Source organism: Bolinopsis microptera, chromosome 12 (genome assembly GCF_026151205.1).
Source record: "Bolinopsis microptera isolate Bmic1 chromosome 12, MBARI_Bmic_1.0, whole genome shotgun sequence".
Classification (NCBI taxonomy): Eukaryota; Metazoa; Ctenophora; class Tentaculata; order Lobata; family Bolinopsidae; genus Bolinopsis; species Bolinopsis microptera.
This window is the reverse complement of record NC_087083.1, coordinates 9,005,182-9,077,270: the sequence shown is the minus strand read 5'-3', so window position 1 is coordinate 9,077,270 and position 72,089 is coordinate 9,005,182. Positions and strand designations below refer to the sequence as shown.

Genomic DNA, 72,089 nt, shown 5'->3' with positions numbered 1-72,089 from the left:
TGGGGCATTTTGCATAGTAAATATGGTTACTACTCCTATATATCATATTATTTGATTGGTATTCGATTTCTGATTATTTCCCTAGGAATATGATTATTATATCTCAATTTGGCTTTAGGTAGGGTGCCCCGCTAAAAGAACTGGATTCTTCCAGGAAGCATCCCGTGCACAGAGCTTCGTCTACATATATATTAAATTATTAACCATTCATTCTGTATGTGCACGAAAATTTATTTCAATCAATTAGCTGAAACCATGTTGGACACCTAGTTGTTTAGTTGCTACGAATTAAGTGACTGCCATTTCTTGGAAGATTTTGAAGTAATATCGTCCTTGTCTGTGTGATATTAAAACTTTTACTTAAATTTCCTCGCAGCAATAAATGTCTGACAAGGAACAGCAGCCAGCCTTTGTGGTAAGTTTCTAATTTATTTAAACAGCAAGGCTACTAATTAGTAATCAATACATTTTTATTCAAAGTTATGTGACTTTGTAAATCCATTATTTTTACTTGGATAATTTTGCAGCCCTTTAAACCAAGGAGGGGACAGCGACAGAATTTTTACAAAATTCGGAATAGAGTTTGCCTAGACTCAAAACATTTAATGTTTAAAGATCAAACTAGATCAAATAAATATTGTACCCATGATTAGATAAAAATCGTATCCTAGGTCCCAGTAAGTCCACTTGATAAGATGCTGAAACAGGTACCTCCACTTACTGAGTACGCAAGTAACAACACTCCACTGTAAGTTAGATCAACTCTAGAATATATTCATATTTTGTGTCTCCCTTTGTGTCCAAATACAAAATATTCTATATTTAAGTTGTATATTTAAGAATCTGTTGATAAAAGTGAGAATACGGTGGTTTTTCTCTTCCATTGAATTATTACCTCAAGATTTTATTCGCAAATTGCTTACGCAATCAAAGATAATTTTAATACATTTATTGCAGCTTAGCTAGCTCATCTTTTGCAATTAAATTGGTTTATGAGATTTATTGCTATTGAATGACAACGTTTCAGGTCACAATACTTCAATGGAGCCTTTGTAGACTTGTTGCAACAGAGCAAACTCTCCCAAAATCTTAAGTCCCGGGAGCTTCAGCCTCGAGGTATGTTTTTCAAGAATTTACATTAATTTACTTTCCCAGTACAAGATTTGAGCTATGAATTGTATATAACTTTTCTACCAACAACTCTAATGTTTTCAAAATATTCGACATCTAGTAAATGTCAACTCTACATTTGACCCAGACTGGCAGACGAACACCAAAGCAACAGAAGACTTTGAGTGGAGCTCAGAGCAGATTCTAACTCTACTTGAGTTCTACAGTCTGTACCCTCAGTTATGGGATACCAAACATGAGAGATATATGAATAAGGACGTCAGAAAACAACTCATCTCACAACTTAGTTAGTTTGAAGATTTAGCTCGAGTTTTACCTTAGTATGGATGGTTTCAGCTAATTTCAGTTAATTTTATTGGTTTTCCCAAACTTTCTGTAACTTGGATGTCTATGACGAGTCTTCAGAATACTCTAGATTAATTGATCAAATAGCAGTTTATAAATTAAAATTATTTAATAAATCAACATGATTATTAGCTGCTCCATCCCAATAGGTGACAAGATAGGCGCACCTGAACAAGCAGTGAACGTCAAATTCCAACGTCTCAGAGTCCACTTCTCACGTGAGCTGAGAAAGGAGGAGAGTTCAGCTGGGGAACCACAACCTTACCAGAGCAAATGGAAGTACTATAACAACATGCTCTTCCTCAAGGATACTCTCAAATGCAGGTATGTGTAGTGCAGATATGAGTCATCGTTATTTATTATAGGGGAACTATGTTGTTATTTATACTTGTGATCGAATGTTTCGTTCTGAGGCACCGCCCCGAAAGTAGCATGCATGTGTTAAATGTGTGCACGACCGCATTTTCTACATTGGAAATGGTTTTATTGCTTTATCCTAATTTGCTTAAGAGTGATTTGGGCCAGTATTCAGTGTGCTGTGTTTTTCAATTTGTCACGTTATACCTCTTGATAGTTTACGTGTTATTGTACATTATCATTATATCTGTCCGTAAATTGACATTCTTGCACATAAAAGTATCTCGAAACAAAATTTTTAAATCTATAGCTTTTTTCTGTTGTTTTTCATTAATTTCTCTGGATTGTCCCCTTGATTCCGTACCCAAATGACAATGTCTGTAATTTACTGAAATATTTTTCAAGGGCTTGGCCAGTCGTCACTACTGAGAACACAAAAATGAGGGGATTTTTATTTCGGTAGGTAAAAATTCTCATAGAAAAGTCGCTCATACATTTTCAATTTGTATCTTATTTGAAAATCTGTTGTCGGCAAATAAAATGTACTTTCTTTTATGTTATTTCATATGGCGTCAAAACTATTGTAGGCTTCACGAAAAATTAAACTTAGTTTAAAGAAATACCTCGTTTTCTTTATTCGGAGAGAAAGCAATAAATGTGTGCCTCAATCTTTAAAACGACTGGTCTATGTTTAACTCTTTGAATGGTTTCATTAAAATTTTGCAAAGTATCAAATTAGAATTGCACTCGGAACTCGACCAAATTTGTGGGGTATTTGAAAAACGTTTACAATTGTTGAGTAAATCATAAGTAATGATATTTATTTCAAGGTAATAATTCCGACTCTAATATTTCATATTTTCACGCACATTTAATAACTAATTTTGATAAATGCATTAAGTAATTAACAACTTATTTTAATTAATTAATTAACTAATTAACAACAGGCAGAAGATAAGACAACACAACAGCGAGAAAGACACCTTCAACCTCATGATGGATATGGGTAATAGTGGTGGACTCAATATTACTTCTACAACTAGCTCCGACTCAGGTAACTATTAATTGATTAGTAATAAGTTAGTAATTAGTTAACAATTCAGAAACACGGTAGTCTGATTGCGAGGAAATTTTTGAAGACCTGCCCCTTTTAGAGCATAAGATAATAATAATTTAAGGCGGAAATATTGGACTACGAGAAAGTTTAGAACCACTTAAATGTGGGTCAACTTCTATTGAAACATGTCCATAAAAAATTTCCTTGTGTTTCAGGACACTCATCACCGGACAGTACGAACACAATCTCACCGTCAGTCCCACTTCCTGAAAACAAGGAAAATGTAAGCTATCAGAGTTTCACATTTTACTTATTTTAGGGTAAAAAGTATAAATTGTAACAAGAAAACTGTTGATATCGTCAAAACCAGTTCAACTAATTGATTAATCACCTAATCATCCTGTACTAATTAATCTCCCTCCCAGATGTCACCACCAGTGTCCATGACCCCCAGCTACAAAACCAAAACAACAGTCTCCCCTCTATCTCCCTCTCTGATAACCGCCCCATTCAGCACCCTATCCTCCTCTCTTGTCCCTCCTCTTCTCGCCAGCAACCCTCTCTTCAGCTCCCTCCCTACCTCCCTTCCTACCCCACCTGGTATGAGATTTGTTAATTGCTGTATAATTAGCTAATTGCTGCCTAATTAGTTACTTGTTTGGTGAAGGAGTAGTACGTGTTTTCACCTACAGACAGTAATGCTCTGAACTCAACAAATTGTTAAAATATTAACCTTCACAGTGGTTAGTTTAATTGGTTTGTGGTTATTTTTGTTACTTTTAGTTTGTTTGATCCTAATTACACCACTTAGGCTTGGTAATTAGTTAATTGTTTTCCAATCAAACTTGCACTCTGCCCCTCTACAACCCTAACACATGGGCCACGTCACGACAGCGTTATTTTCTTATAACTCGTGAATTTCAGTGGTTTTGAACGTTTCCTCGTTTCGTGTGAACACCCCACACTTTTTAACACGGTTTTTAACACCTTTTTTAAACATTTCCAGCCTCTCTGCTCAACTCTTTCGCTTCGTTAGAACACCTTCTCTCACCTCGTATGTTGGGTCCTCTACTCATGAACAAGTCAATCAAGAAGGAATCAGTTCATCCTACACTCAGTCCTGGATTTAATCCCCTTCTCAACCCTTCTGCAGCTGTAAGTTATAGTAACAGTAATGTAACAGTAATGTAACAGTAATGTAACAGTAATGTAACAGTAATGTAACAGTAATGTAACAGTAATGTAACAGTAATGTAACAGTAATGTAACAGTAATGTAACAGTAATGTAACAGTAATGTAACAGTAATGTAACAGTAATGTAACAGTAATGTAACAGTAATGTAACAGTAATGTAACAGTAATGTAACAGTAATGTAACAGTAATGTAACAGTAATGTAACAGTAATGTAACAGTAATGTAACATAGTATATTTATTCTTTAAGTGTATTTTTTAAGCCGTGTCAGGATTTTATCGAGAAGGAATGTTCGTGGTTGGGTTGGTTCTGTTATTTTTCTTGGTTTGCGGTTTTTTCGACTCGGCAGTCGGCGTGTTCCTTGCAGACAAACAACTGAACTTTGACTGAATAACGTTTGATAAGTTTTAACACTCCCTGACGATGTTTTTTCTGGAACTACTTCATTGAAATAAACTGTAAAAAGTGGCCATGAAAAATATTAGTAGTTATGGTTACAAAGCTAAGTGTGTCGATATAAAGATTGAATAATAAACAGTTATTTTCTCGGTGCTCAGTTAGTATCGGTATTTGATGAAGTTATTTAATTTGAATGTACTACTTTAATGAAGGAACTTCAACATATAATGTGTTTCAACCTTCAACGGAGAGCTCAACTAAAATAATTCAGGAGCATTTAAGATTAATAATAAATTACAAATTGTATCACTTGGTAATAACAACAAAGCTTGTTATCACGAGTTACCTATCACGTGTTAGTTATCACGCGTTATTTATCACGTGTTATTTTTCAGGGGACGCTGTTAGCACCCACCCCTCAACTCCCAACCTCTCCTCTAACTCCCAATGTGGTATGCAGTGCTCCTAGCTTCTGGAACAGTCCACACGTTCTTACTAGTTCTAAAGAGGTTCGTCTTCATAAAATGCGTGATTTTTCGAATTTTTTTTGTACATGTTTTGTACATATTTATATTATATTATACAACATTCTTGTTTTTACGTTCCGCCATTTATTTGAATGTATCAAAAAGTGGGATTTTTCCCCTGAGTAGCTTTCTAGCTCAAATAGCTGGTATCATGTTTACATAACCTGTATCCTTTGTATCCTTTGTATCCTTGCATCATGTTTACATAACAATTATTAGGACGAAGACTCCGCAGCGTTGAAATCTTATCATGCAAAGAGACAAAAGCTGAAACAGGTAATTAATTAATAATGGTTGATTATTTTATAATTAATGAATAATCCAGCTCCTTAAATTCTTAAATTGTGCCGGGAATAACCAAAATTTCTTTAATTCCTAAAATACTTGTAATTCCTGTAATTCCTAACTTTGTGTCCAGGCTAACAGGACAACTCTAGAGATTGGGTCTCCCACTGATCAGTTATCAGACTGCGATTACTTTAGTCTTCACGTTAGCGAGTCTTTGAGGAAGATGGATATCATCGTGAGTTATTGTTTCTTTTTTCCCCTAATTAATTGTTTTCATTAGTTAATTATCCCGATTAATTAAGCCTATTAATTAACAATTAGCTTAAATTACATTTTATTCAGTGTGCAGAGGAGTGTAAGAGAGCGATACAAAACACAATCTATCAGTACATAATGAAGTCGTGCCAGCGCCAACCCTTCTTCAACAGCAGCGTACCTTACCCGCCTCGCTTTCCTTCACCTAACACGACCAACGTGAGACTGGTTAACCGTAAATCATGAGGTGTGTGAGTAATTAGTGTGATTAACTAATTAATTAAGTTGTTAATTACAAAGTTCTGAGTTATTTAAGTTAGTTGTTGGTCAGATCCGAGGGACAAGATAAGATGAAAAAGGAAGAATTAAAGGGAGGAAGACTGGTGTTATAATTGAACATTATTTGAGAATAAATTATTATTAACGTATTTAATTTATTATATAAGTTATTTTGATGAGAATGGAATAACTTATTAAGAAAAGGAACGAAGCAAAGGGACTATTAAATAAATCACCTGATTAGTAATTACAAGATTAGGGGCGTGGAGGCGACACATTTTTTGACAACTAACGCGTGATAGCTAACGCATGAGATTGTTAGAGCTATTGTCACATTAAATACCATAAATAAAATACGCGAAGTTGATATCCGTTGTCAAAACAACCACGTTTTATCCCTGGCCCCGCCCCTAAATTCTAAATTCAGGCTAATTTTAGACCTGCCAATATTTTGTTATCTTTGACATCTTAACTGCTTTTTATTTGCCCTCTCAGACACAACGAATTACGTTGTTTTTTTAGTGTGTTTTGTTTTTAGAAATATTGTGTGAACATTTGATCTGGGGGTTTTTAACTTGATATAAGTCAGCTCATTAGTCGGTTAATTAGTCTGATGATTAGTCGGCTGATTAGTCAGCTAATTAGTCAGCTAATTAGTCGGTTAATAAGTCTGATGATTAGTCGGCTGATTAGTCAGCTAATTAGTCGGTTAATTAGTCTGATGATTAGTCGGCTGATTAGTCAGCTAATTAGTCAGCTAATTAGTCAGTTAATTAGTCGGTTAATTAGTCTGATGATTAACCTTTAAAACGAACATTCTTACCTTTTTTGGCGGTCGTCGCCGAATACCTGTGATTCTTGTTATAACGAATTTTTATTTATTTAACATTCTTCTTACGTTTTTACTCTAAATGGTTTTGTTTACTGGTAAAAATAATCAGTTTTATTTATTATCTTCACCGAAATAATCAAGAAATTAATAGAAAATTACTACGTATCATTACACCATTTGTTATTATAATTACATAATATAATAATAGATAACTAATATATTAACCTAACTAAGGAGATCCTCCTCGTTATTAACTCGCATAATTAACGACAATTTAATTAATTAATTAATTAATAGTTCTTGATTAGTTCGGTGTAACACGGTGTGGACAGGGTTTTATACTTTTTATTTAATGATTTTTGTCTGTTCTGTTTTAAGCTCTCTAATTTTTTAAACGGAGTAATATATAATATGGTAGATCACACAAATATTATGTTTAATATACGACGATCAATTCGATAGATTTAGTATCATCATTATCACACGATCAATTATATGATTAATTAACTGATCAATTAATTATATGATTAATTAACAAGATGTTGAAAAGGCTGATATGATTGCGGCTGATTGATGAAGGAATGAGAGATAAAATTAGAAATTTCATTTAACCACGAATTTTTCGAGTCATGTTATTTTAACTGAATGTTGTGTTGTGTGGAATCTAAGAATTTGTGGAATGTAAGCCTCAGAGTTGTTTGTTTTTTGTCAAAACACCGTTTCAGTTGTTTTGACTTTTTTACCTTTCAAGATGTGCCATATTATTAGAATAAGATGTATTTGTTGAAGTCTCGGTTTGTTTTCATTACTTTGTCTTTACACACGGCTCAAAATTCACGATGTGAACTAAACACATTAACCAGAGAGAACGAAGTAATTAATTAACTAACTAATTAGTGGTTCGTTAATTGATTTTTAGATTGATTATTCCAGAACTGTCCATACGACTAAGTGGAGTTAAATTATTATCAAGTAAATCAGGAGAGGAGCACATCTTTGTTTTTCCAATATTTTTCTAGTTCACTTAACTGTCACACACGGTACGCTGTCACACACGGTACGCTGTCACACACGGTACACTGTCACACACGGTACGCTGTCTCACACGGTACACTGTCACACACGGTACACTGTGACACACGGTACACTGTGACACACTGTGACACGCAGGCTCGACCGGTCTAGCTTCTGCAGTTCTGCTTCTAGCAAGCACACAAATATTCGGGACTCCAAGCCTCAGCACGTGATTAGAATACAGCTCCCTGATTGGTCGGTTTGTATCACGTGACTAGAATACAGCTCTCTGATTGGTCGGTTTGTATCACGTGACTAGAATACAGCACGTCTCCTTTACTGCGACCCTAGACCGGTACAACCTAGAAGCTCTTTATTTTGATGTTATTTAACTTAGAAATATCTTGTATCTTTATTTTTAAGTCTATCCATGATATATCCATCGATATTGATGATTTGAATTTTGTATTATTTTCAAAGTTTTGAGTTTTATTTTTATTTAATTAAAGATACCACGAAGCAGTATCTAACGAGGAGTGTTCTGGAAATACAGACGAAGTTCTGTGTTAAGTTATTAGTACTATGATTAATATGATTAATATATATGACAATAGCTAGTATTTCACCACATATTCTTATGTTTTAACACCTCTAATCTCTATATGCACTGGTTACGTAAGCGGGTTGGAACCACTTTTAACTAAATGACGTAGCTGGTTCAAGCCCTTGCAACATAATACTAAGAAATCCTCATTTCACTTGCAGACTTTAAGATGTAAAGCACGATTATGATAATTTGGACTTGCAAATTTTAAGACAAATCATTATTTAGACTTTAGTGACTCAAGTGGTAAGATGATTTTAACAGTCCTGTCCCAATTCTTACAAATCTACTTTTCTGTCTTTCTGTTCATGATAACAATATAATTCAGAGTAAATCTAAACTCAGCACTAAAGCCCCATCCTCCATTCTCATCTCACATTCTCATCTCACATTCTCATCTTAAAGTCTCATCTTCCAACCTGTTGTTGCAGTTCTGTACGTTGATAATATGTAACCCTCAGTTCAGTATCCTTCCCTTACACGTTTATTGAAAGCTCATTCCAATTATTAACACATAGAAAACTCCTGCACCCCTGCAGGGAACATGGTTCATCTGCTCCAACCACGTGATTAGAATACAGCTCTCTGATTGGTCGGTTTGTATCACGTGACTAGAATGCAGCTCTCCGATTGGTTGGTTTGTGTCGTGTGACGGGAAATAGCAGCCCTGATTCGCTGGCTTGCAGGGTACTATGTATCAAGTTTTCCTACAATTGAGGTCATTAGGAGTAGTGGGGTTTTTTGGACTGTTGCCAAGTACGAGGAGTGTTTTTCAAGCACAACCTTGTTTGGAGCTCATGTTTGCAGTTCTGATCTGAAACACTCTGAACTGCCCCTCCATTGAAATCAACAATTATTCAAAAAATGTTTCACATCCAACATCCGTACTAAACCATAGAACTGCTTATTTAACACCAGACATATCAGTTACAACTCCCCAAAATACCACCCTACCCCCTGATTCCCCTCCGCAATACTCCCAAACAAGCCCCCCTCAAGGGTTCCGTCACGTAATTACCAGCGAGCATGCTGTTTTCCCGATATAACTATAATAATCGGGGGAAGGTAGTGCACAAGTTCCGTGTGATTGCAGTTCGGTCTTGTGTCTCCGGGGGAGGTTGTGATTGGTTGGATTCAGTCACGTGGGCGCTGGATTTAGTCACGTGGGTGGATTGCGACCTGCTCATTGGTTGGGATGTGTCACGTGGTGAGTATCGGAGGCTAACCGAGCTGTTATTATGGGGGATATGATGTCATGTACTTAGTTCTGAATGGATTGACCACAGTGATGAGGCATGAGAGAATGTTGGGTTTAGAAAAGAGACACAATCTCATCTTCTTCACCCTCTAGGGGAAGGTGCAACACTTTTCCCAGAAATGTAGCATCATAATAACAATGGTCTGGTGGTTTTCAAGAGAATGTTTCTTATAAAATAATACAACACCCCTACTTTTGAGTGGTAGGAGTGTACTCAACTAGTATAGATATAGAGGTTATAACATATTGTCCGGTATCTCCGAGGATAAAATATATTGTCGGACGGTATCTCCAAGGATAAAATATATTGTCCGGTATCTCCGAGGATATAATATATTGTCCGGTATCTCCGAGGATATAATATATTGTCCGGTATCTCCGAGGATATAATATATTGTCCGGTATCTCCGAGGATATAATATATTGTAGGTTAACATATTGTCCGGTATCTCCGAGGATAAAATATATTGTCGGACGGTATCTCCAAGGATAAAATATATTGTCCGGTATCTCCGAGGATAAAATATATTGTCCGGTATCTCCGAGGATATAATATATTATCCGTTATCTCCGAGGATATAATATATTGTCCGGTATCTCCGAGGATATAATATATTGTCCGGTATCTCTAACAATAACGGGCGGATTCCCACCCCACAAAACATCAGATAATTTTCTATTGTAATTTTCTCAAAGAGACAGCGCCATTCTCAGTCCAGTTAAATGTTACTAAAATCAGTCAATTTTATGGTACACAACCGTCTGAATCAGGGTCACCAATCAACCTTCAGTATTCCCCTGATCAGCCAATGAGCATTCAGGAAATACCTCACGTGACATCCTATCGACCAATCAGCATCGAGGAAATATCCCACGTGATATCGTATCTTGAATCCAATTACTTGGTAGGCTTTACCGGTCGTGTAATAAGATTAAACGTGAAAGTGGGTGAAAATGGCCTCTTATTAGGAGGAAGTAATGATGTTTGTGAAGGTGAAAAAAGGAGGATTCCTCCACACAATAGGTAATGAATTGTGCTCTAAATTCTCCTCTAAATTTCCCTGGGCAGCTTTTTTAGAAGCTGTTGATTTTTCCGTGATGAAATTAGAACTTTTGAAATCACCGACCTTTTTGAGAGTCTGCAAATAACCAAGAGGCTGTAAATCAGTGTTGTAGCTGTAGTGCTCAGCCTAATCTAGCATTGCTCTCACAATCTCAATAAAGGGCTAGTGGTGGTGACCTGGGCCCTTTCTTGCAATTTCATTTAGATAAAAAAGGAACACCCATTTCAGATAAGATATCGCAATTTTGCTGGTCGCACTGCAGCCTTAAGCATAATAGGGAATATATAATATAAAATATTATGCTTTTTATGCTGGCAAATTGTAGATAACAAACAAGGTCATTAAACTTGAGCACATTTGCGTCAGATATCAACCAAACAGATAGCATATTCTAATTTCTGGTCTTTTGGCAAAGCCAACCAGTCACAGGCTGTAAAGAAGGCACATCTTTTGTCATGTGACAAACCAACCAATCAGGAAGCTTTACTGCAATCACCCGACAGACACCAACCAATCAGAGAGCTTTTCAACGATCACCTGACAGACACCAACCAATCAGAGAGCTTTTCAACGATCACCTGACAGACACCAACCAATCAGAGAGCTTTACCGCACTCACCTGACACAATCCGCCCAATGGGAACACTTCACTGTCTTGTGGATTTCCCGGAAGGACTCGGAGTGTGCCAACTGGCAGCTCTGTTTCTCTGAAGTCACGTGACTTGTTACAATTTCTCTGTATTCAATGATGTGAAGCCGTACTAATCCCTCGTCATCTCCACACGATGATGATGTATGTACAACGAGCTGCTCTCTCCGAGTCCAACACTCCTGACTCCTTACTCATACTTAGAGGATGTCACGTGACTCATTACTCATACTTTAGAGAATGTCACGTGACTCCTTACTCATACTTTAGAGAATGTCACGTGACTCCTTACTCCTTACTCATACTTTAGAGAATGTCACTTGACTCCTTACTCCTACTCATACTTTAGAGGATGTTACGTGACTTCTTACTCCTTACTCATACTTTAGAGAATGTCACGTGACTCCTTACTCATACTTTAGAGGATGTCACGTGACTCCTTACTCATACTTTAGAGGATGTTACTTGACTTCTTACTCCTTACTCATACTTTAGAGAATGTCACGTGACTCCTTACTCATACTTTAGAGAATGTCACGTGACTCCTTACTCATACTTTAGAGGATGTTACTTGACTCCTTACTCCTTACTCATACTTTAGAGAATGTCACGTGACTCATTACTCATACTTTAGAGGATGTCACTTGACTCCTTACTCCTTACTCATACTTTAGAGAATGTCACGTGCCTCATTACTCATACTTTAGAGGATGTCACTTGACTGCTTACTCCTTACTCATACTTTAGAGAATGTCACGTGACTCATTACTCATACTTTAGAGAATGTCACGTGACTTCTTACTCATACTTTAGAGGATGTCACGTGACTCATTACTCATACTTTAGAGAATGTCACGTGACTCATTACTCATACTTTAGAGAATGTCACGTGACTCCTTACTCCTTACTCATACTTTAGAGAATGTCACGTGACTCATTACTCATACTTTAGAGAATGTCACGTGACTCATTACTCATACTTTAGAGAATGTCACGTGACTCCTTACTCCTTACTCATACTTTAGAGAATGTCACTTGACTCCTTAGTCCTTACTCATACTTTAGAGAATGTCACGTGACTTCTTACTCCTTACTCATACTTTAGAGAATGTCACTTGACTCCTTACTCCTTACTCATACTTTAGAGAATGTCACCTTACTCCTTACTCATACTTTAGAGAATGTCACGTGACTTCTTACTCCTTACTCATACTTTAGAGGATGTCACGTGACTCCTGACTCATACTTTAGAGAATGTCACGTGACTTCTTACTCCTTACTCATACTTTAGAGAATGTCACGTGACTACTTACTCCTTACTCATACTTTAGAGAATGTCACGTGACTTCTTACTCCTTACTCATACTTTAGAGGATGTCACGTGACTCCTGACTCATACTTTAGAGAATGTCACGTGACTTCTTACTCCTTACTCATACTTTAGAGAATGTCACGTGACTCCTTACTCATACTTTAGAGAATGTCACGTGACTCATTACTCATACTTTAGAGAATGTCACGTGACTCCTTACTCCTTACTCATACTTTAGAGAATGTCACTTGACTCCTTAGTCCTTACTCATACTTTAGAGAATGTCACGTGACTTCTTACTCCTTACTCATACTTTAGAGAATGTCACTTGACTCCTTACTCCTTACTCATACTTTAGAGAATGTCACCTTACTCCTTACTCATACTTTAGAGAATGTCACGTGACTTCTTACTCCTTACTCATACTTTAGAGGATGTCACGTGACTCCTGACTCATACTTTAGAGAATGTCACGTGACTTCTTACTCCTTACTCATACTTTAGAGAATGTCACGTGACTCCTTACTCCTTACTCATACTTTAGAGAATGTCACGTGACTTCTTACTCCTTACTCATACTTTAGAGGATGTCACGTGACTCCTGACTCATACTTTAGAGAATGTCACGTGACTTCTTACTCCTTACTCATACTTTAGAGAATGTCACGTGACTCCTTACTCCTTACTCATACTTTAGAGGATGTCACGTGACTCCTGACTCATACTTTAGAGAATGTCACGTGACTCATTACTCATACTTTAGGGGATGTCACTTGAGTCCTGACTCCTGACTCATACTTTAGAGGATGTCACGTGACTCATTACTCATACTTTAGAGGATGTCACGTGACTCCTTACTCATACTTTAGAGGATGTCACGTGACTCATTACTCATACTTTAGAGGATGTCACGTGACTCATTACTCATACTTTAGAGGATGTCACTTGACTCATTACTCATACTTTAGAGGATGTCACTTGACTCCTTACTCCTTACTCATATTTTAGAGGATGTTACGTGACCCATTACTCATACTTTAGAGGATGTCACTTGACTCCTTAGTCCTTACTCATACTTTAGAGGATGTCACGTGACTCATTACTCATACTTTAGAGGATGTCACGTGACTCATTACTCATACTTTAGAGGATGTCACTTGACTCCTGACTCCTGACTCATACTTTAGAGGATGTCACTTGACTCCTTAGTCCTTACTCATACTTTAGAGAATGTCACGTGACCCATTACTCATACTTTAGAGGATGTCACTTGACTCCTTAGTCCTTACTCATACTTTAGAGGATGTCACGTGACTCATTACTCATACTTTAGAGGATGTCACGTGACTCATTACTCATACTTCAGAGGATGTCACTTGACTCCTGACTCCTGACTCATACTTTAGAGGATGTCACGTGACTCCTGACTCATACTTTAGAGAATGTCACGTGACTTCTTACTCCTTACTCATACTTTAGAGAATGTCACTTGACTCCTTACTCCTTACTCATACTTTAGAGAATGTCACTTGACTCCTTACTCATACTTTAGAGAATGTCACGTGACTCCTTACTCCTTACTCATATTTTAGAGGATGTTACGTGACTTCTTACTCCTTACTCATACTTTAGAGAATGTCACGTGACTCCTTACTCCTTACTCATACTTTAGATGATGTTACGTGACTTCTTACTCCTTACTCATACTTTAGAGAATGTCACGTGACTCCTTACTCATACTTTAGAGAATGTCACTTGACTCCTTACTCCTAACTCATACTTTAGAGGATGTTACGTGACTTCTTACTCCTTACTCATACTTTAGAGAATGTCACGTGACTCCTTACTCATACTTTAGAGAATGTCACGTGACTTCTTACTCATACTTTAGAGGATGTTACGTGACTTCTTACTCCTTACTCATATTTTAGAGAATGTCACTTGACTCCTTACTCCTTACTCATACTTTAGAGGATATTACGTGACTTCTTACTCCTTACTCATACTTTAGAGAATGTCACGTGACTCCTTACTCATACTTTAGAGAATGTCACTTGACTCCTTACTCCTTACTCATACTTTAGAGAATGTCACTTGACTCCTTACTCCTTACTCATACTTTAGAGAATGTCACTTGACTCCTTACTCCTTACTCATACTTTAGAGAATGTCACTTGACTCCTTACTCCTTACTCATACTTTAGAGGATGTTACGTGACTCCTTACTCCTAACTCATACTTTAGAGAATGTCACTTGACTCCTTACTCCTTACTCATACTTTAGAGAATGTCACTTGACTCCTTACTCCTTACTCATACTTTAGAGAATGTCACTTGACTCCTTACTCCTTACTCATACTTTAGAGGATGTTACGTGACTTCTTACTCCTTACTCATACTTTGGAGAATGTCACTTGACTCCTTACTCCTTACTCGTGATACTTTAGAGGATATTACGTGACTTCTTACTCCTTACTCATACTTTAGAGAATGTCACGTGACTCCTTACTCATACTTTAGAGAATGTCACTTGACTCCTTACTCCTTACTCATACTTTAGAGAATGTCACTTGACTCCTTACTCCTTACTCATACTTTAGAGAATGTCACTTGACTCCTTACTCCTTACTCATACTTTAGAGAATGTCACTTGACTCCTTACTCCTTACTCATACTTTAGAGGATGTTACGTGACTCCTTACTCCTAACTCATACTTTAGAGAATGTCACTTGACTCCTTACTCCTTACTCATACTTTAGAGAATGTCACTTGACTCCTTACTCCTTACTCATACTTTAGAGGATGTTACGTGACTCCTTACTCCTAACTCATACTTTAGAGAATGTCACTTGACTCCTTACTCATACTTTAGAGGATGTCACTTGACTCCTTACTCCTTACTCATACTTTAGAGAATGTCACTTGACTCCTTACTCCTTACTCATACTTTATAGAATGTCACGTGACTTCTTAGTCCTTACTCATACTTTAGAGAATGTCACGTGACTCCTTAGTCCTTACTCATACTTTAGAGGATGTTACGTGACTTCTTACTCCTTACTCATACTTTAGAGGATGTCACGTGACTCCTTACTCATACTTTAGAGAATGTCACCTTACTCCTTACTCATACTTTAGAGAATGTCACGTGACTCCTTACTCCTTACTCATACTTTAGAGGATGTTACGTGACTTCTTACTCCTTACTCATACTTTAGAGGATGTCACTTGACTTCTTACTCCTTACTCATACTTTAGAGGATGTCACGTGACTTCTTACTCCGTGCTCTCAAAAGTGCACTGCCGCTCCGCTATGTGTGGGGATATGTCCCATATGTCTACTATTATATATATAATAATAATAATAATAAAGGTTTTAAAATCCCAGCTTCATGGCAGGAATAGTATACAAGCAATTAACACCTGGGCTGTACCTGTGATAAGATATGGAGCTGGAATTCTCTCATGGAATGCTGGAGAGACCAAAGCCTTAGATGTCAAGACCCGGAAACTGATGAGGATAAATGGAGCTCACCACCCCCAAGGAGATGTTGATCGGTTATACGTAAGCCGTCAACTGGGTGGCCGTGGGCTACATAGTATAGAGGAAGTCGTAAAGAGAGAGGAGAATGCACTCACCACTTATGTGGTGAGAAGTAGAGACCCAGAACTGATTGCTCTGAAGGACTACTTTGTCAAAGACAAGATACTCTTGGGTGAAGAGATAGAGAAAGATATCGACCGAACACAACGCGAGGAAATCCGCAAGGAGAAGTGGACTGCTAAAGTGATGCACGGACAGTTCCCAAGGCAGATGATGGGTATAGCGGACCCGTTAACCTCTTGGAACTGGCTCACTCAACAAGACTTGAAGAAGGAGACAGAAGGATTGTTGATAGCAGCCCAAGACCAAGCACTTAGGACGAATTATGTGAAGCACAGGATTGACAAAACACCTGGCTCTTCTCCCCTCTGCAGACTCTGCAGAAATCATTACGAGACAATAGACCACATACTGAATGGGTGCCCAAAACTTTCACAGACAGAATATAAGTGTCGGCATGACAAAGTAGCTGCCGCATTGCACTGGAGTCTGTGCAAGGAATACGGCTTCCCACGCAGTAAAAGGTGGTACGAACACCGGGCAGAGAAGGTGCTGGAGAACGAAAAAGTCAAGATATTGTGGGACTTCCATGTCCAATCGGACCACGTTATCGAACACTGCAGACCGGATCTCCTCCTGGTAGACAAGGTAACCAACGCAGCAACCATCATTTACGTTGCAGTCCCAGGAGATACCCGGATCCTGGATAGAGAACAAGAAAAGATACTGAAATATCAAGACCTAAAAAGAGAAATTAAGAAGAACTGGAATTTACGAAAGGTCACAATCGTCCCTGTGGTGATAGGCGCATTAGGAACTATCACCATTAACTTCCGTAAACACCTCGACGCAGTCCACTGCAATCTGAGCATCTCTAATCTCCAGAAGACAGCTCTGCTAGGATCAGCCAGAATTCTCAGGATGGTCTTAGACATATGATATTATTGAGAGTATAATACACTGTAGATACTCTATATTTAGTTTATTCTTCACTGGATACTGTAATAAACACTTTTTACCTGGTCCTCTTATTTCTCTTCCCTTGCTATGCAAGCCCTGTCTCTTGTTTATACCATTTTTAACCCGTATATTGGGTAGTCTGTGTATTTGTTATGTATTTTATATTTAATACAGTTTTGTGTACAAGTAATTATTGCTATTTAATGGACTAAGGGGTATACATGTGTTGGAGTTTTTCTCTTATTCTTCTTCTCTTGCTCTGCATGCCCTGATTCTTGTAGAAACATGATGTTTGTTTAAATATTGTATATTCTTGTATTGATTGTGGTATTTTGCTGGTCAGATTCAGCAATACCCAATGGGTACTTGCTGAATCACTGTTTTATACACTCTGTAGCCAGTCCCTGTGTTCCGTCCCTTGCCCTGCAAGCCCTGTTTCTTGATTATATAGCATTTATTTATCGTGTATTACATTGTAGTATGTAATAAACATTTGTAGTAGTGTAGGATTGTTTGAATTTCTTTTTGCTAGGTTTTATAATATTTATTTGTATAATTTGTGATTGTTTCTCCCGGTTTTCTTCCCTTGCGTAGCAAGCCCTGTCTCTTGTAAAAACAACCTCGAAAGATTTGTAGATACACATAGTCTCTAAACCTTTACCCTCTGGTCCCTAGGGTCAGCTGATCCCGGGCCAGAGGGAAACTACCGACTGCCAAGGTTTGACGCCTAGGCAGTCGAGACCTCTTATTGAGACCCTTTATAATAATAAAATTTGGTAGCTTAAACACAAACTCTAAGCCCGGTGGATAAACCACAAAACTTATGCTCTATTGTGTGAAACAAAGATACTAGATCAAGATAACTATCGAGGAGTGTATGCATAGGACATAAAAAGTTTTGGAACGAAGATGACATGCTTATGAAGCGAGCTAACAGTTTAATAACTAATAAGTTCAAAATGATCATGACATTAGGTTGCATCCTAAACAGTTTAAGCAAATAACATAAAGTTATATTGTCAATTAATCGCTCATGCCATAACTTTTCTTAAACAGGTGAGTTTTTAATAATGTTTTGAACAGATCAACATCAGAACAAGTCTTAATTTCAATTGGTAGTTGGTTCCAGATTTTCGGAGCAACAGTCTGAAACGCTCTTGGGTGCGATCTTGTAGATCCAACAGGTAGGTGTAAGGAGGAAGTTCTTCTGCTACTCGAGCTAACAAATGTTACTAGATCACACAGATATGCAGGAGCAACACCATTGACTGCTTTGAAAATCAGTAGACATAACTTAAACTCAATCCTCTCCTTCACCTTGAGCCAATGAAGGGATTTGAGCTTCTCCTCGACTGAGTCTCTCTTCTTTAATCCAAAAACCAGACGGCATGCTCGGTTTTGAATGTTCTGCAGCTGCGTAATTGAGGCTTGACTACAACCATAGTAAAGCGCATTGCAGTAGTCAAGCGATGAGATTACAATTGCTTGAGTCAGTGTTCCCATCTGTTTGGTTGTGAGAAATGTTTTCATCTTAGCAAGGTCTCTTAGTTTCAGAAAGCGTATATATAATAACGTTATGTAAGTTTATATTATTGACAGAGTTCTGCAGGAGACAAGGAAAGTGTGCTGTAATAACAGGTCGGTTAGATACTCACCACCTGATGAGTGATCGTCTTCATTGTAATTTTTTTAAATTAAATACTTTCTTAATTTTACAGAGTACAGCAATAGATGAATATAAAATAGAATCGTTCAAAATATCGCCCCCATCTGTAAAATATGATGGGCACCCGAACACGGTAAATACTTTGTCTTGAAGCGCCAAGTTCTATCATTACATTATCATTAGCAACTGATTAGTAGTTAGTTTATAAATTCTCACAGAACAATCTGGCGGAGTGATCACAGTATCCCCTTCTAACCTTACCCCCATTAGCACCCTAACAGTCACGTGACCCCTCCTAACAGTCACGTGACCCCTCCTAACAGTCACGTGACCCCTCCTAACAGTCACGTGACCCCTCCTAACAGTCACGTGACCCCTCCTAACAGTCACGTGACCCCTCCTAACAGTCACGTGACCCCTCCTAACAGTCACGTGACCCCTCCTAACAGTCACGTGACCCCTCCTAACAGTCACGTGACCCCTCCTAACAGTCACGTGACCCCTCCTAACAGTCACGTGACCCCTCCTAACAGTCACGTGACCCCTCCTAACAGTCACGTGACCCCTCCTAACAGTCACGTGACCCCTCCTAACAGTCACGTGACCCTTCCTAACAGTCACGTGACCCCTCCTAACAGTCACGTGACCCCTCCTAACAGTCACGTGACCCCTCCTAACAGTCACGTGACCCCTCCTAACAGTCACGTGACCCCTCCTAACAGTCACGTGACCCCTCCTAACAGTCACGTGACCCTTCCTAACAGTCACGTGACCCCTCCTAACAGTCACGTGACCCCTCCTAACAGTCACGTGACCACCCTCTAAAGTAAACAGTCACGTGACCCGCCGTCTTCTCAGGGTCCCATCATCACAAATCTCCGGAACCTGCTCAATGTACTGTTTGTTCCCTTATCTGACCTTCCTAATTAGATCTCCTCTGGGTCACAGCCAGCCTCTCTCTTTCTTCCCCCGCTCCTGATTGGTCCGTTTATATATCTGATTGAGTTGTGATTGGCTGGTTTTTGTCACGTGATAGTTGGCAATGAGCCAATTAAACTCAGGGGTTTTTATCAGGATTGTTTCTGGAGTGTTGTAGCGGCTTCTGCTGCTGCACCCTCAACGTCTGTATTCAAGTACAATCTCATGAGAAATTGAGTACAGTTAGGTGAGTGCTGTGTATTTTGCTGGATACTGTAGCTGCTCAAACCTGAAGTGGTGGTTTGAGACGGCTAGTGTTGTACCCTGCTGTCGATCAGAAGGGAAACTTGACTTGTCGGTTATAGATCAGGTCTGTGTTTTAGTTGTGACATTTAGCGTATTTTGGCGAGGGTTACATGAGTAACTACTCAAATGTCTGGTTAGGGGTTAGGGCAAACTAATTGTTGTGAACCAGTCTACACGAGACAAATTGGAGACAAATTCTTGAAACATTTAGGTCATAGTTTTTAGTAACAGAAAATTTCAAGAAAATGGTTTAATTGTCTTAAGCCTATTATTCTATAAATATAATTGTTTGTTCCAATCAAAAGTGACCCTAGGCCTAGTTGCAGTATGGCTGGTTGCAGTATGGCTAGCTGCAGTATATGGAACTTACTATAGTTTGGAGAATGAAGTAAATATCATTTAAATGGTGACAAACTGTTGTTCTTGGAGATTATAATTTCTTGGAGATTATAATTAATAAAGCTCCACTTCTCGCTGGAAACATGTGGCCAAATCAATTATACTGTCTCAAGATTTATCAGAATTTCTCTGTTTGAAAGTTGAGAATTTAGAGTAACAACTAGCTCGCATTGTTTAATTTCAATTCGGCCCAGTTCTAACTTCTTACAGAACGTGTTAAACCATCATTCAATAAAACAGTTACCATAGTTACACACTGTAGTTACCATGGTTACACTCTAGTTACACAAGTTACCATGGTTACATTCTTTAGTTACACTCGTTACCATGGTTACACTCTCAAGTTACACACGTTACCATGGTTACACTCTCTAGTTACCCACGTTACCATGGTTACACTCTCAAGTTACACACGTTACCATGGTTACACTCTCTAGTTACCCACGTTACCATGGTTACACTCTCTAGTGACACACGTTACCATGGTTACACTCTCTAGTAACACACTGTAGTTACCATGGTTACACTCTCTAGTTACACACGTTACCAGGCCATGGTTACACTCTCTAGTTACACACGTTACCATGGTTACACTCTCTAGTTACCCACGTTACCATGGTTACACACATTTTGCTCCCTTTTTACACTCGACTTGTCCCAACTACCCTACTGTCCAGACAGTCGAGCTTGTAGACACTTCCACTAACCAATCCTAGACGATTATTGTAGTCACGTGATGATTATAAGCCACTCAGAACCCTGTATCTCTTCTCATGGCGAGTGGGAAGTGCTAGGTGTTGGGCAAGATTGTTATTAATGTATTACCATGACACCGTCCAATGAAAAGGAAGTATTCAGAACACGTGGGCACTTTTTAACCAATCACAGGGAAGAAGCTGAACATGTCTTGCTGCCAGGCAGACAGCACATTTCCGTGATACCGGCAACCAATGAAAACTCAATATCTACTCGGCAACCAATCCCATCCCTTTATTTCAGTCAAGTGGGGTAGTTTTGTTTTATCACGTGACCCCGATTGCACCAATCGGGAGGGGGATTGCGGTGGGGAGATTACTGGCTGGGTTTCTGAATTGTTTCACCTGAAAATCTCTAAATCCTGCTGAATAACTACCAGGCAACCGTTCTCTCCGTAAATACACATGATAGATACTGCTCCTAACACGTGAAACTGCTGCAATCACACATAAACAGGTTTATAACAAGAAAGTGATTTGTCACGTACCGTCTCTTAAGTCGCCCTTAAAATCATATTGGGTAATTTTATGATATGGCATGTGAAGCTTAAATTAAAATAACCCCTAGGCCATATCGTCTGTTAACCTAGAGACATTTTATTTGAAGAACATTCCATTTTATTGAATATAAAGTATGCCTGCAGTCGACATATTTTAAGGAGATCGTCACGTCGGCCGTCGGGAGGCTCGACTGTCCGTCTAGTAGCGATATACTCGCACTCCATTCATTCTATTCTATAAACCTTATCACGTGACACACAAATTGAAACTTCGATCAAAAGACACAATCGCATTGGGAATTAGCTTATTGTTTATTTTTCGCCCCGCTGGACAAGCTTTAAGGTATAATTGGTGCCGGAAAGTATCCCGGTTCAATTTATCTGCTGAAAAGATTCAAAAGTCGCTATTGTTGGGCTTTGTTGCATTCGTTTATTGTTATGATTCGTTTTCTTTCTACTGCATTTATTATTTTTCTGGTAAGCACATTGTTTTGTGTATTGTTGTTTAATTCAGATTCGGCACTGGAATTTCGGGCGTTCTTTTATCTAGAATAATCATAAAATTCGGATTCTCTCCATTTGAATTCAATTGAGCGTAAGAAAGTAAGAAGCGGTTTCCACCCAACGATATTAACAATTGAATTTAAACTTCAACTTTGGTTCACTTCACTCTGGAAAATTCTCGGAAAACAAATTCGCCACACTTTTTAATCAAAAGAACACAATAAACCTCTCCCAGATGTTGGGAAGAGAGAAAATAGAGCGTGGCGCCACAATGTCTGGCTTCTCCAACCGTGTTCCGACACACTCCCTCCCCCTCAACACACGCTTGTCGTGTCTGTAGCTCCCATGTTGTAAATACATCACCCCTAATTGATAATTAGCACAGTGTTCCGGACCGTTATTTGCACTCGGTCCGTTTCACCATTGTCCTGCCACTAAGCACCATATTACGTCGCACCTTCTCTAAAGTGCACCACGCTTCAGAAGCACGCTTTTCGGCTCTCCCGCCACAAAATTGCGACAAATTGTGCCATGTTTCGGGTCGAAGACGTGACGCGCGCCGCCATGCGTACTATACAAGTGTTCAACAGTTAGTACGGACGATAAATTTTTAGCAAATTTTACCATGTGGAAATATTCTTTTGTTATTGTTCTTTGAGGGGCACGCATTTTGACAACGTTACCGTTGAATAGCTTGTCGAAAATTTGTCACCTTAATTTCCCAGAGGGTATAGTATTCTGGTATTGACCACTAGTAGTTGTCCTCAAACATTTACTTGTTCACAGCCTCTACTCAGTGGTTTCCTCTGAAAAACCACTCGCGCTATCTTGCACGTTATAGCCTCCAGGCATTTATTAGAAAGTTAGAACTCTTCACAATTTACAGGTAAATCTGATCGAATTTTGTTTAATTTAAGGTAACTTTAGTACGGGGTGTGTTGAAGTTTTCGTACATGCTATGCAACATGCATCTCTGGGGGTGCCCCCCCCCCCCCCCCACATATCTTCATCTGGCCATGGAAGCATATGTTGTAATGTGCTCAGGGGCCTTCACTTAGGACGTCCGCCAAAATCGCAGATTTTCAGACCACCCCCTGTCCGGGTGTGTCCGAATTTTCAAAACCACCCCCCTCCCCCGGATTTCCAACTACTTTTAAGAGTGCAAATAAAACCAACTCAAGTTCATTGTTAATAAAATTCAAAGAGTTGAAATAAAATTCAAAGAGTTGAAATAAATGGGACTTTTTCGTTAATTCTGCCAAAATGTCCGGATTTTCAGAAACCACACCTCCCCCGTCCGGATTTGTCCGAAATTCCAAAACCAGCCCCCCCCCCCCCCCCCCCCCCCCCCCCCCCCCTCCCTATTTGCCGGACTTCCTAAGTAGATGGCCCCTAATGTTCGAGGGCTTGGTATGAGATGAAAAAAAGTTTTCTAGTTGGTGAATTTTTGAAATTAGTATTGGGTGACCCACGTGCCACGGAACTAATGAAATTATGATCAATTTATTTTCCAATCAATACCAAAAGCCTATTTAGGAAACTACTGATAGTACGACTTCAATTAAATCTCTATCAGTATCAATGTTCAATTACATTACTCCAGAGTAGACAATGTATGTTAAGTCTGAATATATTGTCTGGTTTTGTGACGCTACTGTTAGCTCCTAGATCTATCATCTAGACTGAGATTTCAATACACCTTGTCGAGGTGTAATCGATCTTACGTAGGGTTCTGAAAATAGCTAAAGGGTGCTTGCCAAAGAAGTGCGATCGGTGAACTGTCTCGCACGTTGGGCTCACTTTCTTGTTTCTGTACTGCATACTGCTTGCAGAGCAGTTGATAGTTCAGAGCTTAACTCGATAGGGAAACCACAAACTTTCGGCTTCCTTGTATGACACGGGCTACTTGAATACCATCAACGGGGTTTGTCTTCAAAATCCAATTCAATTAGTCCCAGAATGTGGTGGACCAAAATTCACCGGTAAATCGTTAACTATAAAATCACTTTCCTCTCGACAAACAACAAAACCTACTAGTTTTACTAGACAAAACCTACTAGTATTGTCATTTCACGGAGAAATATGTGATATGACAGTATCCAGTATCGTATTTGAGCTCAATGGGTGATTATACTCGATTCATACTCAATACTGGTAAAATATTTGTTCTAAATATTTGACGATCTAAGCACCAAGACCTGATCCCACTAAATCTGAAATCGTCGCCCAAATTAAAACAAATTCTTGTGAAAAGGCTCTGCATGAAGATATGAAAGTAATCTTGTTTTGTGTATTGTTGGACGCTGATTCCGAATCATCCCCATGACGTAGGGTAAACATGCTTCCCTGGAGAGTTATGGGAAAAACTATTTTGGTCACGTGACAGGCTAGTAAAACACGAATTCTATTGTTCAGGGCTCGAGTTGTGGTTAGGGTTGTTATGTGGATAGTTTCGGGATTAGGGTTTATGTAAATGGTAAAACCGTATTGTTCGGCTGCAAAACAATAAAGACCAAAGATCACGTGATAATTTTTGGGCAAGCAAATTAGTAAAATTTACTATTGACATCGTATTCGTAAATCAAGAATTATGCATAATAATAATATACAATTAAATTATCACTGCAAGTTGTGGTTTGACAAATGTTATATAATATTACTCTTCTAAATTTCTTCGAAGTATTACTATTATTATTAAGAATTAACACCCTTTTCGGTCAAGCAGGACTAGAATTACCCTTCTAGTATGGCCTTGACGGATGTTACTTGTCTAAATTTCTTCGAAGTAGCGCGCGCCGCTTTCTTCTCGAAATGGCCCGACGGCAAGTGCTACGAAGTACTGCGCGCCGGGCCAGACCATTAACAATGGTCAAGTATGGCCGTGACGATACACGGCGGAGGACTCTGCAGGTAATGCTAATTCTTGTGCCGGAGAAATCCTCGACCCGGGGTACACTGTGCATGGTCAAACACATCCTGGCTAGTATATATATATAGCCCGAGTCATTGTGTACATTAACCCATGTTCTGGGGTCAGGGAAAACCGCTACCAGGTGGTTTTCCTCTGAACACTACCGGGAGAGGGACACCAAGCGTGATGCATGGTTAGAATGGTGCTTTCTGCTAGAAATTCTGGGTCAATTGATAGCTAATCATCACTGTGTGGTGGGAAGTGTGAAATATGGTTATACTTATATTTAACGGGTGATACTCGTAAAATATCTGTTCCATATATTGACCGTCGACAAGTCGACAACTCGGCGCGCGTCCTGGTAGGTTGTAAACCTACAAACTTATATCGAAACAATACATAATTATACAAAATTGAATGCTTCTTAATAAACCCAGTTGTAAAAGGAGAAAACCGATATAGCCCTAATTTCTACTATCCCAGTATGAATATCGAAACCCAAATTATGCATTGAAAGTGGAAAGAGGGGTAACCAAAACACGGTCATATCATATTGGACAAGTTGTATTTGCAAAATGTTGAAGGTTTACAATCAAAATACAATACCAACTATAAAAACGCGCGCCGAGTTGGACTCGTCGTTATACTTATATACTGCATGTGCGTTAATTGACGATGTCCAATGTCAATTCATCGCAGCTCGGCGAGGCCGAGTAGCGCATTTCGCCGATCTAGCGAGAATATATGGAACAGATATTTTACTTGATTCACGATGTCAATCCTTCGCAGCTCGGTGAGGCACAGTGGTGCATCTCGCCGCGAGAAGCATTATTAGATGCGCGCGCGACCCAGTAGTGCATCGCGCTACAAATATTTTAAGAGTATCACCCGTTAACCCAGTAACGCATCACGCTACAAACTGGCCGCGGCGCTCAGCCTGTCATTCCGCCGTATCGAATCTTTGACCATTGTTAATGGTCTGGCCCGGCGCGCACTACTTCGTGGCTCTTACTAATTCGCTCGCCCAAAAATTTCACGTGACTTTGGTTTTTATGGTTTTGCAGCCGTACAAAACGGTTTTTACCCTAATCCCAATTAACCCTAACCCTAACCATAACCCCGAAGCTATCCATAACCCAGCGGGTAAGGTTTTCTGAGCCGGTAAGGTTTTCTGAGAACCAAATTGAGGTACAACAAAAATACATTTTTCTAATTTCTGTCTGAAACCAAATTAAGTCAAAATCGCGAAGAAAATTGAAAAATCATATTATCCCAAATTCTGTCCCATTTTCAGTTTTTGAAGATGAAATTTCCAGGACAGAAAATTTACAGTTTTGACTGAGTTTCTCACCCGCAACCAATTAGTCAGTCAATAATAAATGGCATATGTAACGATTGAGGTGCTGGAAGTTTGATTTCGATCTGAGGAAGCTCACAGCAGAGAGCTTAACAAAACAAAAATTTGTATTTTCCAATTTCTGTCCCATTTTCAAATGTGAAAATGTCAGATTGGATGAACTTTTTGCCCAGAAACCAATTAGTCAGTTAATTGATTATGGTATGAAACCAAATTAAGGTACTGGAACTTGGAAGTAAAAATCCCGAAGAATACAGTTGGGTTGCTTCTGTGTTTTGCTTTTGGCGAAAATTCAAGATACCGCCCAAACAGTATACTGGTATACACTATTAAATTCAAAATCTTCAAGGAGGTTAGACGAAAAAGACTTTACTACAAGAGAAATTTCAATTTCTTATATTATACAGTTATACAATATCGGTCAAACTTTCAAACATAAACGGTAGCCAAATATTTCGGATAATACATCTGAAAAATAAGACTAAGAGCGATTACAAATCAGATGAAACGCCAAACGCGATTTTGAAATAAACCACCACTTTCCAAACCCAACATTTGGATTCGGTTATCCACTGCAAACTAAAATCTTAACACCAGAGTTTTCATGATAGGAAGTGGGAGGGGAAAATGAAGAAAGCAATGAATAAAAGTCGTTGCATCAGTATTGAACAATTTAAGTCCCAAACGTTGTTAAGATTGTGGGACTAAAAAAACAAGAACCCATTCAAAATAAGAGCCCAAATTCGGCCATCTGAAATCGGCTCACTTTTTTTCAACACTTCCATAACTTAGATCTAAAACATGGTAAACAACACAACCTGACTCGCGTAACAATTAGGGACGACTGTTTATATATTGAGGCAACTTAAAGTCGTTATAGTCCTTACAAGAGGCTAGATCCATTTCGGAGGCGTAATCCCGGTATCTTGTGTTGCCTGTTACCCGGTACTGGTACATCAACTGTTCTTCTGTAACGCAAGAGTTTTTTAGAGGTTTTAAAATTGTACGGTAATTATAAGTCGAGTTACAACATAGGGAATTACAACACCCTAAAGCGTGCCTGTGTTTATGATTTAACTCAATAATAACTCGAACGCTAGCACGTGCCTAGATTTCCATAAAAAAGAAGTAATGACATGACAATTGCAGAACTTAATTTTAGACCAGTGTACAAATCTCCGGTTCAATTTGCACGGATCATAATTTTGGATTTAATTACTGCATCTAATTAAATTAGAAACCAATAGTCATGGATCTGACGACATTCCCGTCTATATAACTTCCGCCCCGGGGTTTGAGACTTGGAATACCTCAAGGGACCCATTAGAAACAAATTTGGCTTGGGTAGAAATTTTGGCTATGGTGCAGTTTTGCGCAATTGACCACGCCCTTTTTTGGCGCTTTTGCAACTTTAGAATCAAAATAACTCCGCTTCTAATTGGAATTAGAAGCTCAGCTTGGCTTTAAAGTTGTTCAGAATCATCACATTAAGGGGGGTAAAGCATAATTTTAAAGTCAACAGACATCGGGTTGTTGAGTTATGTGACCACACCCTTATTTACCCTCGCGAGTCGTGATTTTCACACTAAATACGAGATATCTCGGCTTCTGATTGGGCTACGTGCTCATCCTGGGCATTAAAATGTTCAGAATCATCACATTGAGTAGGGTAGAGCACAATTTCAAAGTCCTCAGATGTCAGGTTGTTGAGTTATTAGGCCCCAACCTGTTTTTACGCTCTCGCGGGTAGCGATTGCAGCGCTTAAAATCAAAATAACTCAGCTTCCAATTGAAGTTAGGAGCAAAACTCGGGCAGCAAAATGTTCACAATCATCATATTGAGTGGGGTAGAACGTAGTTTCAAAGTCCTCAGACGTCAGATTGTTGAGTTATTAGGCCCCGCCCAAATGTTTACGCTCCCGCGAGTCCCGATTCGACGCTTAAAATCAAAATAACTCTGCTTCTGATTAGAGTTAGGAACTAAACTTGTGCATAAAAATGTTCAGAATCATCACATTGAGTGGGGTAGAACGTAGTTTTAAAGTCCTCAGACGTCAGGTTGTTGAGTTATTAGGCCCACACCATAGTATTTACGCTCTCGCGAGTCGCGAGTGGACACTTGAAATCAAAATAACTCGGCTTCTGATTAGAGTTAGGAACAAAACTTGGGCATGGAAATGTTCAAAATTATCACATTGAGTGGGGTAGAACGTGGTTTCAAAGTTCTCAGGCGTCAGGTTGTTGAGTTATTAGGCGGAACCCTATTTTTACGCTCTCGCGAGTGGACATTTAAAATCAAAATAACTCGGCTTCTGATTAGAGTTAGGAACAAAAATTGGGCATGGAAATGTTCAGAATTATCATGTTAAGTGGGGTAGAACGTGGTTTCAAAGTCTTCAGACGTCAGGTTGTTGAGTTATTAGGCGGAACCCTGTTTTTACGCTTTCGCGAGTCGCGAGTCGACACTTAAAATCAAAATAACTAGGCTTCTGATTGGAGTTAGGAACTAAACGTGGACATAAAAATGGTCAGAATTATCACATTGAGTGAGAAAGAGTGTGGTTGTACGGGATTTAGAGAGTATTCACTGTTTGCTCTGGGCGAAACTTACTTTTTCTGGTTATTAATTTAATTTTCAAACTACTTTTACCATTGCAGTTGTGAGCAATTCATCTTGGCCAGGAACAAGAAAGAATAATCACATTATTTATCGTATAAGGTCGACGTAAGTTCGTCAAACATAAATAGAAAAATAGAACTCAATACATGAGATCATAAATAGACGTATTAGAACTCGATACATGAGATCATAAACAGAAGTATTAGTGACTCAACAGCCTGAACTGCCTGATCCCTTATGACTTTGAACCCACGCTCTACTCCACTCAATTCAATAATCCTAAAAATTTGTATGTTCAAGTTGACTTGCTAACTCCAATCAGAGGCAGATTTATTTTAATTTTAAGCGTCGACTCACGACTCGCCTGAGCATACAAATAAGATGGGACCTAATAACTCAACAACCTGACGTCTGAAGACTTTGAAATTACGTTCTACCCCACTCAATGTGATGATTGTGAACATTTTGCTGCCCGAGTTTTGCTCCTAACTTCAATTGGAAGCTGAGTTATTTTGATTTTAAGCGCTGCAATCGCTACCCGCGAGAGCGTAAAAACAGGTTGGGGCCTAATAACTCAACAACCTGACGTCTGAAGACTTTGAAACCACGTTCTACCCCACTCAATGTGATAATTCTGAACATTTCCATGCCCAAGTTTTGTTCCTAACTCTAATCAGAAGCCGAGTTATTTTGATTTTAAGTGTCCACTCGCGACTCGCGAGAGCGTAAATACTATGGTGTGGGCCTAATAACTCAACAACCTGACGTCTGAAGACTTTGAAACCACGTTCTACCCCACTCAATGTGATAATTCTGAACATTTCCATGCCCAAGTTTTGTTCCTAACTCTAATCAGAAGCCGAGTTATTTTGATTTTAAGTGTCCACTCCCGACTCGCGAGAGCGTAAATACTATGGTGTGGGCCTAATAACTCAACAACCTGACGTCTGAGGACTTTGAAACTACGTTTTACCCCACTCAATGTGATGATTCTGAACATTTTTATGCCCAAGTTTAGTTCCTAACTCTAATCAGAAGCAGAGTTATTTTGATTTTAAGCGTCGAATCGGGACTCGCGAGAGCGTAAACATTTGGGCGGGGCCTAATAACTCAACAATCTGACGTCTGAGGACTTTGAAACTACGTTCTACCCCACTCAATATGATGATTGTGAACATTTTGCTGCCCGAGTTTTGCTCCTAACTTCAATTGGAAGCTGAGTTATTTTGATTTTAAGCGCTGCAATCGCTACCCGCGAAAGCGTAAAAACAGGTTGGGGCCTAATAACTCAACAACCTGACATCTGAGGACTTTGAAATTGTGCTCTACCCTACTCAATGTGATGATTCTGAACATTTTAATGCCCAGGATGAGCACGTAGCTCAATCAGAAGCCGAGATATCTCGTATTTAGTGTGAAAATCACGACTCGCGAGGGTAAATAAGGGTGTGGTCACATAACTCAACAACCCGATGTCTGTTGACTTTAAAATTATGCTCTACCCCCCTTAATGTGATGATTCTGAACAACTTTAAAGCCAAGCTGAGCTTCTAATTCTAATTAGAAGCGGAGTTATTTTGATTCTAAAGTTGCAAAAGCGCCAAAAAAGGGCGTGGTCAATTGCGCAAAACTGCACCATAGCCAAAATTTCTACCCAAGCCAAATTTGTTTCTAATGGGTCCCTTGAGGTATCCCAAGTCTCAAACCCCGGGGCGGAAGTTATATAGACGGGAATGTCGTCAGATCCTTGACTACAACCAATCCATGACATTGTCGTATCCGCGCGGCACAAACTAGACCGCCGCGCAGCTATTGCCAGTTTTCACTACGAGATACTGGGTCCTTGCCACTGTGTAAAATGCTCCGCGCGTTCCGTTAAAGGGTGCAAATTATTGTGGCAAATATGTCGCAGTTCTAATCAGTGTTCAACCTAAATTCAGGGATAGCTCAGTAGTCTAGTCGGTACACTCTACACTTGACTTACTTCTCCGCTGATTGTTGATGCATTTAATCTGTAGATCTTGTTTGTAATCTCGCTCTATTTCGAACTCTAGGTGTAATATCTTCTGGCTTGTATACTGTTCTGTAAATTCTCCCTGAAATGTGTTCTATTTACGGACACAGTGATTCTTGAGTAATCCTCCGCTTTAGTGGGTATTTGTTGATCCTTTGCAGCCAAGGGCCACTATATTATTTACCGTGAGGTGTTTAGTTACCGGGAGGTGTTTTAATAACGGGATTTGGGGTCACTCCAAATTAGTTGTTTAAATTTACTGGATGTAACTCAAGCATCCTAATCAATTAACAGTACTCTAACTTCCTTATCTTTTTAAATAATTGATCAGGCATCATTACTAACAAATAAATTACAAAATTATAAAAACTTACCTTAACATAATAACGTATAGTATTCCACGATGTCGACCTTTCCACTTTATACTGCCTGAAACGGGAACTTACTTGAAACGGGAACTTACGGGAAACGGGAACTTACGGGAAACGGGAACTTTAAAAAAACAAACCACCTTTATTTGGTGACGTGTAAAAGAAGGGTCACGTGACATGATACACAGTCAATGGTGATCAATCAGGGAGTTGTTATGAACAATGAGAGTAGATATAATTAGTGTACAATTAAGATAAACACCAAATGTGGTGAAGTTAGTGATAAAGAGCTAATTGGACTAAATAATATTGGCAATTCTACTAATGCCTGACAGTTTAAATGTGAGAGCAAAACAGGGTGAAACCAGTAGAATAGCTTTTAAGGATGAGTTTCGTATTTTGTCGTGTCATGAAATCTGCAATAAAAACCGATAGTAGTGACGGCTGATTTAGACAGATTTCAGACATATTTTGACAGATGAAGTGACAGAAATGTGCCGATAGATAGCTACATTCAGGTTTCTGTGATAAAATAACTGGATAGCACAGTCAAGGAGGTGGTCCGCAAATGGCGTGATGACAGTGAAGATTCCGGCAAAGAAGCACGACACAGTTCTTGGAATTTCACCAAAACATATTACGGTTCATTTCGTAATTAGCATGGTAATTAACGTGGTAATTAGCATGGTAATACAGCGCGAGGATAAATCACTGTACAATAATTAGACAGTAAAGACTTTCAACTTGCATCTAATAAAGACAACTTAAAGAGATATCACAGTACATAATAGAATTCCAGATCTGACTTTATTTGTCACGTGATATCAACCGACAAATCAGTATCAAGCAATGATCTAACTCACTTACCCCATTATTTACTGAGTCTCCAGTAAGTAATGAGCTACCAATCAAATCCCAGAACCTCTGTCACGTGTCAAAACATATTCACTTACCCGTTTCTATGGTAACTCCAAGCAGGGTCTTCAGTGAAAATAGAGTTGAGAACCGACATGAGGATTAGGAGTAGCAAAGGCGACATTTGTAATAGCGATGATACTATCTGAAATAATTAGCAATTAGTTATCAGAAATAATTAGTAATTAATTACCTGGAATAGTCTTAAATGCTGTCTCTTAAGATTAAATTGTTAGTATGCGAGTGTAGTTATATAATTAATTTGTAGTTAGACAAATAATAACTTTATGTTGGTAATAACTTGACAATTAAAATTTAGGCAGGGTCATTTATAATTTGTTGTGTATGTAACAAATTTATGAAACTAGGCAGGGTCAGTTATAATTGGTAATTAACGAACGACTTTATTATCATACACATAATTTGCAGACCAAATTAAACCATTGTGAGATGCAGAGGTAACATGATATAGATTCAATTAATAATAATACAACTTTACATTGTACACTGTAAATAGTACATTATACACATCGTATATAAGATGACACCATTGAAAAGTGAAAAGCCAACAAATGAAGTGTCATGTCCATAAACGCTTTTTGTCGGTATCCCAGTGCATTCAGAAAAACTTCATTCTAAATACAGTAAAACTAAAACCCCAATTTACCGGGAAATTTGTGGAAAGGAAACATCGGGGTCTGCGGTAAATCGGGTTTTGTTTGTTTACATTTTGCATGAGCCCTATTTTGGGGAAATTAATCGGGGTTTGCGGTAAATTGGGCGCGGTATTTTAGAGTTTTACTGTACTTACTAATTTTACGTGAATCTATACAAAAAATTAGCAAACACTATGCTAAAAGTAAACTAAACCTATATAATACATTTTTACTAAAACAATAACAAAGGTAAATTAAACCTAATATAAATTAAAAATATAACAAATATAATCCAAACTAATACTAAAAGTAAACTAACACTGGCGTTATTATCCCCTGTAGTAGTTTGTTCTCTAGTGTAGTTATTATAGAATGTTGCTCTACGGCCGTTCCTGTTGTTGGGCTGCATTCCTCCGAAGAACATGTTGAAGAGCTCCTCCGGGCTTATATCTGAAGTTAATCGGGTAATTAGTTGGTAAATTAGTTTTTTAAATTATAATGAGGAATGAGCAGTTGTTGGAATCTAGGAATGAAAGGGTTAGATAACTAACTATCTTGAACTGCACCAGGATGAGACCGAATGAAATTAAGTAACTATGTAAAGTAATTTATAGGTTACTTAATACACTAATTAATAAACTAATTACCCTCATCATCATGATAATAACGGTTATATCTGTGACTATGTCCTCGGTGGGAAGTAGAAGGGGAATCGTCCTGAAATCCATACTTATCAAATTGTCCTCTTTTTTCTTTGTTTGACAGCACTGCGTACGCGTTTCCAACCGCTGCAACAAAGTCAATTAACTTATTGGGTGATTATCCGTCAATTAACGAACAATTATATCTGCACACAATATTGAAGCTGTCTTACTCCGGGCAAACAGCGAATTTGTTAAGAAATAAGACTGACATTAAACCAGTGCCAACATGAATGTGAATAAACGAGGGAAATTTATTGTTTTGATTTAAAAGATTTAGCCTGGGTGTACACAGGTGACCTACAGTGTGACCTACAGTGTGACCTACATTTAAATGCCTCATTAGCGCCTGGAGCACAGTTCTTGTCAGGATGAAGCGCAAGTGCTAACTTTCTGTACGCTTTCTTCAGTTCGGGTTCTGTTGCGGTCTTTTCACATCCCAAAATTGTGTAGTAATCTTTTTTACCTTTCACTCTGCGGATTACATCATATTAGTATCTATTGTATTTGTGTTAAGTAAACTATCATGACATTGTAAAATCTATTTTTTGACTTCACAGAATCTACGGAATTTTGGGCAATGCAACCAATAGTGGGGATCAAAATTAACGTTTTATAATTTTCTACACTCTTGTCTATCTACAGAATTGTAATTGCCTACATATGTTTAACAAAATGTATGGTATGTCGTGATGTAAACACAATCACGTGATACTCTGCTCAACCAACACATTTCAAAGGGAATTAGGACAATACTTGTGTTGTGACGTCACGCTGGAAGATTAGACCCTCATACAATATACATTGAGACTGTACTCGAGTTCTAAACTTTTGGACATTGGCCAACCCACTATTATACAGCTATCAAACAAACAATCAATTAAACAATTATAACAAACTTGTTAACGGCAGCTATCATATCAGCAGTAACATCTTTCCCATTACTCTCCGTCCCACCCCCCGTATTGGGTCGTTTTCTGGTCTCTGATGGAGTTGCATCACCGTTGGTGGTGGAGGAGGAGGAGGGGGAGGTGGGGGACTTTGGGGGTGTTCGACCCAGGCCTGCTAGTAACTCTGAAGTAGTAGTAGATTTTAATATGAGTCTTGGTTTTTTTAAATTTCAAAATTCAAATAAACTTTACATCAATGTATAACAGTTATATTTAGAAAAGACCACAATATCTCCTGAGTCCTGTGAGGCAAAAACATGGAAAATGAGAGCTAGAACGATCATTATTCTATTTTGCATAATATAACGAGTATAAGATGAGGTTCAATAGAATTTGTATTTTACTGAAATTTGGTGAATCATAAAGTAGCATTAAAAGCTGCTCAAATTTAACTTTCGCATTAACATGATTCATGGTAAGTTACAACAAGTTCCAACCTTTTGCTAATTAATTAAACATAATTAACATGATTAAGTTCCAACCTTTTGCTAATGCTGTTTCGTGTAAAGCAAGAGACTTCTTAAGAAACTTATCTGCCTTTTCATTGTTCCCATCAGCGATACATCTCTTTGCAATGTTGATGCACCGTACTGCTTCATCTCTGTTCATTGCTGGAATTCGGTAAATTTTTAAAGAATTTATCAATTGGAATGAGGTTTTGTTGATTTATTATAAAACGATTAAATAATTATTTAGTTCATTTTAGGTTAGTTAATCATCCCTGAAGCCGAATTTCCAAGCTAAGTGTGATAAAATCGTGGACCATGTTAATTTTCATTTTTCAATCATCTTGTACTTGAGTAAAATGGCAATAAATATTGAAATAGTTTTTATAAAGAAATGTTTTAAATCGTGAATTTTACAATTATAAATATATTTAACAAGTTAGATTGACAAAAGTCTTACAAATAGAATATATCAGAGGTGGTAACAAACAAACAAATCTCTCCCACATGACCATAAAACGATTAACTAAAATAAAGTCTAACAAATGATCTGTTGATTAACTCTAAATCAAATTTCAGCAATAGTGCCTTCGAATACACAACAAACCAACGAATCAGAGAGCTGTATTCTAGTCACGTGACACAAACCAACCAATCAGAAAACACTACATTCTAGTAGCCCGACTGCAATGCATTGGTGAACTCAGCAGGAACTACAAACTGGATATCAGACCGAGGAGAAGAGACAGAAGAAGAAACGGGTGAGGGTTCGGAGGTCGTATCGAGAGAGATAGTGTTAATTAGTTTTCTGTAGGTTTTAACGGACCCAACTATTGTGTAGTAGTAAGTGTGTATTGTCTCTGTTAACCTGAAAATAAGGGAAATAGTCCATGACTTTTTAATGGTTTGAAATAAAACGTTTCCATTACCAAGAAATTACCAAGTTACCCACCATTTTAAAATCTTTTCACTAAATTATCAGATTAACTTACTTCTCCTTATCCAGGTTAGTCGGCAACATTGTTGCACTGTACTTGATGAATATTCTTATAAACGTTTTTCTTATTGCTTCGTCGATCTTTTCAGTTTTATTCTTCTGGTTTTGAAGTTGTGACAGCGATGGGACCTGTTGGGGGAGGAATAGTGAAATAGTGAATTAGTGAAATAACGAATTAGTGAACAAAACATCAAATTACATTTACAATTGACATTATACATGAGAGTGAAATGGAGTTCATGAATTTTAAAATTCAAATCAATATGGAGTAATGAGTGTTGAATTTTAGAACAAAGAGCAAAGAATTCACTGGTATAGTATTAGTAGTCTGAAATTATCAATTATTTTAATGTCAGTTGAAGTCTTTATAAACGGAAATAAAGTTATTTTCAAATTTGTTGTGCACTTTGACCACCAGTTTGGAGATATATCATTGTAGATATAATTTAAAATGGTCATTTGAAAATGGAGTTAATTGAATAGTACACAGCAACGAATGACCAATTGATATATATATTACATGAATTTATCAACCATCGTTTAATTAGTAAAGATAAGATACTCTAATTATTAATTAGTAATTAGTAAAGATAAGATACTTACAGAGGGTTCAACAGTGCTTATTATCTGGTGAAGTAAAACAAAGTAGATAAGCTTGGGAATTCTCTGAAGGAGTGGTTTCATATCCGTTAGATACAATATCGCCAACAACCTGCGAGATTATACCGAGATTATACCGAGATTACGCCAAGATGCGATGTAATTTCAATTGAGTCGATTAACTTGAATTTCAAAACACTAAATGTTATCTTAATTGCCTTATAATTAATCCTTATAATTAACATATTATAAACTAATTAACATATTATAAACTAATAAACTAATTAACCTATTATAAACTAACCGTTCAAACTGCTGGACGATCTGGTCCGGATGATGAAGAACAATGTACTTATTCAGAACTTCTAAACACTGATTCAGTGTATTAGTATTTATAGCTGTACACTCTTCTTCCATGCTACTACCAGTCGACTGTGATAGGGAGCTGGTGCTAGATAAAGAAGTGGTTTTAGGAGAGTTTTTTGTACAAGATATGGACTTTCTTCTCCGTTTTTGGCACGATTTCTGCTCTGTAATAAGATGATATTATTAAATAGTTTTATATAATAGAACTGATATTGCGTGTGTTTCTAATTATAATACAGATATTCGCCAATTCCTCCAGCACGCAAAGTTGTCCAATTAGCACATTTTCACTTAAACTTTCAGAGGGTGAAACTTTAAATAACTTTTTAAAAAGTTAAATAAAAAATGATAAACCAAACATAATTTACTCACTAGCTCTGGCTACTTTCACACTACCAAACTCCCGGTATTTTCGCAGATTTTCCAATAGTAAGCCTTTTCTCTCCAGCAATTTTCCTAGTAACTTTGGGAAGGTTTTTCTTCGGAAAACCTGCAACAAAAGAAAACTATTCAATTTTGCAGTACTAATTTTTTTAAATGCTTCTCTTCAACCCTTCGACAGAAAATAAAAAATAGTTTTGCTGACTCCTTCTATTAATAGTACATAATATTTAAGAGACCAACACCCGTCTGACCACCAATTTTTAAGGTATCGATGGATTATTTTATTAAAATTTAATATTTGACTCACCTGTGATTTTCTGTCAGAGACTGGGGAACAATTCCAAAGTAACCATTTCATGAAAAGGGCGCATGTTTTGTGCAGTATACTCCAGCATAAGTCTGTGTCTTTCTGGAAACTGGAAATGTAAAGGAAATAAGATTATCAGATTGTGATGTGACTAGATATTTAATGAAACAGGAAGTTTAATTTTGTGGCACTTTACAGAGATTTTACTATCTATTTATTAAAAAATGCATATTTTATAAAAATTTACCTAACAATCCTACAATCTTTTACACCAGCAGCTTCAAACTTGCTACTACCCAGCTCTTCCCCGTACAAGTACTGAGAAACCATATTAGCGAACACCACCAGCCGATGTCGGGAATCTCTCAGAAAATACCCACTATGTTTCCCATAGCTGGTGTGTCTTCTGGGTTCAGGTGGCACCGGGAACAGTTCACTTAGATCCGAGCAGTATTTTAGGAATGTTCTAGATGAATCTGGTGGTATTACACCGTTCATCTCTAGATCTTTAATGTCAGCCAGGTGGATTGGCTGGGATTGGCTGAGCTCGGTATTTAATTGGTCGTGATTACTGGTACACATCCTGTAAAACTTTAAAAAGAATGTTGAAAGATGTTTTCCAGTAACTTGCAAACTGTCTATTATCTCCTGAAAATAATATAATAGTTATGCATTTCTAGAGATCAATTGATTGTGGTATCGTGTAGTACTTGGGCGCTTACATTGATGGGATTTTTATAATCATTAATCTATTCGCCTAATACCATCCATTTGATAATTGATAATAAGACGAGATTAACAATATTTAAAAAACTCACGCTAGAAGTAATCTCAATGTTGTGTAATTTACAACTAGTGTAGATAGCAGCAGCACGATGCTTTTGTAGCATATGTTTTCGAGGTTTGAAAATGTGTTTCTCCAACATGCTCAGGGCAGTCTCGGCTATCAGTTCAGGGTGTGGTAGCTTTAATTGGTGACACGATATCATTAAGTTTCTTTTCTTTAAAGTCTTCTGTCTGAAAATAGTAACCAATAAAATAGTGAATTTAAGGTGGAAAAGATTTTACATAAATCTTCTAAATAAATCTTGACTTAAAAGGAAGTGTCATTAATATCACGAAAAACTTATACATTATACAGTAAAACCCCGATTTACCGCGGGTTTTTGGGGAAGGCTAAAACCTGTGGTAAATCGGGGTTTGCGGTAAATCAGGGTTTTGGTTTTTGGGGTCCAAAATTGGCCAAGAAAGGGTGGGAGAGGCCTTTAATCCATAGAGTGGATATTTCTGATAGTCTGATTGTACTCAGCAACTTAATAGTATCAACATGATAGAAATTCAGTTTGAGCAAATTCTTGCTTTCTTTGCAGTACATTGCAAATCGTATCGAAATCTGTAATTATCACTAGCTATCAACATCTGTATGATCAGATCACATATTCCCCTGTAGCACGAACTGACCCTTCTCAAACACAGTGGTGCCCATGCCCTGTAATAGGAGTACTGTCAAGCATCACAGTAGCAAAGGCATTATACGAGAACATGGTTTTATGGTTACATGATTCAATAAGCAGTGTGGAGCACGAGCTTGTGTCTTGCTCTAATCTAATTCCACTATACCTCAGTGGCGTAACTTAGGGCCCCACAGACCCCGCTGTGCGGGGGGGGGGGGGGGGGGGGCGCCGTATAAGGGGGGCGCAATTTTCCTGAATTTTAAGCCCTTTCACTGAAAAAACGCCTTGTTTGTGTATTTCCCTGTCCAATTTAGCGTTTGGTCGACGCGAGAAAATATTTAGGGTACCTTTTTTGCTTCAGGGGGGGGGGGGGGGCGCAAAAAGCTGTAGGGGGGCGAGAAAAAAAGTACCCGACCTTTTTTTTTTTTTTTTTTTAGGGACACAAAAAATTTAGGGGGCGCTTTTTGTCACTGAGCGGGGGGGCGCCAACAGGCAAAGTTACGCCACTGCTATACCTAATACCGGAGAATCTCCTTCCTCTAATCGAAAACGTCTAACCATCGGACAGAAGAGAGAATTAGAAGTGATCAAAATGTTGAAGAGCGGCAAATCCTCCTCTTTAGTTACCCTACACTTTGGAATCGTGAGACAACTGTTCGAAACATCAAAAAGAAATGAGCAGAACTCGAAAGATATGAGATCACCTTTGGTTCCCCTGCTTGTCTGAACGGAAATCGTTGAAACGTCCTTCTACAGACAACGTCGACCAGGCAAAAAATTCAACTTTTCTGAAAAAATCTAGATTTTCGAAAAAAATATTTGAAGAAAAATTTTGGGGAAAGGAAATACTCACGGTAAATCAGGGTTTGCGGTAAATTTGGGCGCAGTGAATCTGGGTTTTACTGTACATGATACATTATTATGAATGGCATAGTCGCAATTGATCTAGTGTCATATGAATAGCTAATAGGGTGTTCAATATCTTGCAAATTAACTTTGCAGTCACTTAGTCTATGAGATTGTTTGCCTACCAAATCAATTATATACGGTACACACTATGTTTACAATTTGATGTACATGGGGGAGATAATTTGGCACAGCATAAAATATAATATAGTAGGGTAATCTTGTTCAGAAATGTATGCTCATACTGTCAATGTGTTAGAATTGAAACTTACTTCAAAAAAGGAAAGGTTGCTCTCCTGGAAGGGTCATTGACATAGAGAGAGTTCTCTCTTCTCACGCTCTCAAAATGTTGTTTACCATTGTAGTGTCATGTGATTTCCACGCTCTAAGAGACCATTTTGGATCATGTTACTTAGTGAGTTGGTGTGTAGATAAAATTTTCACTAATTTTAAACTACTTTTAAAGTTTAAAGTTTTTAACTCACTGCACATGCACATGTCAATGATCCCTGGACAGAAAGATGGTAAAGTAAAAATTACCTGATATTGTAAGTTTCTTTAGAGGAGCCAAATATGCCATGTGTAACAAATTTGTTAGCAGGATCTTTGGTGAAATCATGGCGCTGATGCTGAAATTTGTCCCAAAAGTTGGGCTTATCCTCAACAAGAAAGTCCTGAAAAAGGTTTTTTGTTAGCATGATAGATTTGAGCCACAAATTCATTTGGTTGCAACACTTAAGCAAGTGTACCTATTTCTTTCCGGAAATCTGAATCCAAAATAATGCATTTTGTGCTCTTACCTGTTTGACAATAGATCCACATGCTATGCAAAATGTTTCACTTCCATGATCTTCAACCTTGTCACTCAATCCGCAAGCGCAGCTCATAGCATATCGTTAACAAACATACTTTTATCAATAACATATCTGACCATTTTTAATGCTGGTCAAGATTTTTACTTGTTAGTTATAATACATTTTCAACAAGGGCTTTCATATGTGTGCCGAAGATACCCCTTTCGTTTTGCTATAAAATACACATCTGATTTGATGAAGGGTTGGGGCTAGTGATGAGATTATTATTATCTAAAATCAAGGTAGCAAATAATTTAACTTATTATCCACCTTTAGGTGGGCAGTAACATAATAGTGATTAGAGCTTCCACCTTCTGCACAGAAGGTCCAGGGTTTGAATCCCAGAGTCACCTGGTCTAGAGAGTAGCTAAGGAACCATTGCATAGGTTCTATGCGAAATTGCACGCATGTATGCTTTAAACATTGCACTATACTATACTAAGTGTTTCCATCTTTCAAGTGAGCCGAAAGATTACCCTTTTGACGTTAAGATATTCCACACTGTATTCACCTAACACAAAATAAAAAGAGAAAAAAGCTTTGATATGTGAGCTGAATCATCAGCGAAGCCAGGATAAAAAATAACTGAATAATTAACACGATACAATGTCAATGTCTGAGCGGTTAATCAAAAGAAAAAAACAGCTATACCAAGAAAGAGACTGACTATTTCACTAAGCTGGATCATAGCCACTTTCAAGTGATAAAAATTTTAAATAGTATTCGCATTAGCGCTCGATTCTCATTGAATAACAATCGAGATTGAAGATGTTTCAATCGTGCGCGGCACATTTTATATTTTCGATAATCATTGTATGAAATTTGTTATCTATATCGTAGGCCATCTAAAAAATGCTTACTCATAAAAAACATTGCTGTATAAAAATAAATACAAACAAAATAAAATAAGTCAATGCCTGGCTGTAAAATGGTTGACGGATGTTACTCGTTTAAATTTCTTCGAAGTAGCGCGCGCCGCTTTCTTCTCGAAATGACCAGTGCTACGATCAAGTAGCGCGCGCCGGGCCAGACCATTAACAATGCTCAATAAAATGGTCAAATTTGGGCTGCTTGATTTTAAGTTTAGTTTGGTGATGCGCTGGACTATTTGTATTGTGAGAATTTGACACGACGTACTGTTCAAACATATAATAAAACCTGTTTAATTTATATTTAGATGTAGACAAACAATAGTTTATTGCATTTTTAACGCGCATTCATGTATTTAGGACAATTACTTGTTAAACTAGTTTTAAATACTTGTTAAGCATTAAGCAAAATTACAATAAAAATGTATACATATTATACTAATTTGGCAAATATAAGAAATATTTTTGTACATTTTGTATGTAACTGCAATGTAGTTTTGTATGTAATATGTATAGTATTCATTCTGCAAAATGTTGCCGCGGGCCCGGTCTGGCCTAAATACTATTATTAAAGTGATTTTTGCATCACATGGCGCTTGATTTGACATACGTTGCATGCCACTTTTCGCGCCGAAGGCGCAACATGTATCAACGCTTGATTGAGTTATATGTGAAATCAAAAATTAAAGTGTATCAGAACATTCATTTTGAATTGTATTTGACAAAGTGAGAGTCTCCACTTAGTGTGTGGAGACTCTCACTTCGTCAACTACAATTCAAAATAAATGATTGACCCACTCACAAGAGCAAAAAAAGATTACCAGTATCAGAACATTCGCCTAAAAGTTAGTAAATAAATTGAATACAAAATATTTTTCATGTAAATAATTAAAGAATTGTTAATACATGTTGCGTATCACAAACATCGGCGGCGCGCGCTTCGCGCGCGAAAAGTGGCATGCAACGTATGTCAAAAGATTTGTAACATTTCAACTTTATGTTAAAAATATAATCCATGTACCCACAACACAAGTTTTGAATGTTTATTGTTGGGCTAAAACTGTCATGTTGTCCTTACAGTTAGAAATTAATAACGGTATCTCTTGTTTAATTTATTTGTAGAACTCTGCATTGCCAAAATTATTTTTAGTCAGTGTAAATAAGCGCCAAGCGCGAGCACAGAACTTTTTTTCCGATTTCGATAAATTTGGTACCAAAAGTTGTCTAAAAATGTGAATAAAATAAATCCACCGTGTAGCAATTTTTGGAAAAAATGCTTCAGTATAGTACGGCGCTTGTTCGCCGCGCGTGCTTTTTTCGCGCAAATTTTTAGTTTTTGGCCTATAACTTTCACATTTTAAATTATTACCACATAGTTATTTATCGTAATCAGCTCATCGAGACGAAACTTTTAGTACTAATATTTTAAGATTTAAAGGAATTTTTTTCTCAAAAGTTTTTAATCTGAACAAATTTTCGAAAAATTTTGTGCGTTAAATTATATTATAATTTTGGTACCAAAAGTTGCGTCTGATTAAGCTCATTACGATTCTGTAAGAATTATTTCAAAATATTCAATATTTTAGGAGTTATAGGCATTTTAAGCAATAAATTAACCATTTTTCGTCCATAGTACACTTTTGCAATGCACAGGAGACCCACACATACATCTCAACGAATCGTGCTACATGATGAATTTTCATTATTCACAGTTAAAGGCAACTTTTGGTACCAAATTTATCAAAATCAGAGACAAAAGATTCTGTGCCAACTCATGGCGCTTATTACATAGATTATATATTATGTGCCGCACATTATCATCCTTCACTCTGATTATGATGAAGCTTTTGGATAATGCCAACATCTTTTGGATAATGCCAACAGCTCTTCATGGTGCCTACATTTATATTATCATCAACATTGTTTTTTGTGTATGTCTTTGGTCTTATCATCAAAAGCACTTACTTGAAAAATTGTGGTTTCGACACCAAATTGTGCTATAAAAGTATATTTTATTTTATTTAATATTATCTGGTCGACGCATTCGTAATTTAAAAAAATAATGAAATCCTTGATTCATGATTGAAGGTTGAATAAGGAGGATACTGCCTAATCTTCTACTGCATACTGATATACTACCGAATAATGGATTATATTCACTGCAGCTCACCATTCTTTGCAGGTATCCAGAAGTTCATGGGTAAATACAGTGGTGAAGCCTGTCGTTTCTGTAACAACTTCGATGATTCTCCTGATCACCAGCTTCTGCTATGTCTAGAAGTCCAAGATACCAGTCACCTTCAACTTAAACAAGAACTTAATGGAACTGACTCATATTCCTATCTAGAAGAAGTTCTAATATCAACAAAAAGCAGCACACAAAAAGCGTTCATTAGGAGAGTCTAATTTCTTTGGGAACAAAATGAATCTACATATATGAAAAAGTGTCAAACAGTATATATACAATAAAGTAATTCAAGTGTTGCAATTGGCAGAGCACAATACAAAATGAATCTCTCCAGGACTTAGCCAACAGGAAAGACTAGAAAACAAAGACTCTGCAAACATCTCAGAGAAATGATAACACCTTAAAGAATAGTAAGTAAGTAAGTAAGTAATAAAGAAGTAATAAAGTAATAAAGAGGGAGAATATTGGACCCCGGCCAGAAATCCACCACCTTTCTATACTTTCAGAGGTACCAATGTGGCAGGAAACCAGGGCTCAGGAGATGGAGGCTTCTCTAGGATCTAACTCATCTTGAAACAGACCAACACTATGTCCCAACGCATTGGTGTTGGGATGTCTGCCCCAGGCAGACATCCCAACACCAAGCATCAAGCATCATGTATGTTAAGATGAGCATCCTCAACCAGCGCTGGTCTCAGCCAGCAGATGTGGGAACTCCCACGAAAGACGTAACAGATCTAAAGAGACAATTGGAAAAATAGACTCGAATTTGTTTATATAATTTTAAAGCGTATGTTATTGCCCACGTTAAGGGGCATGTTAATAATTAATTAAATTATTAACTATTTTAGATTTAATAATAATAATGTAGATAGAGATTTTCGCTGTTCCAGTTCTCAGTGTAGTTTTCTACCTGATTAAGAATGGCTCTCACAAATGAAAAAATTAGAGCGGCTTTCAAAAAGTATTACTGACCATGGTTCAGTGGTCTACAAAATACTGCACTCTGTTGGAAGATCTTTAGCAGTAGAATATTATTATTATTAAATCTAAAATAGCTAATAATTTTAACGTGGGCAATAACATACGCTTCAAAATTATATAAAAAATTCGAGTCTATTTTTCGATTTTGCTAATTGTCTCTTTAGATCTGTTTCGGTCTTTCGTGGGAGTTCCCACATCTGCTGGTTGAGAATGCTCATCCTAACATACATGATGCTTGACTGCTTTATTGACCCGGGCAGGCACCGGGGGCAGACATCCCAACACCAGTGCGTTGGGACATAGTGTTCTGTTTCAGGATGTGTGAGATCCCAGAGAGGCCGCCATCTCCTCTACTGCTTTAGCTCTATCTACAGAAACAAGCAGAAATACGTCAGGAGCTCGAGTCAACACCGCTGGCTAAGTTGATGTTCCAACTAGCTGCTGAGAAAGGGGCAAGTGCTTGGTTAACTGCACTACCATTAAAAACGAATGAATGTCTGATGAATAAAAAACCGTTCTCAGACTCTATAGCTCTTAGATATAACCTGAATTTAAAGGATTGCCCTATGACATGTACGTGTGGCCAGAAATACTCAACAAACCATGCGCTCATCTGCAAACTCGGTGGATATGTGTCACTGCGGCTGCTGAGCACATTTTGCAGTTTAAAAGTAGAGCTCAAAACGAATTTACTCCAGGCCAAATTTCAAGGCTCTAACTTATTTTGGGGCTGCGTCGTAATCATGTGATCCGCCCTTTCGATTCCTGCAGGATCAGCTTGTGAGATCAGCTGATGACCAAAACAAAGACTTAGCGGACTTCAAATTTGTAGATTCCATGGTATCAGCTGCTGGTCTGACAAGTTTGTACTGAATCAACCTTGCCAGCAAAATACTTTTTGTAAATAGTTTTCTCTGGCAGACCACATAACATATTGATTGGAGATTGAGGAGACGTGAACAGCAGAAAATTGTAAAATTGATACATCTCTAAGTTTCTTTCTGAGTCGATGCTTATGATTTTAGATGATAGTTTTCCAGTTCATTGCTGATAAGTTGAAATCATAGCTGTCATCATTGACCCTTTCAAATATACAGGTGATGAAATATTTCTCATTGATGAAGAGAGAAACATTTGGATTGTACTATAGACAGAAAATCTTTCAAATCGATTTTGGGCGCTTTTTAACCATTTGTTGTAATGTTTTTAGATACTAAATATCTAAATTTATAAAAATTTTTATCGGAATGAATTAATTTATTGATATTTAATAATTTATTCGGTAGGTTTATCTGGTATTGATATTGATTATTATATTGATATTGTTATTATTGAACGAAGCTAACTCTAGACATAGTTAATACTACTTCTTTTAAGAAAGGGACTTGGAGTATAAACGACCAAGTTTGCATAAATTTCTATCCAACCAAGAACTCAGGAGGCAAAGGTGGGTGCGTAAACTTTTGGTCTGCACTCTCCGATCCTGTATCACCCTGGATTCTTCTCGACGTATCTTTGTAAAAGGTATATACCTTCTAGTCAATCTCTTGCTACTCCAAGTCCCCTAAGATATCTGATCTAAAGTTCGTGCTAGTTATATATATAGAAAATATATTTTTGTCTGCTTTAATTGATACTAAATAAAATTGTTGTTTTCTTGAAATTGTTGTTTTCTTGGATTAGGGGTTTATATTTTGACTGTGTCAAATCTTTTGAATATCCCATGTCACTCGCTGATGACATCCTAGTCAAATGTGTTACACATTATCTACATGACCTTACCTTTGGTGCATCTGCTGCCTCTTTTATAACATTACACTGTACATTTTAAACTTGAATAACTTTAAATTTGTTAACATTTTCTCTCGATTTCGTCAGTATAAGTATACCTATCTAAAACTTTTAACATGCTGTGCTTTTTATCTAACCAGGTCATATTCATTTAGCCAGTAGAACAAAATGATCCGTGGGGGAAAAGTTGCCAAGAGAAAGTCTACTACTGTGCTTCAGGTAAAACATTTAATTTATTATTTTATTCAATTAATTCTGATTGGTTAGTTTCTGTCACGTGATCATCATACTTTTATTCATGAACATTTTAACAAAGATAATTAGAACTAGAAATTAGAACTAGAAAATTTGGACTAGAAATTAGAACTAGAAAATTAGAACTAGTCTTACAGAAACAGGTGTAGCGGTAATTATTGTATATATTAGATATTGAGTTCTCCCGAAGTGTAATTAAGGTGTCTGAAAAATAATTAAATTTTTAATTCTTCACCAAATACATGCTATGTTCACAATTATGGTACCTATTAGTATATACTCAAAACAAAAGTATACAAGTAGTCAAAAATAGACCCAGTTATTGCACATAAATTAAATAAATATTAAGACCATCGTGTTTGCTGGGGACTGGGTCCCATTCACGTCATCTTATACATGCACCCTCAGAAATCCTACCCGTCACTCAAATTCATCCTGTCACCGAAATCCACCTGTCACTCAAATTATTTGCAACATAGTGTTGAAAGTTTTCGAACCCTGCAGAATATCCAACTACACACTAAATATTATGTACTCTAGAATATACACTAATTAGATAAAATGCTGTTAGTAGATAAGAATTTATATCTACAAAGTTCACTTTATTAGCCCGGATAAAGTGAAATGTTTATTTTAGTATGGGTTTTTTCTTCGTTTCTTTGACAAGTTTGTTAAGTATAGAGGGAGTCTATTTCTTATGTGTTGAGCAATGTACACAGTGCAGTATCAGTGTGTAAGAAGTATTCAGATTTCAGAAATCATTGCGTTTAGCAAGGACTATTGTTTCTTCCCCACTTTTCTTCACCAGTCTTAATTCTTGGTTTCTCTGTTCCCTCTCTGCCCACTAAAAATCTTTATTGAGGCTATATAATCTCACTGCTTCTTAACAAGTTCTGATCGTGGCTGTTATCCTCTTGATATTTGTTTGTGCATTTGCTTTACTCTTTACAAATAGCACGCTGGTGGTACTTTTGTCCTTTATCCAGCCTGAATGAGGCACTTCTGCAGTGGAGCTTGTCTCCAGAGTCTAAAAAACATGCCCGCCCTGGAGATTGTGAGTTTATTAGAGACTGATAGTTTATTAGAGACTGTGAGTTTATTAGAGACTGTGAGTTTATTAGAGACTGTGAGTTTATTAGAGACGGTGAGTTTATTAGAGACTGTGAGTTTATTAGAGACGGTGAGTTTATTAGAGACTGTGAGTTTATTAGAGACTGTGTGTTTATTAGAGACAGTGAGTTTATTAGAGACCGTGAGTTTATTAGAGACTGTGTGTTTATTAGAGACAGTGAGTTTATTAGAGACTGTGAGTTTATTAGAGACAGTGAGTTTATAAGAGACTGTGAGTTTATTAGAGACGGTGAGTTTATTAGAGACTGTGAGTTTATTAGAGACAGTGAGTTTATTAGAGACTGTGAGTTTATTAGAGACAGTGAGTTTATTAGAGACTGTGAGTTTATTAGAGACTGTGAGTTTATTAGAGACTGTGAGTTTATTAGAGACAGTGAGTTTATTAGAGACTGTGAGTTTATTAGAGACAGTGAGTTTATTAGAGACTGTGAGTTTATTAGAGACTGTGAGTTTATTAGAGACTGTGAGTTTATTAGAGACTGTGAGTTTATTAGAGACTGTGAGTTTATTAGAGACTGTGAGTTTATTAGAGACTGTGAGTTAATTGGAGACTGTGAGTTTATTGGAGATTGTGAGTTTATTAGAGACTGATAGTTTATTAGAGACTGTGAGTTTATTAGAGACTGTGAGTTTATTAGAGACTGTGAGTTTATTAGAGACGGTGAGTTTATTAGAGACTGTGAGTTTATTAGAGACTGTGTGTTTATTAGAGACAGTGAGTTTATTAGAGACTGTGAGTTTATTAGAGACTGTGTGTTTATTAGAGACAGTGAGTTTATTAGAGACTGTGAGTTTATTAGAGACTGTGAGTTTATAAGAGACTGTGAGTTTATTAGAGACAGTGAGTTTATTAGAGACTGTGAGTTTATTAGAGACAGTGAGTTTATTAGAGACTGTGAGTTTATTAGAGACAGTGAGTTTATTAGAGACTGTGAGTTTATTAGAGACTGTGAGTTTATAAGAGACTGTGAGTTTATTAGAGACAGTGAGTTTATTAGAGACTGTGAGTTTATTAGAGACAGTGAGTTTATTAGAGACTGTGAGTTTATTAGAGACTGTGAGTTTATTAGAGACTGTGAGTTTATTAGAGACTGTGAGTTTATTAGAGACTGTGAGTTTATTAGAGACTGTGAGTTTATTAGAGACTGTGAGTTAATTGGAGACTGTGAGTTTATTGGAGACTGTGAGTTTATTAGAGACTGTGAGTTTATTAGAGACTGTGAGTTTATAAGAGACTGTGAGTTTATTAGAGACTGTGAGTTTATTGGAGACTGTGAGTTTATTAGAGACTGTGAGTTTATTAGAGACTGTGAGTTTATTAGAGACTGTGAGTTTATTAGAGACTGTGAGTTTATAAGAGACTGTGAGTTTATTAGAGACTGTGAGTTTATTAGAGACAGTGAGTTTATTAGAGACTGTGAGTTTATAAGAGACTGTGAGTTTATTAGAGACTGTGAGTTTATTAGAGACTGTGAGTTTATTAGAGACTGTGAGTTTATTAGAGACAGTGAGTTTATTAGAGACTGTGAGTTTATAAGAGACTGTGAGTTTATTGGAGACTGTCAGTTTATTAGAGGCTGTGAGTTTATAAGAGACTGTGAGTTTATTGGAGACTGTCAGTTTATTAGAGGCTGTGAGTTTATTAGAGACTGTGAGTTTATTAGAGACTCTGAGTTTATTGGAGACTGTGAGTTTATTAGAGGCTGTGAGTTTATTAGAGACTGTGAGTTTATTAGAGACTGTGAGTTTATAAGAGACTGTGAGTTTATTAGAGACTGTTGGTAGAGACATACTGGTTGGTAGTATCACTTTTTAAACCGGTTCGTGTTTTAGTCCAAGTATTCGGTCATCACCCAATCCTAAATATTCATCACCTTTTTAAAAATCAGCTCACACCTTAGTCACTTATGGGCGTGTTATGAAATAGTTGAGTAGCTAGTTTTAAAACTGTGTCAGTAGTTTAAACTCAGGTTTAATAAACGTAGAATAACGATTCGCACTTCTCAGGAGGGAACGAAGAAGAAGTGTGTAGCTGGGGCTGCATCGTCACGCCAAACATCTCTACAGTCACACTTCAAACCCCTCCAACCCAAACAAGCCCCCACAACCAGTGCTGTAAGTTAAATACTGTGCTTTGATTGGTTAATTTGTGTCACGTGTGATGCTGATACTGTGCTCTGATTGGTTGTTTGTGTCACGTGGTGCTGATATTGTGGTCTTATTGGTTAGTTTGTGTCACGTGGTGCTGATACTGTGGTCTGATTGGTTAGTTTGTGTCACGTGGTGCTGATACTCTGGTCTGATTGGTTGTTTGTGTCACGTGGTGCCGATACTCTGGTCTGATTGGTTGGTTTAGTTTTTTAACTTCAATTGTGTTGGTTACTGAAACTGTGTTAATCGAATAAATTAATTATAACAAACAAACTTCAGTCATTCAAGTGTGATCTCCATAAGCAGCTGAAAACACTGCATCTTGTAAATATCATGCAAATTTTCTGCATGTATTATTTACTCAACTTAGTTGCTTCGACTTAGGGCGGCTTTAATGTCCGAGTAGACATCGTCTTTCTCTGATCTGTCTATCCAGCATGAGCTTGTTTATCTCCTTACTGTTGTCAGTATTGACTGTACCAGTTAGCACTTTTAATTTACTCAAAACTGGCCTACATTTGTAAACTTATCTATGCAGCTCAACGATCTTTATTTAATTCAAGTTTCGATTAGTTTGTTATTTACCATTACAATTAAAATTACAATTAAAATTACAATTACAATTACAATTAAAATTACAATTACAATTACAATTACAATTACAATTGCAGAGTTCCAAAAGAAGGTATGTTGATAACAACGCTACAACCCCTTGGGAGGAAACTAACAAGATCCGACCTGAGCTTCCAACACCGCCTTTCGGAGAGGTTAATATTGTTTTAAATTTAAAAATTCAATTAATTAATATAAGAATTCAATTAATTAAAATAAAATTAAACTATCATAATATATAATATAAATCAAACATTACATTTCAGCCATGCAAAATTACAATGACATTATTTTGACATACAACTAATGGAAGATAAGTGGCATATTGTGTAACCAGATGACAACTAACTGAACATGGAAAAATAAACTTAATTATATAATAATTAATTCGGCTGAACCAACACATAGCAAAAGCCACATTAACGTTGGGGCCGTCTAACATTAACAGATCATAATATGAGACCCTCATTATCCCATGCTTTTCTTTTTGTATCATCAATATTAATTAGTGTTGAAGCCATTGTTTCAGTTCGCTCCATGAGGTTGTCAGTCTCAATGGCTGGACTCTAAGCCATTGGCTCAGTTTTCTGAGAATTCTCACTTCAATTCGAATGCCTTTGTGTCGGTGTTATTAAAATTTATAAAATTTTGCCCTCGGGTTGGCAACTTTGCAGAAACTTTTCAAGAGTGGGTACGCTCGCTAGCGTACCGGGAAACGCCATTTTTATTGTTGATTTGCTGGGAAATCTTTTTAGAAATCAAATTGTTTCGAAAAATTTGGGATCCGCTCGAGAAAATTCGGTACCGAGAAGAAAATTACTTTTGAAAGGTAAGACTTGGTCTTTATCGATTGCTCAGTTAAGATACTATTTGTAAATCTACTTAACCTATAATAGCTCGGCAGCTTGAGAATGATTGTTATACCATATGATACTTGTTATCTTGCTTATCTTGAGTCTTATCTGCATTCCATTTCAGCTTTAATAATACCAGCTATTTCCAATTGAAATTATCACTCAGTCCTTATCAGTACATAATTCCTTCGTTGAGTGATTTTGTTTATAACCGAGCATAAAATTATAAATACTACCTCCTACCGTTTTAAGTTGCAGCAGTTTATTTCTTTGTATTATTTCTCAATTTGGGTAGATGACTGAATATGTTTATGTTGATTTGTATGTGCGTAGCGATAAAAAGAAACCAGACAAAACTGATCGCTTCAAGGTAAAATTTTTCCAGGGCGGTTTCCGAAAATAACGCAATCGTTAAAACCGATAAAATTGGTTATTTATATTGTTTCTACGTTTTCTACGCGTCCCTCACCCCTCTCCTGCTTACCCCTGTAAAGCAGAGTTCGCTTGTGGATTTTAAACGAATGTATCATGTATGTGATGTAATAAATCAAAACTATTAATAAATCTCATGCATAAATAATGAGCCATGAATATGTTATTAACATATGTTAATGATATATTAATAGGTTACTATACTAATCTCTATCTCCTAAATGAATATGTTATTAATGATAAATTAGTATGTTAATAGGTTACTAACCTCTCTCTCTCTCTCTCTCCCCAGGATTCACCGGCCTATAGTAGTAGTCAGATACCCTCCACTGTCGTTATACCTCTTCCACCACTCAATTTCGCGGCAAATGACAAGATCTGGGCTGGGTTAAAACACCAGGTACTTTATTTAGTTAATTAATTAATGAATTAATCAATAATTATTATTATTTATTTAATTCCTTTTATTTTTATTTATTTACTTTTATTGGCTGAGGAAATACAATAAAAATTTGTTTTTATTAGTTTAAGATATGAGTGTTTTATCACAATTCTACGCTTAGTAACCAATCAACCGTAAATATTAGTAACCAACCGTAAATATTAGTAACCAACCGTAAATATTAGTAACCAACCGTAAATATTAGTAACCAACCGTAAATATTATTTATCGTATTAATCGCAAATCTAAACTTGAACTGCTTGAATTGCTAATTAATTAAACCGCTAACTTACTAATTTTCTACATATTTTGATAGCATTTTACCCACAGGAGGAAAAGAGGCAAGCGTCTAAGTTAGGGATACTCCAACATCCCCACATTAAACAAGGAGCTCGAGCTATCCTACTAGATTGGTTAATTGAGGTCAGTTAATTGGTTAATTACTAATTGATTACCCTAATTAATGATTAGGATAATGACGGATAATTAATCAGTAATATTTGTTAATGATAAAAATCATGTCAGTAAAATATGTATACAATTAGAAATGGTTGAAAGGTCCTTAGTTTTCATTGCCGGTCTAAATGTTATAAATAAATAAAGGTTCTATTTATGTTATAGAACGAAGAAAGGCCACCTATTCGTCCTAAATAAAATTTTTCTTCTTCACGTATTAAAACGATTAACAAAGTGCAGTTTTGTTTACGTGTGTGATTAGTGATTACCGTAAAAATAAAACTAAGAGAGCTCTTAAACTAATGATTGCTAGGTAACCTAATGGTTGTTAGGTAACTGATAATCATAACGTCACAAGTTAGCTTTGTTACGTCAAATATTTGTGATATAAAGTGTTCAACTGTTTTGCAATGGGAGTTGTACCTCGCTCCTTTCAATCGAAACGATTTAGCTTAATTTCTCACGTCACGAGTTTTGCTGCAATTTTGCTCACAATGTTGCTACAATTAATCGAATTGTTGCGTATCAGGAGAGTTTGGTGTTACTAGTTACCCAGTATTTTACTCCGTCTAAAATGAATATTGAATGATATTGATGATGTTAAAATATTGGTTACATGTAAATTTCAGTTATGTTATAATTTTGTAACACCAATGATTAAAGAGGAATTGACATCATCACCATACCAACTGAACTGAATAATTCGATTTTTGACGAATTTATAAAAAACATATTTAGTGCACCGTATTTGAGATCATCTGATATCAAAAATACTCATGATCCCCCCCCCCCCCCCCCCTATCTAGGCAAATCGTTGTAATGTAGCATTCGAAGTATATCATCTTTAGATTTAATTTTAACATCTTAAAAAGGTGGTTTAAATTCATTTCGAACGTTCAAATGTTACAATAATAGAAGTTTTTGCCATCATACAACGAGTGAGAGTAACAACTCTTCTTGTAAACTTTAACAAAAATCATCTGAGGTGAAATGTTGTCGCAGATCGTCAGCAACAGAATTGTTTGTTATACATATAATTAATAATTTTAGTAGTGTTAATGTTGAAAGTATTAAAACTTTCAAATTATCGTAATTCTTAAGACGATCTGTTCGAGAATTGATTACTGTCTTATGTAGCAAATCGGGGTAAAGTTATTAGATAACAATCAATAACGTTCAATACTTAGTTATTGATCCAGGTCGTTATGAATTTACCCCTTAGCAAATGTCCAGGCAGTCACGTTGCTATTTTTAATTAACATAGTAAGTCGTATTACTTAAATCATTAGTGATTAATGTTGCCCAGAACTTTATTGCTCTTTGTGAGAGCAAAGGCTTCCTTCAGCATGTCGACTCTCCTACTCACATCTCCGGCGGGACACTGGACTTGTTATTTACTCTAGGCTGTGTAAGTGACTCATTGTCTGTAACAGATATGATGGTAGAGACAAGCACTGGAACCAGCTCTGATCACTATCTAGTAAGTTTTCAGGTCCCAGTCACATTCGATCTTCATAAAGCTCGTACATATGAAGAAAAAGATGTCAGAGAGCTAAGCAAAATTGACATCGATAAGTTCAGGGAAGATCTGTTTTGTTCAGAGCTTAACCTTTCTGAATATCAATCCTTAGACGAGACTGTGAACCTTTATCAAAATGTCCTTGAACAGGTGCTAGACAAACATGCCCCACTTATTACGAAACGATTTACTGCTGAAAAGTCTGATTTTTGGGATATTAAATGTCAAATTGCTGTCAGAGAGAGGAGAAGGGCAAAACGAAAAGCCAAAAAGTATCCAGAGAATGATGAGTTTAAAACTACTCATTTTGAAAAATGTGTTGACGCAGAAATCACTATCAATCGAGCTAGGGATGGCTACTATGATAAACAGCTCAGTTCTTGCAAAGGAGACTCGAAAGGGACCTATAAAGTCATAAATAAACTTTTAGATAAGGAATATGGCTCCAACAAATTGCCAAATGGTGAAGATATCGAAGTGGCTGCCAAACTCAAGACTTTCTTCGATCAAAAAGTAAAGACCATTTACTCTAATATTGAGAAGGAAATTCAAAACACTTCCCTAAACGGTCAAGGTACCAAGGACTCTACTTCGATAGATAATGCAAAGTGTAGACTTAATCAGTTTAAGGAAGTCTCATTATCAGACCTTGAAACCTTAATTAAGAGTCTTCCCAATAAATCAAGCGTACTCGATGTCATACCAATGTGGCTCTTCAAGAACTGCTTACCCGAGCTTCTCCCAATCATCCATTACATCGTGAATGAATCACTAAGAGTCGGAAAGTTTCCATCTGCCCTAAAAGAAGCATCTATTAGGCCTGGACTCAAGAAACCTACCTTAGATGTTGATGAGCTGAAAAACTATCGACCGATTAGCAATCTAACTTATCTGTCCAAAATACTAGAAAAAGTAGTTCATTGCCAATTAAATGAATATGCTGATGTCAACAACCTGTTTTCCCCATATCAATCAGGCTATAGAAAATTCCATAGTTGTGAAACTGCAGTTACCAAAATACATAATGATATTCTAATGATGATTGACAGCAAATCGAATGTTGTGCTTCTACTCTTAGATCTATCAGCTGCTTTCGACACCATAAACCATAACCTCCTTCTTACGAAACTCAAGAATGCGTATGGTATTACAGAACTAGCACTCAGCTGGTTACAATGTTACCTTAATAATCGCACATTCAAGGTTAAAGTAAAAAAAGCCACATCTTCTGAAGGCTATCTGGATATTGGTGTACCTCAAGGATCCATTTTAGGACCACTACTGTTCATATTGTATACCAGAGATCTTGAAGAAATTGTCACAAAATATGGTTTCTCGATACATTTGTATGCAGATGACACACAGGTGTACTTTACTTTTGATGTTCACAGTTCTAATCCTGATTTAACAGCTGTGAAAAATTGCTTTCTGGAGATAAAGCAATGGATGACAGTTAACTTCCTAAAACTGAATGATGAAAAAACAGAGTTCATTGATATAGGACCATATGTCAGCCCAATCCAGACAATGGATTTAGGAGACCTCTCAATCTGCCCTGTTAGCAAGGCCAAGAACCTGGGATTCCTTTTCGATCACCAAATGAATCTGGACTCTCAAATAAATGCTGTCTCCAAAGTATGTTATTTGAATCAAAGGGACTTAGCAAGAATCGGTTCGAAGCTTTCCCATGACCTAAAAGTTCAGCTAGTTCACTCCAATATCCTCTGTTTCATAGACTACTGCAACTCAGTCTATTATGGACTAACAGAAAAGAATCTTCATAAGCTACAAAAGATACAGAACAATGCTGCTAGATTTATCTTTGGTCTTTACGGAAAAAAGATACGTGAACCTATCATGCCTTACCTCAAAAAGCTCCACTTTCTGCCTGTTCGGTTCAGAATTAAGTTCAAAATATCACTTCTGGTCTTCAAGTGTCTTAATAACATAGCCCCTCAGTACTTACAAGGACACGTCAATCTAAGGGAAGTACGAAGACAAAGTTCCAGACTAGATGATGACTTTTATTTGTTGAAAGTTCCTCCTGCTCCTCATTTCAGACGAACAGATGCTGCATTTATGTTTTGTGGACCAAAAATTTGGAATGAACTACCCTACTCAGTGAGATCATTATCATCTGTAGAATGTTTTAAAAATGCCCTAAAGACGTTTTATTTCCAACTAGCTTTTGATAATATTTCTAATATTTGTCCATAATGTCTGAACTGATATGAAAGTGCATAATTTTGGTAACTTCATACAAATATTTGTTCATAAAATCTGAACTGTTTAAAAAGTCCATAATCTTGCTATTTCAACACTAAGTCTCGCTTGAATGACTTTAATGTACATCTTTGTTGGGTATATTTTAATGTCGAAGCGTGTAATAAATGTTAGAATTTATTTATTTATTTATTTATTAAGAAGTGATTATTTAATATGTATCTAATGTCGAATTTCTTTATTTTTACTAAATATATCGCACACGTAGCTTTAACATAAATTCTGTTTATGTTATTTAATAAATATTTAATAAATAAATATTTAATAAGTACTCGTTTTGCAGGTATCACAGTTATATTGCTTGAAGCGGGAAACGTTCTACCTATCCATGGACTACATTGACAGGTAACAGTTAATTTCTAAATAACTTGAATATTTTTCATATTCATGCTTTATTCGCATAATTTAATGTTATTTTAGTACTTGTGTCATTTCATGTTTTGATTCACGCGATATAAGCATAAATTTATAATATCCCAACTTATATCACGATTATATTTGTTTCATCATGTTCATTTCCCGGTAATCTAATATAACCTCCTAACCATATCACGTCATGATCAACATCTTTAAAGTTTGGTGTGTTTCTAAAACTTTCATCATTACCAAAAATAAATCCGCTACACATCAACTTTACCTTATTCCTCTTAGTTTTATCATGCACCAAGCGGAGTTATCTTATGTATTGCAATAATGCTATCTAGAACAGAAGTTATTCCGAATACCACACCAGAGAAAGGAATGTTGAGTGGGCACCTTTTCGTAATTTTAAAATTATCTTTATCTCGTGCAAACTTTACACTTGGATTGTACCACGATGTCATAACGTCATTTTATTCATCCGATCTTTTCACACGGTTGGAATTTAAACCCGATTGGGATTGTAACATGTAATAATTGGGTTGTATAAGAAACTGTTAACACAATCGTTTTCAAATTGATGAAGTGTAAAACCGCGTATACATGTTAAAAGAGCTTGATTTGCTTGTGTTTGATTGGGAGATAAGAAATTGCTAATTGGGTGTAGTACCACAGCTCACCTTAACGTTCCAAGAAACCTAGAATTCAACACCAATGTATGACATTCATCAAAACTCAATTTCAGGCAATTTGAGTATCCTGTTGCAGTGTTTACTTCTAAAAATCTTTATTCTTCTAAAATAAACCCCATTCTAAATTACCAAAACCCTCCCCAGGTTTATATCAAAAAGGCCTGACATTAAAAAAGATCAGCTCCAGTTAGTCGGCATAACAGCGTTACACATGGCTGCTAAGTTAGAGGTAATGTATTCATTTTAACTATTTACGTGTCACCTACTACTACCCGTAGTAGGCTGTGCTACATGTTATAATACACGTATTACTGAATTAAATTCAATCAATTGATGTAGATATATCTTTAGTGCGGACAAATAGACCTGGGATTGTCACAATTTTCACGTTCCTGTGCCTCATATTTAGTCATAATTCCTTCCTCCCGAATGATTTGGCGGTAAGAAACATAGCTCTCGTACATTCCATCTGTGTAGGAAATGGCGCGAACTCTCCAACTAACGGCTTTTGTCTCTCGTATGGAACGCGCGCTTGCCTAACCGCATGCTTGCGCTAAAAGTCGTCACTACAGGCATTTCGCAATAATAAAGGCGCCAAATGTTTTTCTCTGCTCAGCTTTTTGAAATGATTTCATTTTTTCAAAACATTTTCAGACCTTATTTCCTCTCCGTATACCTGCAAACAGTTTCAGATCAAAAAATCAACGAATTCCTCGTGATTTGAGCCCCATTTCTTTGTCATAACTGCCAATCTTGAGCACGCGCGTTCTCAAATTCTTGAGAACGGAACCTAATTCCCCAAACCCAATTCCCGAACTCGCATTATGTTAAAGGGTTGTGACTTAACGGCCTCCGCGCTCTATTTATAGACCTACTCTCTCTCTCTCCTCGCTTCATTGTACATCCCCTTCAACACACGAAATGTACTCTATTTCCTCTGTGTATAGTTCGTGTGTACTCCCGTATTATTCCTTATATGGGCATAAGTGGACCTAGCAAAATGATCAGCGCAAGGAATGTTTGTGGTAATTATGTACTTATTTCCGAGCTTACAATGGTTATTACTGCGTGTAGTGACTGTGTTGTGATAATCGTGATTGAGAGTCATTGGCATATCTAACGACCATAATCCTTAATCCCGAATGTTAAAATGGTCGTAAAAAGAAGCTCAACCCGGAAAAGCACAACTGTTACCTCAATGGTGCAATTATTGAGGTTGCTTTTGATGTTCTTCCTCGAGTAAATCTTTAGTTATACATTAATTATTCATAAGTTATACATTTTTCTCAAATTATACATTTTTCAGGAGATCTACCCACCAGGCCTGGAAAAGTTGTCCTACATCACTGACAACTCCTGTTCTAAAGATGCGATGTGGAAAATGGAACTTGAAATGATGAAAGTGAGTCCCTCTCCAGGGCAACTTTATGATTCACTTCGATTATATTACCACGTGACACGTGTAAAAACAAACGCTCCCTCGATCTATCTTGGGATCTCACCTATTGTTGTGTAACTTTGTGGTTTAACACGTGGTTTAACACGTGGTTTAACACGGTGTGATCGTTCAGGCACTGGACTGGAAACTTGCAGCGCTCACCGTTAACACGTGGTTAAACCTCTACTTACAAATAGAATACTACAGAGGTAAGTTATTACTTTATTAGACCCCTCAATACAGTTTCTTTAACCCTTGACTTAGTGAAACTTTCCAGTCAAAACTAATCGTTACAGTTACACATTTCTTTTCTTTCTTACTCGTGGATGATTGGATGTACCTATGTGAGATACCTATCTTTTTATACACTATTGTAGTTATCAGCTGTAGTGGTGTAGGAACCGTTGACATGCTGCTGCTGCACCAATGCACCATCAATCATTTAGGGCGGATCGCACAGTAACACCCAAAATATTCATGACTCCCAATCAATCAACAAGTTGTCGCCACCTCATCCGGTCAAATGTTTACCCGACCCAGTTAGCTGAATCATCTTATCACTAAATAAGTACATATATTCCCAAACTTGCTTTGAGGTGGTCGATTACATCAAGCGATTGTTTACTCATTTACTGTTCGTTAATCTGGTGAATGAACTGAAACGTGGCATGTCACGTGGCATGATAACAGTTGCTATTTTATCAGTCACGTAACTAGAATACTTCCCTTATCATTGGCTAGTTTGTGTCACGTGACTAGAATACTTCCCTTATCATTGGCTAGTTTGTGTCACGTGACTAGAACACTTCCCTTATCATTGGCTAGTTTGTGTCACGTGACTAGAATACTTCCCTTATCATTGGCTAGTTTGTGTCACGTGACTAGAATACTTCCCTCTCATTGGCTATACAATTTTTACTTCAGGTATCAGTTGCACTACGTTCCAGTTTCTGAGAGCAGAATACTCACAGTCCGACTTTGTGAAGATAATCCAACTCATTGACCTGTGTTCCCTTGATGTTAAGAGCGTCGAGTATAGGTGATTAATTGTACTTATTACTTAATTACTTCCTTTATCCTTACTAGTTATTCATAATCAGTCAAATTCGACAAATTTGTGTTTTCTCAACCCTGTGGGTATCATTGACATTTGCATTTACCCGAGAAATCCTAAAAAGTGGGCGTCTAAATCCCTGCAATATCCCACCCCTAATATCTCGCTAATATCTCGCTGAGCTGTTACAATTTTCACATTTTTCCCAATATCCAATGTTACAACTTACAATAAGCTTAAAGCTAACAATTTGATGGTTGCAGGCCGAGTATGATCGCGGCTAGTGCACTATGGTTAGTGGTCCCCAGCAAACTGAAGGAGGTTACTGGTTACAGTTGGGATGATCTCATATCTTGTCGTCACTGGATGCAGCCTTATGCGCAGGTTCGTTTTAAAAGTCTTACACGCAGAGTTCCGTATTAGAGTTCGGATTTAAATGTAGAATTATTTCAGCGAAAATATGGATCACCTCATCGCCATTATTTATGTGAATTCCCATTACTTTCGTAACCATTTCTTACTTCTAGTTTTATTAATTGTAAAATAACCACCTTAGGTACTAAAGGACCAGCCAGCTCAGCAGTTGAAAGATTTCGAAGATGTTGACAAAAAGGATCGACATCACATTCAGACCCATTTTAACGCAATACCCCTCTTACATGATGTGTACGAACTTCAGGTTAGAATGCAGCCCCCTGATTGGTTGTTTTGTATCACGTGACCAGAATGCAGCCCTCTGATTGGTTGTTTTGTATCACGTGACTTCGGGATGTTTATGATCTTGATTAATAAATGTTTTGAAATTAATATAATTCAATTTTTAACGCACTATAAGTATGCATATCGAAGTGGTGTTATTTTAACGTATAGATTGTCACTGGAGACCAATACTTTCATTTGCTGGAAACAGAACATGTTGATTTATAATGTCCATAATTTGATGAAATTGTTGATTAATCATAAAGTTGATCAACGCTGATCGTCGTGTGTGTGATACAGGTCTATTCTGACACGTGATTCTGCAATATTATTGGCTGGTTCTGCAAGTTGATTAGTGATTGGTTGATGGCTCTCATGTGTTAAAACAAACTTGCAGTGTGCACCAGTCCCCTGCTATATCACACCAGTCCCCTGCTATATCACACCAGTCCCATGCTATATCACACCCGGCCCCTGCTATATCACACCAGTCCCCTGCTATATCACACCAGTCCCCTGCTATATCACACCCGGCCCCTGCTATATCACACCCGGCCCCTGCTATATCACACCAGTCCCCTGCTATATCACACCCGGCCCCTGTTATATCACACCAGTCCCCTGCTATATCACACCAGTCCCATGCTATATCACACCAGTCCCATGCTATATCACACCCGGCCCCTGTTATATCACACCAGTCCCATGCTATATCACACCCGGCCCCTGTTATATCACACCCGGCCCCTGTTATATCACACCCGGCCCCTGCTATATCACACCCGGCCCCTGCTATATCACACCAGTCCCCTGCTATATCACACCAGTCCCCTGCTATATCACACCAGTCCCACGCTATATCACACCAGTCCCATGCTATATCACACCAGTCCCCTGCTATATCACACCCGGCCCCTGTTATATCACACCAGTCCCCTGCTATATCACACCAGTCCCATGCTATATCACACCCGGCCCCTGCTATATCACACCCGGCCTCTGCTATATCACACCAGTCCCCTGCTATATCACACCCGGCCTCTGCTATATCACACCAGTCCCCTGCTATATCACACCCGGCCCCTGCTATATCACACCCGGCCCCTGTTATATCACACCAGTCCCCTGCTATATCACACCAGTCCCATGCTATATCACACCCGGCCCCTGCTATATCACACCCGGCCCCTGCTATATCACACCAGTCCCTTGCTATATCAAACCCGGCCCCTGCTATATCACACCCGGCCCCTGTTATATCACACCAGTCCACACCAACAATAGACAAACATTTCACTTGTGAAAATTAATGCTATTATAATTTGTGTGATTATAATCGCGTGATTTTAATATTTCACGAGAATAACAAACAATTTCCCAGGAGTCGCAGCCCCTCACGCCGGAATCAGACTCAGATAACGAGAACGCGGAAGTGGCTCACTATCTAACTCCAAACTCCTCCGAACACAACTCCCCCTCCTCATCAAAACACAGGTACTTTATCACGTGATGCGGGATGCCCATATAAGGAGATGTACTTTATCACCAGAATTACCCTGCCGGTCACGTGGGCACTCCAGCTGCTGCATGATTGGTGGAAATGTATCACGTGATTTAGGATGCTAGCCTCTGATTGGCTGGTTTGGAATACAAGGAATACAAGGAATACAAGGAATACAAATTTAAAATCTTTAGTTACAATAGTAACTGTTAAGATAATAACAATATCATATGATTTAAATTTATTATATTATATAACTTAATATAAACCAAAGTGAAAAATAAAGATTTTGACAATAAATATTTTGTTTACAGTCGCCTTGGTAATGCTGTAATGCTTGAGCCAGGTCACTCTGCACTCATCATTGCGCGAAAAGAAACAGCGCTGGTACAGTGATGTTTAATATTCATGTACTGGCCAGAGAGTCGACGAATTTCTTGCGGTTGTTAAAACACGTAGTGGCAAATCTAGCAACGACTCTCGTGAGGTGGACTTGACTTTCGTTCGTGATTAATTCAATGATTTCACTGTTGTTGCTGATGAGTTTGAGAACGTTTGATCCAGGGATGACAGCGTGAACAGGATAAGATGTCGCAGATGGTTTGTTTGGATTTGATATGATTGACTGGATCTTGTCTAGGACTTTTCGCCTCGATGCGGCGTTAAGATCACAATGGTTAAGGAAGTGATCTTCACTCTCAATAATACCAGAACCTAAGACTATATTGCACCAAGAAACCTTGATAGCTGCCTTGATAGCTGCTCTGATCAGTTAGTTTATTATTGGTTCAATGTTAAGTGATATGATGGTGTCCAAATATAATATGTCACAAATATCTGAGCCAATGTTGGCTACAACTAGGTGGCTGTTAGGCAGTGAGCCCCCCCCCCCCCCCCCCCCCGGAACGTAGACTTGTAAAGGTAGCGATCTCTTCCAGACTTGTCCAATCAGCTGAAGCTAGAGAATCTCCACTGATACCAAAAAAATCGATAGTAAAAGTAACCTTAACAGGCAGCTTTGCTCCTCTTAACAATCATGTTAAACGTGACGACACACGTGACAAATGGCACAGTGTGTTTAGAGGTCGTTTAGAGGTCGTTTAGAGGTCGTTTAGAGGCCTGTTCTCGTGACAAGGTCGCAGTGTGTCGGGCCCTTATACCTTTATACGTCAAAGTTGGCCAAATCTTACTTATTGCAATTATATGACGTGATAGGTTTCACTGCTCTCTCATTAAACATTGCTGCTGTTGGTATGGCTTCTTGTAATACCGGTAAATATTTCTAAACTATTGGTACTCCTTAGTTAGACAGTAAACTTTAGGTAAACTTTAGTGACGCGAATCAGGGTTTTTTGTAATGATTGCAACGAATGTTGTAGAACTATCTCATGCACGTACGATGATAGAATTTATGATTGCGTTGTTGTAAATTGAATCTTAAGTAAAAGTTGCAGTGGACAGTGACTAAATGGACTTTTAAAACGCTTACAGTATAATCAAAAATGGTGATAACAGCGTATATATCCATATTTCAATATTCATAATTATCAGTGCTCATAATTATTACATTCCTTTACTTTCAGGTGATACAGAACCATGTGTCGACCAAATGACGTCATCACCCAAAACGTGACGTCATCTAAATCCAACTTGTAAACTAGCTAAGACACGCAGAAAATGAAGAAACAGCGTACAGCAATGTTAGGAAACGTACTAATTACAGCAACTAGTCGAGAATAGCTAATTAGCTAATCAGCTAATGGGACAACAGAATTTCAAATGTTTAGTATCTTACAATATTAAGTGTTGTTTTTTTCTGGTATTTGATATGACATTTGATGAAGTTTTTGGTCAACTATTTGCTAACATTTTAAGACAAGCCTTATGTACCATGGTTGTTATATAAGGTTATTTAATACGCTTTTATATGGTCTCATCTAGGTGAATTCTAATAACCCGTCAGTAGTCACCAGTTTTGTAGTCCTAGTTTCTGATCCCATCACCAATGTTCTAGCCCTAGTTTCTGATCTTATAACCAATGTTCTAGCCCTAGTTTCTGATCCCATCACCAATGTTCTAGCCCTAGTTTCTGATCTTATCACCAATGTTCTAGCCCTAGTTTCTGATCCCATCACCAGTTTCAAGTCCTAGTTTCTGACCTTATCCCCAATATTCTAGCCATGGAGTTTATGTTACCCTCCTTAACTTGCCAACTCCACTGAGCGTAACGTGCCCATCTCCAATACCCGCCTCTGATTGGCTGGTTTGTGTAACGTGACTGAACATAACGTGCCCATCTCCCGTAAGCTCCAGTTTCACCCTTGTTTCACCACTCCCGCATTCCTCTTCTCTCCCCAATATTACAGCAATATACTCTCCCTTTCTGTCTCGCTGGATATAGTGCGAAGACCGAACACGTGATGCCCATATAAGGAGATGTAGATGGATAGTGCCAAGATTCCCCGGAATTACCCTCTAGTTGCCGGTCACGTGGGCACTCCAGCTGCTGCATTATTGGTGGAAATGTATCACGTGACTGAGGATGCTGGCTTCTGATTGGCTGGTTTTTGTCACGTGATAATGTCAATATTGGCCGGTATTTAAGGTGTGTTTTACCTATAATAATAAGTGCTCGCTGGCATTTACTTATTTAATTTCTTGCGACCATCGTTTTTGTTACGAACTTTCGGCTGGACATATTCGTAAAATAAGTCTTTGCCATTTAATCCCAACATGTCAGACTGAATATTTTACCGTAAGATTAAATTCTTCATTATTTCCTGTCTGTCCTCCTGGTTCTTCCGACTTGCCGAAGATTTCTCCCTCACTGTCTGCACTTCATCTTTTTTCATTAGAATTTGACCGTATCTATACAAGCAACTATTAAAATTTGAAGACGGAAATATCAATGACACGTTTACAACATTAACGTCGATATTTAAGATCACAATTCGTTACCCGATATTTGCCCCTTTCATATCTTAGATTCACGTGGGCTACATGATCACGTGTGCTTAATAATCACGTGGGCTACATAATCACGTGGGCCAAATAATCACGTGGGCTACATAATGATATTTTTAATACTTTGTGTCAGATTCAGAATATTCGTAAGATCAATGTTTGTTGTCTGGGTTATCAGTTACTGTTTATTAATCATAATTGTGATCATAATAATGGTGTTCATAATGACCTCATCATTATGATTAGTTATGAGTGATGTTGATTTTTAGATAATATCTTTTTGTAGTGACATTTTTAGGGTGATTTTCCTAAGATCTGTCTTGATCACGCTCATCCATGACACTTAATGATATGAATTTGTAAAGCCGGATTTTTATTAAGATTGTATTTCTGAGAACGCCTAGAGGGTTGAATCTTGTAAACCACGTGATGCCCATATAAGGTTAAGTCAAAATACCACGTGTGGCATTGTTAAGACGGGATAAGTTTTAACCACCTCTGAGGACTGTACGCTATGTTTAGGACGTTAGGGCTACCTTTAGATAGTCACGTCTTTATTGCCTGCTGCCAATTAGATCGGTTTGTAATAACATACTTTAAATATTATACCACGTGATGCCCATATAAGGTAATGTCACAGTTACTCCGATATACAATTCGGGAAATAGAAATTGGGAGTTTTTATGTCCAGAGTTTATTGTGATTTTTTTTCGGAATTCTGATGTTCGATATAATATTGAAAATGTATTCTAAATTACGAAATTTAGTACCCACTATATGAGAAACGTTTATAATGCTGCTTGGGAAATTTTTCGCATAGTTTAACTAAGAGAGTGTCGCATTATTAATATTATTAATGTATAGCAAGGTGGGGATTAAGTTATTTACAGATTCATCTAATATCCCTAGTATTTCCCCGGATTCTACCATAGGGTTCCAGCATCTGTCACGTGCAGTTAGTCACGTGTGTTACTGATCTGAAAACACAAAGGTGCGATGTGTAAAATGTAGCCTTAAAACCCGTGTTACGTCCTCCTTGAAATTATACAGAAACTTTGATATATTATTGTGTTACCCTTGTAGCTATTCTGATGTTTAGAGAGTTACAGGTATTTGAATTGTACGTAGTTACCATGGTTACTGGTGTTGTTCTACTTTTTTGACGTTTAACTAAATAAAGTTTACACACATTATTCGAGTGTTTTATTTTTACTGTCTGAACAAATTCTACAGAAACGTTTAGACCAGCTTTACTGTCTGGTACTTCTAAACGAATAAACTTCCAATTTCAAGCCAGTTGAAACTTTACAGAAATCCAAAATCAGAAGGTCTGCAATTTTATAATATTTACGCCAGGAAAACAATTCACCTGGTGGGATTAGGTTCTGATTATAAGTGGTACCTTATATGGGCATCACGTGTTTTATTAAATAACTGAGAATGTCACGTGTCTAAAGTTACCAGTAGAGTTAAACACGTGGTAAGAGGTTGGTTACTATGGTTACCGGTGTTCTATTACAGAGTCAGTGATTAGATGTTTTGTTATAAAGTGAAAACGAAAGCTGTAATTAATAATTAGTGTTCCCTGTTAAACCCAGCGTTAATTGTACTCCTAGCATTATGAAAGCGTATAATTGGGGCATAATTACATAGTCCAACTGAACTGTTTAATAATATTTCTATATTTTTCAAGAATATGCCCAATACCAAATACTTAGACCCATTCAGTAGGTGACCTTGTAATTATTGTAATTATGTATTATTAAAGCTGTATTTAATATTATTAATTGCAGCCCTTCGACACGCACCGTGATAGAGTTAGAGTTACCATGGTAACTATGGCCCATAGTTACCATGGTTACCATGGTTACCGGTGTTGTACTACTTCACTCATTTACGTTGAATGTGAGTCTGTTGAATGTGAGTCGTGAGACTAATTCCAAGCAGCTTCTCAAATTATGGGCACTCCAGCTGCTGCATTATTGGTGGAAATGTATCACGTGACTAAGGATGCTGGCCCCTGATTGGCTGGTTTTTGTCACGTGATAATGTCAATATTGGCCGGTATTTAAGGTGTGTTTTACCAGATAATAATAAGTGCTCGCTGGCATTTACTTATTTAATTTCTTCCGACCATCGTTTTTGTTACGAACTTTCGGCTGGACATATTCGTAGAATAAGTCTTTGCCATTTAATCCCAACATGTCAGACTGAATATTTTACCGTAAGATTAAATTCTTCGTTATTTCCTGTCTGTCCTCCTGGTTCTTCCGACTTGCCGAACATTTCTCCCTCACTGTCCGCACTTTTTTCATTAGAATTTGTTACTATTTTACCCCCTCAGATGTTTTGATTATCAACTATGCAACTTGCCTCGAATCTTTTTTGCGAAAATCTGCAATAAATTCGACTTATTTTATGGGGATAATACTAGACTCAGTTCAATATTGAATTGAACACGTGATGGCCATATAAGGAGGTGTATATTGATTAATCCGATTAATTGTTACAAGGATCACATATTAAGCACAATAAGCTTAATCCTCCATCCTGAAGAGCTGTGAATCTTATAATTATAAACCTATTACAGCAGCCTAATGGTTTGTAATTAGCGCGTAGCCTGGGCTCGTTAGGATCACTACTGCAGGGAGTGGGGGCTAAAAGAGGTGTCGTAATGATAATCTGCCTCACACCTCCAAATAACAGGCAATTAACCTTGGGAGGGTGCGAACCTCCGCAATCATTCGTCGTTATCAAACTAAAGTGTTAGGGCTGGAGTATACCTGTCACATTTTAGCGTCACAAGTCAGATTTTAGAGAGCTTGGTGAAATTAACATTGGGTTTTTTTAACCGGGTTTGGTTATGGGAGAATGGTCATTTTATCTTTCGAATGAAGGTCACCATTGGTTAAAAGGATATAAGACTAGGAGTGCAAAAACACTAAACTTCAAGAAATAAGGATGTGTATTTTGGTGTATCACGTAGTTTCAACTGTCACACGTCGCTTCAACTGTCACACAACTGTCACACGTCACACAACTTAATGTCACACGTCACACGTGTAATTCTAGTACCTCGGGTGAACTTTAAAAACTTTACTGTCACAAAGCCCTTCCAGCACGCATCTTTGCAATTCACTGTCAAAGGAAAAACAAGTATTAAGGAGTTTATTGTGAATTAGTTCTGTTTAAGCCTGCCATATTTTGTGTTTTCGAAATTAATCCCAGTTATTTGCACCACAAAATGCATTATTCAACCTCTTTTTGGTACAAACTCTCGCTGAATAATTGGAAGTAAATTCAAGGAAATATGTTCAGTTCTATATTTTATTATTTCTTTCAATTCCACCGCAAAATGCATTAATAAACTTTTGCTACAGATTATCTTAAAATTCTCACTGAATAATTCGAAATACATGCACGAAATATTTTCGATTTTATCATTTATTATTTCTTTGTGATCCTGACACGTACCGCGATATGATAAAGCGTGCCCGTGACCCAGGGTAAATTTTATCGATATGCATCGATTTTGAACCACACCGATTAGACATAAGAAGTAATTATGAATATTTAAATGTTCAACAATTTCAACAGAACTTCAGGGACAATGAAACAGCTGAATGCAGAAATAAATATGATTTATGTGCATAATTCATCTAATTCATGCATATAATTTGAAATCAGTCTGCAGATTCGACTATTCGAGCATCAGTAACATACTCACTGCAGTGTCAATTATTCCTGTATTCATCAAGTGACACCATAATGACATACCTGCGTCTCCTAGCAACGCACGTTTACTAGCAACCCGTGTCTCCTTTAATTGCTTGGCCCTCGTCTAGATCAGATTTAAAGATTTAAAATTAAACTCCACTCACGTTCCTTTTATAATCATCCTCGCTGTCATTTATGTAGATCAACATGGTTACTATATGGTTACTGTAATGGTAACCATGGTTACTAGCTATGGTTACTAATAGTAATACTGTTAGTTTCCAGTTTGTGATCCACGTTGCATAAGATATTAAACATTAAACTGCTCAAAGTTGTAACAATTTTATTTCTTTAGTTTAGTTCATTCTTAAGAGATTTAAAAATTTAAACCCTTTTGTGCGTTGATACTTTCCATTTATTATGCGGCTTCTTCTACACACAACACAACAAGGTAACAATAACATGTTATGATGATGAAGATGTCCATTGATCTTGTTTTATCTCTGATAGATATTACACACTTAACCTTGACAATTGACAATTGACATGTTCACAGCTGTAACAATTTACTTACCTCTACACTCTAGTATAATAAAATATAATAATATAATATACTAGTATAATAAAGTCCACATTTGCTCTCTTAATTATTAATTATTACTTATATGTTAACTAATCTTCTCTTCGGCATATCAAAGAGTATAACAGTAAACTGTAAACTAGACGCATACGCGTCAATGGAATGAGCAGCAGCTGTGGTACTACTAATACTATAGTAATATACTAGCTCATGTAGCACGTCTAGATGTAGCAAGTTATATTGATATAGTAAGTTTTAAGTGTTAGCTCATGTGACTGTGAGTTAGCAGTAACTTATTACTATTGATATTAGTATTAGCCCAACGTAATGGCTCACGGCTTGCTAGCTTGCTAGTCTCTGGCTCACGGTACTCGATCGTGGTTTTCACGGTACTTGTAACTTGTTGGCTTGTGAACCATATCGGTTACGATTCACAGTTTCAACTTCGCACGGTTGAATGTTATAGTGTTTGTGAAAACTGTTGAACCGTGCATAATCTGAGTCGTTTATATAAATATAATTAAAATTTAAACCGTGCACAGTTCGAAGTTTGCTTCGCGCGCAAAAAGAGGTATAGTTATACAGCGTGTGTCAATTCGAAGTGTACGTCTCTTGAATTATTATATTAATATAGTATATAACACACATAACCCCGGCATGCGCAGGGATTATATTTCAATTTTTCCCGCGACGCGCGGGAAAAGTTTATAATAATTTCGAGTGCGAAGCACGAGGGATTATTAATATTATGAAAATAACCCCGACGTGCTTTAGCACGAGGGGTTATTTTAATATAACTTAAGCGTGCCGGTGTTATGTGTTATAAACCCCTCCGGGTTAGTGCTAGGACCAACAAATTTGACATTTTACTCTTAAATATAGCTATATGAGATCATTATGGAAAATATGAAATGGAATTGGGGACTACCAAATAAATACAACTAAGGTACTATGACTTTTGAAATTGGCGTTATATCTAAACATTATTCCTCAGTCAGAACGTTGAATGAATATGAATATCGATAAGGGGCGTCGAGTTAAGCCTGGCAAGCGATAAAAGCTAATAATGATATCGTGTCATGAAGTTTATCAAAGTAGACGACTATAATACATGGCTTATATCAAACACGACAAAATTAATCGAACCGGACAAAATCAAATGTAACCGTCGAGACAAGTTTTGGAACTGGTCCAATTAATGTAAGAGTTTAAGTAATGTAAGCAGTGTGCTGGAGTTTTGCCAGCGCCTGCAATTAGACCGATACGTAGATCGAGTGTATTTATAGTTCTTACGTTAAGCCATAGGTCACGTGACATTTTTTACCAATGCGCGTCGTAGTAGTTAGTCACGTGATACACGTCATCAAAACACGTGACTGTACGCGGTTGAAATTCTCATGGAATGTCAAAACAAAACAAATCTTGTTGAGCCAAATTAGCGGGGCGGGATTATAAAAGCTGTGCCGGGGTTATTTATTCAGCGGGAAAAAACTAACAGCGGGAGCCGGGATTATCAGAATCTATTTAGCGGGAGCCGGGATTATCAGAATCTTATTCTATCCCGGAGGGGTTTATAATATCAACTATACAGTATTATATAGCGTTTACCCAATTTCAAACTTGCGCGGCGCCGGCCGAGTTCACGGTTTTGCTAAGCTACTATCTTATTATGTATCGGATGTTCATGTTACGACATCACAATGCGAATTTACAAGCTGCAGTGTTGATTTTTTAAAGCAAGATCACTTACATATTAATGCACGTTACCATTTATCAGTGAATCAATTTAAGCAGTCGAAAAAGGAATGATCGATAGGGTTTTTTGAATGTGCCATTATATTTATAACTCCAGGATTCTCTCTGTTATTGGAATATTTATTGGTGTTCAATGTTCATTGACCTGGTTTTTGAAGTAATGATCTTGAAAGACGTTTATATTGTATGATTTATACGGGGAAATTGAATCCAGTACTGACACTGTATCAGTGTGTTGTTATGGTAATGGCAACTGACCTGCCATGCCCGTGATAATTATAGATACTGGTAGAAAATGGTGGATCAGGCGTACCATTATGATATTTTTATTTCTTTTTGTCCAATTATTATTAAAGCTTGTATTACTAATAATA

The 72,089-nt window shown here is 37.4% G+C and overlaps 4 protein-coding genes across 8 annotated transcripts; 2 read left to right on the top strand and 2 right to left on the bottom strand.

The window, feature by feature from the left end:
* The first annotated feature begins 374 nt into the window (after window positions 1-374).
* On the top strand, window positions 375-8,155 carry LOC134824153 (uncharacterized). Its single transcript, XM_063835892.1, has 13 exons — window positions 375-415; window positions 672-748; window positions 1,028-1,116; window positions 1,259-1,417; window positions 1,626-1,800; window positions 2,781-2,887; window positions 3,106-3,173; window positions 3,316-3,490; window positions 3,897-4,045; window positions 4,880-4,993; window positions 5,231-5,287; window positions 5,430-5,534; window positions 5,642-8,155. The coding sequence occupies exons 1-13, from the start codon at window positions 383-385 to the stop codon at window positions 5,798-5,800; spliced, it is 1,467 nt and encodes a 488-aa protein (XP_063691962.1). The 5' UTR covers window positions 375-382; the 3' UTR covers window positions 5,801-8,155.
* Window positions 8,156-26,888: 18,733 nt separating this feature from the next.
* On the bottom strand, window positions 26,889-35,287 carry LOC134824052 (dnaJ homolog subfamily B member 12-like). The gene is made up of 9 exons (XM_063835742.1): window positions 35,157-35,287; window positions 34,624-34,798; window positions 34,053-34,198; window positions 33,671-33,811; window positions 33,343-33,473; window positions 32,406-32,512; window positions 31,456-31,510; window positions 31,052-31,163; window positions 26,889-27,415 (listed from the first exon to the last, which is right to left on the bottom strand). The coding sequence occupies exons 1-9, from the start codon at window positions 35,281-35,283 to the stop codon at window positions 27,282-27,284; spliced, it is 1,128 nt and encodes a 375-aa protein (XP_063691812.1). The 5' UTR covers window positions 35,284-35,287; the 3' UTR covers window positions 26,889-27,281.
* A 214-nt stretch (window positions 35,288-35,501) lies between these two features.
* On the bottom strand, window positions 35,502-41,093 carry LOC134824051 (uncharacterized). 2 transcript variants are annotated; one of them, XM_063835741.1, is made up of 11 exons: window positions 40,935-41,078; window positions 40,675-40,808; window positions 40,407-40,519; window positions 38,593-38,791; window positions 38,022-38,422; window positions 37,775-37,883; window positions 37,456-37,573; window positions 37,022-37,247; window positions 36,721-36,829; window positions 36,113-36,246; window positions 35,502-35,988 (listed from the first exon to the last, which is right to left on the bottom strand). In XM_063835741.1, exons 4-11 carry the CDS (start codon window positions 38,761-38,763, stop codon window positions 35,793-35,795), a joined length of 1,464 nt encoding a protein of 487 aa, XP_063691811.1. In that variant the 5' UTR covers window positions 38,764-38,791; window positions 40,407-40,519; window positions 40,675-40,808; window positions 40,935-41,078; the 3' UTR covers window positions 35,502-35,792. The 2 variants fall into 2 exon arrangements, with proteins under 2 accessions (XP_063691811.1, XP_063691810.1); XM_063835740.1 differs by lacking the exon at window positions 40,407-40,519 and having other exon boundaries at window positions 40,935-41,093.
* A 5,872-nt stretch (window positions 41,094-46,965) lies between these two features.
* On the top strand, window positions 46,966-66,856 carry LOC134824102 (G1/S-specific cyclin-E1-like). Of its 4 annotated transcripts, XR_010161347.1 has the most exons (15): window positions 46,966-47,039; window positions 50,214-50,321; window positions 51,029-51,124; window positions 52,548-52,655; window positions 53,028-53,120; window positions 57,239-57,300; window positions 58,152-58,236; window positions 59,314-59,409; window positions 59,579-59,654; window positions 60,370-60,484; window positions 60,763-60,883; window positions 61,056-61,178; window positions 62,580-62,692; window positions 64,283-64,772; window positions 64,838-66,856. XR_010161347.1 is itself a non-coding variant. In XM_063835825.1 (14 exons), exons 1-14 carry the CDS (start codon window positions 46,989-46,991, stop codon window positions 64,284-64,286), a joined length of 1,251 nt encoding a protein of 416 aa, XP_063691895.1. In that variant the 5' UTR covers window positions 46,966-46,988; the 3' UTR covers window positions 64,287-66,856. The 4 variants fall into 4 exon arrangements, 2 of the variants coding, with proteins under 2 accessions (XP_063691895.1, XP_063691896.1); XM_063835825.1 differs by having other exon boundaries at window positions 64,283-66,856; XR_010161348.1 differs by lacking the exons at window positions 46,966-47,039; window positions 50,214-50,321; window positions 51,029-51,124 and adding an exon at window positions 51,981-52,193.
* Window positions 66,857-72,089: the final 5,233 nt, after the last annotated feature.

What these genes read in the sequence shown, in the direction of transcription:
- LOC134824052 (XM_063835742.1), bottom strand. Translation starts at nt 35,283, where the DNA reads ATGAACAGAGATGAAGCAGTACGGTGCATCAACATTGCAAAGAGATGT. An exon ending in TTATTATCATGATGATGAGG is followed by an intron (nt 33,474 to 33,670) that starts GTAATTAGTTTA and finishes GATTAACTTCAG; the next exon opens with ATATAAGCCCGGAGGAGCTC. An exon ending in TGGAGTTACCATAGAAACGG is followed by an intron (nt 31,511 to 32,405) that starts GTAAGTGAATAT and finishes TTCCCGTTTCAG; the next exon opens with GCAGTATAAAGTGGAAAGGT.
- LOC134824102 (XM_063835825.1), top strand. Translation starts at nt 46,989, where the DNA reads ATGATCCGTGGGGGAAAAGTTGCCAAGAGAAAGTCTACTACTGTGCTT. An exon ending in AGTCTACTACTGTGCTTCAG is followed by an intron (nt 47,040 to 50,213) that starts GTAAAACATTTA and finishes CGCACTTCTCAG; the next exon opens with GAGGGAACGAAGAAGAAGTG. An exon ending in AAGCCCCCACAACCAGTGCT is followed by an intron (nt 50,322 to 51,028) that starts GTAAGTTAAATA and finishes TTACAATTGCAG; the next exon opens with AGTTCCAAAAGAAGGTATGT.
- LOC134824051 (XM_063835740.1), bottom strand. Translation starts at nt 41,021, where the DNA reads ATGAGCTGCGCTTGCGGATTGAGTGACAAGGTTGAAGATCATGGAAGT. An exon ending in AAAGAAACTTACAATATCAG is followed by an intron (nt 38,792 to 40,674) that starts GTAATTTTTACT and finishes TACTATTTTCAG; the next exon opens with ACAGAAGACTTTAAAGAAAA. An exon ending in ACATTGAGATTACTTCTAGC is followed by an intron (nt 38,423 to 38,592) that starts GTGAGTTTTTTA and finishes TATTATTTTCAG; the next exon opens with GAGATAATAGACAGTTTGCA.
- LOC134824153 (XM_063835892.1), top strand. Translation starts at nt 383, where the DNA reads ATGTCTGACAAGGAACAGCAGCCAGCCTTTGTG. An exon ending in ACAACTCATCTCACAACTTA is followed by an intron (nt 1,418 to 1,625) that starts GTTAGTTTGAAG and finishes CCATCCCAATAG; the next exon opens with GTGACAAGATAGGCGCACCT. An exon ending in AAGGATACTCTCAAATGCAG is followed by an intron (nt 1,801 to 2,780) that starts GTATGTGTAGTG and finishes AATTAACAACAG; the next exon opens with GCAGAAGATAAGACAACACA.